Genomic DNA, 72,089 nt, shown 5'->3' with positions numbered 1-72,089 from the left:
CAGGAAGAAGTAGAGCCAATGGGCTATGAGGTGATGTATGATATGCTAGAAGGGTATGCCTCTACCCTTATTACCTCATCGCTTGATCCTAAGGCAAAGAGAACTAGCACCTACCTAGAGAGGATAGCACCGGTTGAGGAACCACCAGCAAAGAAAGGAAAAGAACCTACAATAAAGAAGGCAAAGGCAGTACCTGCAGCATCCGCACCGGTTACTACTGCGACTCCAAAAGTGACCAAGCAGTCACCAGCCAAAAAGAAACCGGAGGAAGCACCGGCTAAAGTCTTCGAGAGGAAAAGGAAGACAAAGAGTAACTCTCTAGACTCAGAGGAAACTGTGTCTGAGGAGCAGCCTAAGAAGGCAAGACAGACAAGAAAGAAAACAAAGAATGAACCAACATCGTCTGCACCAGTAAATATAGATATCTCTTCCTATAAACCTTTGACACATTGTCAAAGAACAATAAAGAATATTAGGAGAAAAGTGCTAAATGACTTACTTGAGTGTTTTGATGACTTCAATGAGGATGAAAAGGAAGCAGTTGAAAAGGAAATAATTCAGTATTTATGTATTAATGACCAGTCGCCCTCAGAGATCAAATCTCAGACACCGGATTCTCTATATATGTCATTATATAATAGATGGTGAATTGCCATAGAGAAAGAACAAGAAATTAGGGAGAATGTTTTTGCACAGTACTTTCCCGACCTATCAAATTCTGAGTTGTATGATGTTATTGACCAAAACAAAAGACTCTTCTTCACTAGAAAAAGAAGACTCTGGCTATTAGAAGATAGAGTTGTTGATGTCAAAAAAGACACCCATCTGTATATGAAAACAACTGTCTAGACTCACAAAGCACGTCTTGCCAACCGGCAAGCTGAGAAAAAATCGATTATATCCAAACCGGATGATGCATTTGATGATGAAGAAAATTTGGTTGTTGAACCAATCGACACCATTGATGTCGATGCTTTGGATGCTAAGGATGTTACCCAAGAGATACCATTTGAGGCAATAGGACAGGAGCATCAGGTTGAACAGGAGAAGAAAGTCGAGGACAGACAGGAAGCAGCGAAGGAAGAGGCTGAGCAGAGGAAGAAGGATGAAGAAGAGAAGAGGAAAAAGGAAGAAGAAGAGAAGTGGAAAAAGGATGAAGAGGAGAAGAAAAAGAAGGAAGAAGAAGAAAACAAGAAAAAGGATGAAGAGGAGAAAAAGAAGAAGGAAGAAGAAGAAAAGAAGAAAAAGGATGAAGAGGAGAAGAAGAAGAAGGAAGAAGAGAAGAAAAAGAAGGAAGAAGAAGATAAGGAACAGGAGAAGCAAAAGGAAGCAGAAAAGAAAAAGGCTGAGGAAGACAAGGAAGCAGAGAAGAGGAGAGAAGCAAAGAAGAAGAAAGCGAAAGAGGACAAGGCAGGAGAAGTGGCGAAGAGCACCCAGATGGAGACTCCGAAGGCAACCGAGAGTCAAGCTAAACTAGCTGATCTCACCAGTCCTATAGATTTCCAGTCTGCAAGTGAAATGAAGCTAATGTAGAGCATCAAGGTAGCTCAAGAGTGCCTTGAAATCATTTGATGGAAGAAGGAGCAGGATGTAATCCAAGCAGCTGTGGATACGCTTACCAGTTTGATACCTGGTACAAATCTCCCAAACACCGATTCATCACTAGCTAGACTTAAGCTCCTATGCACAATAGTAGATGATCAGGTGCAGAGCCTTGAAGAGGCACCAGAGGCTAATGTCAAGAAGGAGCATCAAAAAGCTCTTAATATGGCTCTGGTGAAGAAGTTGAATGAGCTTCGGACTAAACTGAAGAAAGAACAAAAGGATATAAGGGATGCTTTGGATGAGGGAAATTTGCTACTTAGCAAAATCTGTCAACCCCATCTGTTCTATGATGATGTGCTAGCTCAGAAGAAAAAGCTTCAAATAGACTTACAGTCCTACATGAGTACATTAAAGATGCCTTATGATTCCTTTGCAACTTATGGGCAAACCGTTCACCGGTTTCACATCTAGTCAGCCAAATGGAGCAAGAGATCATCACACAATCTAGAGATTTGCAGGAGATACAACTGGTTCTACTCCCACATCTACAAATTCTTCAGAAGTGTTATCTAAACCTGGATGCCTTGATAGTTACATAGGAGATGAGCACAGTTGATGCCATGGAAGAACAGGTCTCCCAGATACAAATAGATAAATAAGTAGCCACCTCCCTACTCGAGTCCTGGTCTCTATCGATGAAATAATTCTTGCAAGACTATAAATCTGTTTTGAAAAGTATTACTCCTTGTTGTCATAAACTTTTATTATTTAATATCAAATGGAAACAGGGTTGTTCAGCAGTACTTTGTCATTGTTGGCAAAGGGGGAGAAGTAATCTATCTATTTTGGAGAAGTATAGGGGAGAAGTATCTTATTTTAAAAAATTTCTATATGCTTTGATATATGCTCTGATATCTCAATGTTTATGCTCTATATGCAAAATTGTTATACATCGTATTGTTAAAGGGATAGTGTATATGCTTAGAGGGAGCAATTTTGCTAATGGCATTTTTTTGTTGTAAAACACTTAGATGTCAAAATTTTATTTTCCTAAGTGTTGCCATCAATGCCAAAGGGGGAGATTGTTGGCATTTTTGATGTTCATGTTGTGATTGTCATTGATGGACACACACTTGCATTAAGATCCTCTTCATATGTGTGAGTTAGAGCACAACCAGTATTTGTTCCAACCGGTATGTTGTATTATAGTCTTTAGATTATTGATGTTTTGTAGAATGTGTTTACCAGTCTGAAGCGGCATGTTGACCTCAAGCGGTTCGTGGATACCAAGCAATACGAGGGATTAAAGCGGCATAACACATTTTTACCAGTCTTCATTTTGACAAATTGACAACCGGTATTTTGTTTGAACTAGTAAAACTCTATGATGAGTTACCAATCGGCATTTTGTGATGAGTTACCATCCACCGATCATTTGACGGTGCCGACTCTCTGTCAGTTCTTTTTGTGTCATGTTACCAGATATGTCTAGATGCATTGAACCTAGGAAATTGTATTGTAATCCTATTGGACCTACATGAAATCAGATTCCTTTATAAGGACATCATGTCTAGGGTTCTAAGGTTGTTGTTGTTGAGGTTGATGTTGTTGCTAGGGCTCAAGGTAACTAAAGAGTTAGAGAGAGTATGAATGTGTAGAAGACTGAAGTAATGTTGTAATGCATTAAGATCGAGCTATCAAGGATCTAACCAAGCAATATGTGCTATTTGCTAGATCACTCACTTGTTGATTACTCACATCTTCGACAAGTATGCAGCCCTTAACCGGGTAGGCCCAAAAGCCTCTTGTAAGTCCTCTAACAAGGTGGTTCACATCTGTGGATCTAAAATCCTCTAGCAAGGTAGTCTTTAATCCGACTTATCTCCTAACACAGATTGAGATTCCTAATAGGATTTGTTCTGGTAAAGAAAGTTGTAAGACCTTAACCGGTCTGGTTTCTATTCTGCAAATAGTTACTTGTGAGTCCCATCTCACCGTGGTTTTTCCCATTTGGATTTCCACGTCAAAATCTCTTATGTTATGGTGTTTGTGCTTCTGTGGGTGAATGCATTATTAGCTATTTGGTTTGCATGTTTGTTAACCGGTTTGTTTGCTAAATTATTTTACTGGTTTACTATCAGTCTTGCAACGTGTTTAATTGCAAATATTTTTGGTATACTAATTCACCCCCCCCCTCTTAGTATTCATCACATGAATCAGTTAAACAAGCATTGATGGAGAACACAAGCAAGCTCAAACAAAAAGTTGATGAAAAGAGGAAGAACCTACAATTTCAAGTAGGAGATCTTGTCATAGTGCACTTAAACAAAGCAAGGCTACAACAAGGAGTGCCAAACAAGTTGCAAATGAGGAGGATAGGTCCATGTGCCATTCTAGCCAAGTATGGAGAAAATGCATACAAGGTGGATCTACCTAGTGACATAGGCTTGTCACCCGTTTTCAATATAGAAAACTTAGTTGCATACAAGGGATCAGTTCAAGGTTTAGATTGTGGTCACTCAAAGGTTTCAGATGATGTGAGAAACCTTTAGTTACTAGCCCAACCAAATCCAAAGGCCGAGAAGGTGTTGAGTTCAAGGATCGCCAAGAAGACAAGGCATCAAGCCTATTGGGAGCACCTAATCAAATGGCAGGGTATGGATGATGCTGAAGCTACAAGGGTGATGGAGATAGAGTTTAAGAAGCTTGGAATTGATTAGAATCTAATTCCTAAGAAGGTGACAAGATCTTCTTTTGTTTGGGAGAATGTTGCGGAGTACCTAGGACTTAGATTGTTTAGTTTTTTCAATTTTGGCTTGTACTGACCCTAGCCAAGTGAGTGGTGAATAAGGACTCTAGGAGGGTCCAAGAGTTAGTTTTTTGAGTCAATGTAAGCCTAGGTTGAGTTCATTCTTCTTAGGTTTGCATTTTTTGTGTAAATAGTGAGTTTGAGTAGGTAATTGACCTTTTGTTGGTCAAAAGTGTCAAAACTTGGTACAAGCATTAGGGAGGGTTAAATTAGTTTTAGGAAAGTTTTAAAAGTTATTTATGATGACTAGGAATAGGTCTTGTAGGTTGGAAAGACCAAAAGTGCAAAAGTTGCAAAGTTGCAAAAAGTTGCCATGACAACTTTTGAAAGTTGTCATGGCAACTTTTGTCCTGAAATGGTTAGCGATGGAGTTAGGAATTGCTCAATGCCCTAGGATAAATCCACGTGTTAAATATATAATAACCCTCCCTTGCATGGTTACCAGGGTTGGTGAATGTGTTTTGCAAGCTTAACAATCTGAAACTATTCATTTTCAAACTAGTTGGCAGCATTTTAGCTTGATTTTACTCATTTTGTAATTAAAGATGGATTGAATCCATTGATCCGGAAAATTATTGAGTTTCTCTTATGTTTTATTATGTTGTTGGTTCAATTTAGAGCTTTGTAGATGTTGTTCATTAGTGTTTTCTTGCCTTAGTTTGCAAGCAACCAGTTTTGGCTTGTATATAGTAGTTTTCCTGTAAATATGGTTGCCCCATGAGTTCCACATGTGCTGCCATCACGGCTTGTTGGAACATGATGGGAAACCCTCTGTATAGTGTACATATGTAGGTGAAAGTGCTGGAGAAGAGCTTTGATATGACTATCACCTTATTCTAGGCGAGTCCAAGAGCAACCTGACTAAAGGAAATAAAGTGAAAATGAAGTGCCAAGTGCAGGGGTGGATGTCAAATCACTTTCTAATTTTGTAAAGGGGTCCAAGGAGTTGGGAAAGATTTTCCAATTCAAGGAGGATCCTTGAAGAGTTCATTTAAAGCACAAACCCCAACTTGACCAGTCACTGCCACCTAGAAGGCCTAGAAACCCTCCAAAACCCTCATTTTGGGGTTAGCACATTGAATGGTGGAACAAGAAGCTAAAACCACAATACTATATTGATCTTAGATGAACCATTGAAGGAAATCCAAAATTTTTTGGGGGCCTTTTGGACCATTTTCACTCAAGCCCTAAAAAATCAGTTTTAGGAGGCCTAATTGGGCTAATTCTTTGTAGCCCTTTTCTAGGCAAGATTTTGGAATCGGTAAGAAACCTCAAATGGACCCTAAATGCATCCAAAACATGAATGAAGATACCTCCACTCCTTTGCATCATCTCACAATGGGAGGAGGTCATTTTGACAACTTGAAGCCAAGAAGCCATAATTGAGTATATGGGAAGCACTATGAATTGGTAGGGTTCCTAGCCAAAACACCTGAAGCAAAAACCTTAGTAAAAACAAGAATAAATCCCTAGAAGATATTGAGAAGGACTTGAAGGTCTAGAGAGCAACTAGGCCTGGTGAGTTGGTGCAATTGAGCAACACTAGCTAGGTGAAGTGTTGAGCAAATTAGGTAAACCCCATGAGTTTTAACCGAGGGTTGTGAAGGTTTACGATCAATGGACATAGACTTATTCTCTTCCTTTAAAGGAGCAGGAATGGGAGAAGGTCTCCTAGGTTTAAAAATAGGAGATGTCAGGCACTTCCCTTTGTAAGATGTAGGAGGCAGGATTGCAACATATATAAGAGGAATAGAAGGTGTAGGAAGAATACCAAGTCCATCATGAAGAGGAGGAATAGCTCTAGGATCTCCAGGCTTACTCAAAGATAATATCATCTCATTCTTTCACTTTTGATAAGATAGAAAAAGAGCATCACTTTGAGGCTTAAGAGGCTCAAATTGTTTAGGCCAAAAGTAATCAAGGGTGACATCTCCACATCTCACTCTAGTTTGGTACATGCCATGATTAATTGTTATGGTAGTGCCATTATGAGGTAATTTTGGATAGTTGTGTATAGTAGAAGGGATCAATTTCATGGAAGAGAGCCAAGGATGTCCCAATTTCACATGAAATCGATCTGATGTAGGAATGCTAGCAAAAATGACATCTAAGAACTTAGTAACAAGATTGGAAGGAGATAAGACATCTCTAAATTTGAGGGAACAAGTCCCCAGTCTTAGGATCTTAACTCACACAATCACATACATGGACACAAAATGAGACAAAAACAAACAAAAAACAAAGAGACAAATAAAGACAAAACACACACAAAAGGGGTTTTTACTAAAAACAAAGGCTCCAAGTCAAGTAGTTGAAGAGACCTCAATAGTCAAAATGTCCCAACCGCTAATATAATTCTTGGAATGTTATTGTAAGAGCGGAAGTGATCATATGGAAATATCAAGAGCATACATCGAATGACGAACCATGGTCCAATGAGTAGAAAGGTATGCTATTTTATAAGTTCATGGGGAAGGAGAAAGGAAACATGGATTCCATGAGATACAAAGTTGTGTTATGCTAGGTCATCCATGGGAGAGAGAAAGGAAGAGTCAAAATAGTCTAGAAAGATGTGTTATGCTAGTTCCTCTCATCTTGCAAAGGGAAAAGGAAGAGTCAAATAGTTTAGCAAGCTATGTTATGTTAATCAACTCATCCTAGACAAAGAGAAAAGGATGCATCAAATAGTATAGCAAGTTGTGTTATGGTTGTCAACTTGTCTTGCAAAGGAAAAAGGAAGAGTCAAATAGTCTAGCAAGTTGTGTTATGCTAGTCAACTCATCTTGCAAAAGGGTACTGAGAAAAGTTTTCTAATTGCAAGACAATTGATTTGTGAAAATTGTAATTATGAAATATTTTTCCAAGTGAATTTTTCTTATCACAAGGAAAGCAATTGTAAAGGTGTTACTAGGACACCACGAAAAGGATAACAAAACAAAGCATTGTATTGAAGGAAATTTGTAACAATTAAATAAGGATAACCAAGAAAAGCATTGTATGCAAGAAAATCCACAACATAAATTGAAAAAGGATAACCAAGCAAATAATTTTATGAAATAAAATCTGCAACATAAATTGAATAGGTTAACCAAGCAAAGTACTGTATACAAGGAAATACACAACATGAATTGAAAAAAAACAATAGGGAGGCTACATGTATGTCCCCCATTTACATGCCAACATAGCACTTTGTTGATATCTAAAGGTAGAAACGAGAGACAAGGAGATAAAAACCTTCAACACCAATGAGATATCCTTTACGAAACAATGTATATAACTCCAAGATAAAGAGACATAATTTTGAAGCAAGGAAGAGATAGTTGTAAGAGAAATATCTTGTGGCAAATGTAAAGGGATCCTTTTGAAGGTTGTATAGTGAAAGGAGGAAAATATTTTTTCCTAAATATTATTACATCTACAAAATAGAGGAGATATTTAATAAATATGACATATTTGAAAGTGAAAGGAAACTAAGAATGCACACCTTCCGCATTGCTAGGAAAAGTGGATTCTTAGTGAGGGACTACACACAATCACTAAGGAGAGTGTTGGTGTAAATAATTATTCATCATGGATATTATTACACCTTACTTAAGTTTACTTAGGAAATGCATTTCATAGTAGTTTGGGTATGAGACACTTGGGTGTTTGTGCCACATTGGGATAGTGTGTGTAGGAGAATTTCCACCTTTTATGGTGTGATCTTGTTGTTACACTCCACATTCAGTGGGTGATCCACCTCATGTGGACTATTATATTGTTTCTCCTACCTACCCACACCTATTTCCTACCTACCCTTGTTTCTTATTGAGCCACATGTCATGTTTGTGTGCTCACATATCCATATAGCCTTGCCTATATAAGTAGACTCATATTCATTGTATGTATCGATTGATGATCTAGTTGATCAGTATTTTCATCTTGATAGAATACAGTTTATTTCTATCATATAATTTGTCCCTCTTATTTGTTCTTTCCATTGCCTCTTGATCTTGGCAAAATATCACATGGTATCAAAGCTGGTCCATGTCTCACATGGTATTAGAGCCATTAGAGTGTCATTGGTTTGCTAATTGAGAGAAATTTGATGCTATTTGGGGTTGTGTATTTTGGAGTTTTCTATTGCAGGTTATTATTGAAGCTTGATGGGTCAAATTTGAGGTTACCATTGGATTGAACAGGACCAAGAAAGTCATTTTTACCTTTTGTTTCATCCAAATCGGACTTTAGAGGCCAAATCTAGAGGCATTTGAAGTTTGACGCTGTGGCGGAAATTTTCCAGAAATTATAATTTTGCAGGCATTTTTCAAAAAGCAATATCTCACTCATCTAAAATAGTTTTTTCAAGCAATTTTTTTTGTTTTGGGGTAGAATTTCATGATCTGTACAGTGGTGCAAATTTTTTTTGATTTTCGGATACAGGTTTTTCGGAAATCATGAAATCCCAATTTTTACAATTTTGGAGGCTTCGTTTGGGCTCATATGGACTCCTTTTCAAGTGCCAATTTTTTTTAAAGTGCATATTTTTTCATCTACTTTCATAATCTATCATCTGTTTGCAGTGATTTTAAGTAGAAATTGTACTTTTAGTATTTGGCCATTTTTGGCATATTTGGTACTTGCATTTTGCTTGGATCTCAGTTTAGATCACTAGCAGTATTTGTTGAAGTCTCTTAGATCTCATTTTGAGAAGTTGTAAATTGAAATCAGAAGTCCACTTTGCCTTGTTTCGCAAGTGGCCCATTGTATACGCACTAAGTATAAAGTGTCAAAATCACCATTTTGGGGGGATTTCTTGATTGAGTATTTTGGGGGGGTGTCTTGTGTGATTGTGCCTCTCTCTATCTTGTGTTTTTTCATTTTGGTGCTATGGGTTCTCCTAAATTTCCACTTTTAACTCCTCATAATTATGCATCATGGAAAATTAAGGCATGGAGTAAACTAATGGAAAAAGGACTCATTCATTATGTAAATGAAACTATTACAACACCACCTGATCCTAAGGTTGATCCTAATGCTCAAATTGAATGGCTTACTAAGAATTCTATGGCACTTGGAACTCTTAGAAAGTATGTATCAGATGACCTCTTTTTCACATTGATAAGTGTACAACAATTAAAGAGGCTTGGGATATTTTTAAGAAATTGTATGGTCAAGTTGATGAGATTAAGGGCTACAAGCTTGATAGTGAACTCACAACTTTGGATCCCAAATATTTTGATACAATCCAAGATTATGTCACAAAAGCAACTGAGCTAAGAGAAAAGCTAAAGGATTGTGTAATTGACAAAAAGGATGCTCAATTGGTTTATAACTTGTTGGACAAGCTTCCTTCAGAGTATGCATCCTTTGTATCTAGCTTTCACACCTACAGGTTAGCTCAAGGTTCCTCATACACTTCTCCCTCATTTTATTCATTCACGGAGATGTTGATACTTGAGCAATCTAAGTTGACCACAATGGGGATTCTCAAATCTTCAAAGTCACAAGATTTCGTGGCTAACAAAGGGAATCAAAGTAATCAAGGAAAATGTAAGAATCAAAAGCAACTTAAGTCAAAACCACAACAAGATGGAGCACAATCTTCCTCTCCACAACAAGGTGATTCACCATTCTCACCTAAGAGGAAATCTTATAAGGACAATCTTTTTTGTGGATATTGCAAGAAGTCAGGACATGATGAACATCATTGTTATAAGAAGGATATTGATGAGTTGAAGAATCTTCTTGAGAAGAATAGAATCAACCTACCTTCTAGAATGTCTACATCGGCTTCTTCTTCCAAGGATAAAGGAGAGGATCACTCTTTTGGGATAGATAAAGGAAAGGGACAAGCTCTTTGTGCTACTACAAGTCATAATTCAGGGAGATGGCTTCTAGATTCAGGGGCTTCTCATCATATTGCATCTTTGCAGTCTATGTTTTCTACATTTGAGCCTTGCCACATGCCGTAGATTTTGATGGGAAATCATACATACATGGATGTGATTGGGAAAGGATCTATTGTCATTGGGGATAACTCCTTCAATGATGTGTTGTGTGTACCCCACTTGACAAATAATCTTCTTTCCATCTATCAAATCACACATGGGGCAACTAGGAAAACTGTGGAGTTCACACCTGATTCAGTTATCATTAGAGCCTTGGAGAGTGGAGCTATCATTGTGATTAGGGTGGTTAATCATGCATCTCGGTTGTACTCTTTTTCAGTTTTTGGTCCTATTGATAAGGTTGGTTCTTCCTATGTTGATGATTCAAATTTTGAAGAGAACTTTGGGTATTTGAACTTGGGGATTCGCACATGTAATCCCGTTCTCGAGCCTTGCATTTCATCTCCTTCTATTGATATCACACCACCTATTGCACCTGATGATGTAGCTAGTGCGACAGTTTTGTCTTCTTATGATTCAGTGCAACATGATATTTCATGTCTTCCAGCTTCAGTTGATTGGGATGCCTACTTGACAGACATTGCAGGTTTGTTTGTGGACTCCTACATTGCAGATTTGGGAGACACCATTGATGACATTCATCTTCTCTTTGATGAAGATGATCCTTCTTTGATTGTTGTGAGGGATAACTCTGACCCTCTTGTACATTCTCTACATGATCAATCTTTACAGGTTGACATGATTGTGGATACTTTTGTACAACACTTGGAGGAGGTCTCTTTATTTTTTAAGGAGACATATGAGTCTTTGGATATTGTTATACATTCATCTCCACTAGATCTTGGAGTGCACCTTTTAGCAGTGTGGCACAATTTACCACCTTTGGAGGGGGTATCTTTCAACATCAACATGGGGACACTTGAGCAGTTTTCAAAGATTCCTTTCATCATGAGTATTTTTGCTTCATCTTCCCTTCGTGGTTGGGGAGACTTCATGGATACACCTTTGGTTTTGTTTCTTCCTAAGGGGAGGAATGTGGTTTGATGTTTGTGGAGCAGTTTCTTCATTCATCATCGAGCTTCTATCATTGGTGCATATTCCACATTGAGGGGGGGCTTCTTAGTCTCTCTTCTTGTTCTCTCATATGGGGGGATTTTTTCCTCACATGGGGTTTTGTCCTTCACATACTTCTATGAGAGTTCTTTGAATCTAGTTTTCATCTCTCTTTTGGGGGAGGGTTTTTTCCCATTGGGGTTTTCTCTCTTTCCCCAATTTGTGAGAGATTTCCTTGCATTGGTTTTCATGCATTTGCATTTGTACATGGGTACCTAACATGGCCTCATAGCCGAGACCCATCTTGCATTGCTTAGTTGCATTGTAGACTTAAGTGCATTCCCCTAAGTTGCACTTAAGGGGGGGTGTTGGCGTAAATAATTATTCATGATGTATATTATTACACCTTACTTAAGTTTACTTAGGAAATGCATTTCATAGTAGTTTGGGTATGAGACACTTGGGTGTTTGTGCCACACTAGGATAGTGTGTGTAGGAGAATTTCCACCCTTTATGGTGTGATCTTGTTGTTACACTCCACATTCAGTGGGTGATCCACCTCATGTGGACTATTATATTGTTTCTCCTACCTACCCACACCTATTTCCTACCTACCCTTGTTTCTTATTGAGCCACATGTCATGTTTGTGTGCTCACATATCCATATAGCCTTGCCTATATAAGTAGACTCATATTCATTGTATGTATTGATTGATGATTCAGTTGATCAATATTTTCATCTTGATAGAATACAGTTTATTTCTATCATATATTTTGTCTCTCTTATTTGTGCTTTCCATTGCCTCTTGATCTTGGCAAAATCTCACAGAAAGATTAGTCATAAAAGACATACCATCCAAAGCAAGGAATAGATCCTACCAAGGGACATACATGTACTTACATGGAGGATAATTCTATGCAAGAAAGGACACCAAGTTATGATAGATTCAAATCAACAAAGGAAAAGGAAATCCTTGAAAATGGAGAAGATTATTGAAACATTATTCTTTCCCCCCAAGGATGGAGACAAAAATAAGAAAGACTATTATGTTTCTATCTAAAGTCTTAGCCACATTGGTGAAAAGAGTCTTATATACCTAAAAAATAAGAGTCTTGTTGAAGGCCTTAATGATTGTAATATTGAGTTCTACTTTTGTTAACATTGTACATATGGAAAACAACATAGTGTTTCTTTCTACTTTAGTTCTCATAAGTTTTCTAGGGTTTTGGACTGCATTCATTTTTATGTGTTTGATCTTGTTGATGTTCATTATCTAGATCAATTTATTTTGTCTCTTTCATAGATGACTATAGTAGAAGGATATTTATGTATTTCCTCATAAATAAATTTGAAATTTTAAGTCGGTTTAAGGATTTGAAATCCCTAGTTGATAACCAAACCAGTAGAAAAATATAAGTGTTGTAGGATGGATAACAGTGTTGAGCTTTTCTTTGTAGAATTTGATAGGATTTATAAGGAACATGGGATTGAGAGACACAAGACAACTCTATATACCCCATAGAAAAATAGAGTTGTAGAGATGATGAACAAAACACTAATGGAGAGGGATAGGAGTATGGTAAATGGTATTGGCCTTGAACATACGTTTTGGGCTGAAGATATAGGTAGTACATCTTATTTGATCAGTAGATATTCTTTGCACTAGTTGAAAAGACACCTATGGAACTATGGTCTAGTAATAAGTGCTTGATGGTACATCTAAGAGTCTCTGATTGTGAGGCATATGCTTGTGTGCCTCGTGAGAAAAGATACAAGTTGGAGAAAAAGTTGGTTAGGTGTATCTTCACCATCTATGGTGTTGGTGTGAACGGTTACAAGCTTTGGGATCTAGTTGTAGAGAAAGTTATTTATAGTATAAGTGTGATATTTTGAGAGTTGAAGCCTATGACTATTGATTTGTAGCTAGAGAAATAAAAGAAACAAAAGGGAGTTGTTCAAGTCAGACCTAATCTGAAGAAAGATGAACTATGTACTCCTATTGGACTTGATGATTAGGAGAGATCTATTAGCTCTTAGAATTTTAAAGAAGAACAAGATCCTCTAGCTCAGCCTATGAGGAGGTCTATGCATGAGACAAAAACCATAAAGGTTTGGTTGTTCCTTTTTGGAATCCAGTTGCATATTTTCATTGATTGCTAACACTAATGAGCCTGATATGCATGTTGAAAATTCTTGGATGGAAGCCATGAATGAAGAAATGACTACATTGAAAAATAATTCAACATGATATCTAGTACCTTTGCTTGAGGGACAAAAACCAATTGATTGTAAATGGGTGTTCAAGAAGAAATTGGGTATATATGTATTGTTGAGAAGCAAAAGGCATGATTGATCACTAAGGGGTATTCCCAGGAAGAGGGAATTGATCATGGGTAGATATTCTCTTCTATAACAAGGCTCACATCAATTTGATTAGTATTATCACTTGAAGTAGCTTATGAATTGGAAGTTGAGTAGATGGATGTGAAAATAACATTCCTTCATGGTGATTTGGAGGAAGAAATATTTATTTCACAACCAAAGAGTTTTGTTGAGAAAGGTAAAGAGAATCTCGTATGCAGGTTGAAAAAATATCTTTATGGTTTGAAGCAATCTCCTATCATGTGGTACCAAAATTTTAATACCTACGTGTTGTCTTTGGATTTTCTAAGATACAAATCTAATCACTATGTATACTTTGAATTTGATAATGGTCGCATTCTCATTATTGTCCAATATTTGGATGATATGTTGTTTATTGGGAATGATAAGAGTATGATTTTAGATTTAAAGTATCAATTATTAGTATAGTTTGAGATGAAATATATAGGTGTAATGAGGTATATTATGGGATGGAGATCAAAAGAGATAGAGATAACCAAATCTTTGGATCAACTAAAGCAAGTATGTGAACTTTTTGTTGTAGAGATTTAGCATGACATCTTACTGAAAAATGGTTGTTCTAGTGGTATAGAGGATGAAACTTTCTATGGAGGATTATCTAAAATCTCCTCGTAAGATGGAGGACATCACCAGTGTTCCTTATGTAAGTATTATAGGTAGCTTGATGGATTCTATAATTTGTATGAGGCTAGACATTTCCTGAGTAGTAGGAGTCCTTAGCCATTTTATGGCTAATAGATGTAGTTGAGATATTTTTAGGTACTTGCGAGATACCTTCAAGTATTCCCAATGTTTTCATTCTTATCCTACTAGACCTCAAATTATGTTAGTATCCATAGATATGTGGAATCATATTGGGCAGGTGGCATTGCCAACCAAAGATCTAGTAGTGGATATGTTTTCAAAATGTTAGGTGGTGCTATTAGTTGGATGAGTAAGTGACAAGCTATAGTAGCTTTGTCCACTATAGAAGTAGAGTACATGAAAACATTTGGCTTAAGATAGTGTTTTAATATTGGTTTTGATGCAAGAAAAATTATTATCTATTTTGATAGCCAGAGTTCCATTTTATTAGAAAAGAATCCTACTTTCCATGCAAGAAAAAAACACATTCATGTGATTTTTCACTTTGTTTGTGATATAGTGGAAGATGGAAAGGTGATGTTGAAAAAGGTTGACACACTAGTGAATGTTTTTGAGGCATCAATTAAGCCAATGAGCATAGACAATTTTATATGGTGTGTTGGTTCTATGAGACTTGGGTCCTAAGGAGTGATGCAATGACTCCTATATGGTCTTTGAGAAGTGGGAGATTGTTGGAATTAAGGTGTCTCAACCTTATAGAAAACTAAGAATATTTAATTAATTTATTAGTGCCTTTGCTACATTATTTATTAACTAAATCCCAAGGGATGTGTTTCTAAGTTGCTATAACACTTTTTTTGAACCCAAATGTGAGTTGGCTTCCTACTTGTAAGGTGAAGAGCTTGAGAATGATCCACTCATCACTTAGGCACTAATTTGGAGAGGTGAGTTTTTTTGCATATATCCCAAGATTGGGAGGGGGGTGAATTAGTCTTGAAAAAAAATCAACTTTAAGAACAATTTGAATTTCAAAACCTTAATCTGATTAGAAACAAAGAAAGATAAAGCAATGAACACCAATGCAAAATGGAAGACCATATTTACAAGGAAACTCAAGAAGGGAAAAAATACGATGAGAGCTATCTCACAATATATGAACAATATTAAAAAAATTATTTTAAGGCTCACTACCTATGAAAGCACACTAGTCCCAAAAGGACTTGTTGCTGAAGATCACTTCCTTAGGGAAAGATACAAAAGGGACTTTCAAGCTAAGAATCACTACCTTAGGTAAAGAAACATGAAAACTTGAATTACAATAAATAGGCCTTCAACATTGCTGCATACAACAATCTCCCTCGGAATGTAGTTACTCTCTCAAGCAACCATTTGGAAATTTAGCTCAAAAAATTACACCACACACATCTACAACCTCAATTTCACATCTTTCAACATCGACACAAATCCACCATGATTTGATATTCTATATACCATCCACATCATCTTAAAACATTAATTAGATCTTCCAAAATAGGGGACAAACAACAAACCCCAACAAGTTTTCCAAAAAACACAATTGCAGTCGAAGTGGTCCAATATAAGAGATAGAGAGGACCTAAAAAATCTTAACACAATATTCAAAGTGGCCCCAACCAATAACCATGTTGGTGCACATCGTCCAAAGTTAGTAACATGTTAATGTGTAACACATAACCAATAAGATCAAAAGCACATCTTCTAAATTAATTCACTCAATGTGCATCACCACAAGGAATAGTGGGACCCAAATGAAAATCAACTCAAACTACAATGCATGCCTAGATCCTCAAAGGCACAACACAAGAAAAAGAATAAGACCTATCAACTATAATGTTGAACAATTGGAATATGCCGGGGGGGGGTGAATCATTATTCCCTAAATATCTTAAATAATCTTATTAACACTTTACAAGTTCACTTTTATTAGAAAGGAATGAGTGATTAAATGAACAACAAGAATAGAGATATCATCCACATCAACACACATAAGAGAACACAAGATTTTTGCATGGAAACCCATTGCAGAAAAACCATGGAGAGGGTTAACTCTCAATATAATATAACTAGTTATATAACATTACAAGTGCTCACTACAAGGCTCATTTCCAAAAAGAAAAGGCTCATTCCCAAGAGGTCTTAATGCCTAGAAGAGAACAAACAAAATGAACTTCTAAGATTGCATCTTACATATGCATGAATTACAATTCCAATTAAGCTTAGTAGACAGACTTCTCACATTTCATTCGTTCTTCAGCTATCCACTTCAACCACATATGATCACTATGTCGCACTTATATCTCTATATCTTGATCTCCTTCTATATCTTTCTTCCATACATACTTATTCATTGTATATAATACTAATTCATATATCAAGTCGGCCATATATGCCTTACACACTATTACAATATACTTCATATATTTCACTTGCATAGGTTGGCCAAAGATATAACAAAAAATAATACCAACTAGGATACAAACATTTTCCATAAAGTTTAACCATGTCCCAAAACTACAAGGTCAGAGACAATCAATCAAAGGAACATGAAGATGTCAAAACACACTGTTATGTTCCGAGGAAATTGAGAAACAAACTGAATCGTTAGACCAAGAATCTCACCTTCCAGAGACCCAAAACACATGCAATCTAGAATACAAGTACATCTGATATATATGTGTACTACCCAAACTACAAAACCACATCTGCAATTGCGGAGAAACGCAGAAAAAAACATGATGGATAGAATCACCAAAATGCCAAAGCAACAATAAAACATGTCAACAGAAGTATGTTGACATCAATGATAACTGGTAGCCAACACAACATTCTCCTTCATCAATGACAACTGGTAGTCAACACAACATTCTCCTTCATCAATGTTAAAACTCCAACATAGACAACCACAAATTACCCAAAAAACCAACTCCACACACAATGCAACACCAAACAGATCAACCAACATCATACAGACCACATAGAAAAATTATTTGAACATCCATCAACTGTAGTGCCCCTCCCTGATTATCTTCTCTTTTATGCATTGATAGAATTTATGGACTTAGCTTAGAATCTTCTATGATGCCTTGATGTATGATTATGGATCTATTTATATTTCAGATGCTTATAGTTGATGGTGACATTTCATATTGACAGTGGATACATTATGGTTTATATGGATGATGATACATTCAGGACTTTTACATTGATGGACATATGCTTGGTTATCAATATGGTTGTGTAGACACATAAACCTGTCCACTTAATTAAATGAATACTTAATATTTATTTGATTATTTAACCATCAATCAATAATTAATTAAATTAATATTTAATTAATTCACCCTAGCCCTATTCTTCTATTAATTAAATAAATTACTCAATTTATTTGATTTAATTCACTTAACCAAATTCAGACAATTAATTAAATAAATAAAACACATTTATTTAATTAACCCCTCCTTGCACTTTTAAATAAATAAACATTTATTTAAATCCCCTTTATCCTTCACCCACATTTTCCTAAAAAGGCAAGTTGCACACACATTTAAATAAATAAATATTTATTTAAATCCCCATCCACTTGCATTCTCCTACAAATGCAAGTTGCACCACTCTTTTAAATAAATGAATTATTTATTTAAAATCCTATTTATCCTCACCCACTTGAAATCTTTAATGGCTTCCTTTAAAGTCTTCAAGCCTTTATTGGTTTCCTTCTAGAGTCTTATTAAGCCTTTAATGGTTTCCCTGAAAGTCTTCAACCCTTAATGGCTTCCTTATAGAGTCCTATTAAGCCTATTTAATTAAATCTCCCTTTCACATTTAATTAAATCCCTCTCACATTTAAATAAATGAATATTTATTTAAATATCTATCCAAATGCAAGTTGCACACATTTAAAAAAAATTATATTTATTTAAAAATCCTAAAAATCCCTCTTACTTGCATTCTCCTACAAAATCCAAGATTAATCCTCAACCCATCAGCTCACACATTTAAGACTCTTACAGAGTCATACATGTTTCCCTTCTCCAACAGTCCAACCCACATGGGTCTTGACCCTTTGGTAAAGGGTTAACCATGGGTAAAATTTGCACAATAATTTACCCATTGGATAATAAACTCACCCTTGGATAAAAGCTTTATCCAATAACCCCAACTACATGAGGTTACCCTCATGTCCCCTCGGGCATTTAAAGCTCCACTCCTCTCCTCTCAAGCCATTACATGTTGACACTTGTCATCATGGGATTGGATTGAAAACCATCACATGGATCACAAACCCATCAATCCTAGCCCTTCACAAGCTCACTCAATCTTAGCCATTCAATCAATATTTTTCCCTATAAAAGGATCCCTCACCCTCAAGAAAAGAAGGAAATCATTAGAGTATTGTTACTATACTAATATTAGGATAGACATTTATAGCTTTCTCATAGCATCATCATTTTCATTTGCATAGCATCTTGTTTAAGCATTTTCAAACAATCTTGAATCTCCATATAGCATCCATGGCTTGTGCTAAAAGTTGAGAGCTTCATTACTTTGGGACTTGGAGAGGAGAGGAACAAGGGAGGAATAACCATTAAAGCATCATGGAGGCATCTTAGGAAGAATTGATCTTTCTTTCTTTCTTTCTTTCTTTGTGCTTTCTTCATTTTTTGCTTTTAAATCTCCTTTGAATATGTTTTGAAATGGTTTTTAGTTCTTTGTTCTTGGTTTCATGTTTCAACTAACATACTAATATATTAACATTGAGCTTTCTTTTTTACTCTTATAGCCATTTCTGATAGCATCATGTTGTATTATTATTGTATTCATGAAAGAGATGATATTATACCACTCATTTATGAGCTAGGCATGATGTTGTAACTCTCTTTCACTTGTCTGATTATTTTATGATATATGCAATGTATATGTTGTTGTATAGATATTGTTGTTGTGCAGGGTTGCAGGTACTAGATATTGAATCCACCTAGTTTCACAGTCTGAGTGTGTCTCTAATCCCAATGGAAAGTTGATCGGAGGTGGCATGAGACCCTATCGCATACTCTAGGCTTAGTTGGTACCTTGTTAGTCCCATTTTTGGTTAGAGTTGCCTTGTCGGCGTATGTGGTATTTTATATGATCCCTATGTTGGGATGCCTTGAGGAGTTGTGGTTATTAAATTATTAATTAATTAATTTATATAATTTATTAAATTAAATCAATGGTTGGTCTTAATGTTTAAATATAAATGTGTATTTAATTATTGAGGCCTATTATAATATTTATTAATATTATTTTGTGGGTTTATATTTATTTGAGTATTTGTATTTTATCATGCATTTGACTTATTTAATTTATTGGTAGTTAGGTTATTTCTACTATTTATCCCTTTTACCCATTTTTATATTATTTATCTTACCTACCCTCTTTTGCTATTGGCTTTGGGAGTGTGAGTTGGAGGTTAATATTATTATATTATATTTTGCCTTGATTTTTGGTATGGTTGGTAAGATTAATTATATTTTTCATTATTTTCGATTGCTTGTGATGAGGTTTCGAGAGATTGAAGATTGAAGTTTTGGATCTTGGTTTGCATTGTGGCTATGGATTGTGTTGGCAATTGGTTTTTTTGGATTGTTGGCTTCTTCAAGCTTGCCATGCATTTTCTCTTCTACAAATTTCATAGACCACTCTTCTTTTGTCCATGATGGAATATTTAAACCTTCCCTATGCATTTTATTTTGAAAAGATTGTCTTTTTTGTAGCTATGGAAAGGATTTGTGTTTGTTGTGTGTTAAATACATGATTTTGTGCTTGAAGTATTATTGTAATTTTTGTTTGTAATTGTGCTATCGGAAATGGATCTTGGGTCTATATTTTGTGTTTTGCATTGAGTTATGGCCTATGCCCATACTTCTATATCTACAGTATGGAGGTTGGCATTGTTGGCACCCCTTTAAAATCTAGTGTTGTATGTGTTTATTACCTTGTTATGATTTCTAATTGTTGGGTTGTTGGGAGTGTGTTCTATGCAATGTCAAAGAGATATTTTTCCCTTGATTCAGATTAATGGTCTTTTACCTTGTATTGTTTCATGTTTTCAGCTGAGTAGCACCCTTGCAAGCTCTTATTTGATGTTCGTGAGTTGCATTGAAGTTGCTTTGAGACTTAATTATTTTATTTTTATTTTGTGTTTGAGTCGTTTAGATTCTGTGTTGTGGAAGCACTAAATTGGTGTACTAATTCACTTAAATATATGTCAAATGCACTATCCATTCTATCATATGTGCTACTCTATTGAGTATATGTGCTAATCTGTGAGTTATATGCGTCATTGTCTTGACTAAAAGCATTGTTTTGTGTATCATTTGTGCTATATTGGCTACTCTATGCATTGTTGTTTGTTGTGTATGCGGTAATGATTGTTTAAATGAACTGTTTAATTGTGTATAAGCTTTGTTCTAGTTAATGAAGGTGCTAGAGAATGTTTTGTATGTGTTGGCACAATCTGTATATGCATGATTATGTTGTAATTGGTTTTCTGAGTTGATTTTGTTATCTTAGACTTATTTTCATCAAACCAGAGGATTGCTTGGTTTTGTCTAAGTTTTTTGTGATCTCTTGTCATTCCAGATTTTGTTCTATTTGATCTGTGATTGGATTTATGATGAATTTGGCTATTAGATAAGACTACTATGGTTGCAATGATTTATTGGAATTCCTTTTTGGCATTGTACCATGCTTGAGGGTATTGGCTCTTGGTTGTGATGATATGATGTAAGAATAAGTATCCGGTCAACTACTGAGAGGGGGGTGAATCAGTAGATAGAAAAACTGATATTAAACTTCACCAACCAATCTCTCAAATTAAACTTAGAATAATAACTCTGTCAAGATAAAAACTCATAAGATAAACCAGTTGTCTCTTACAACAAATTAACAGTAAACAACTTCTTCATATCTCAATACTTCCGGTTATCATGACTTATAAAAAATAGTTAAGTAGTTAAGTAAATCAACCATGAAAATATAACCACAAAAACATTCACCACTTGACACAAATATTTTTGACATGGAATCCCAAATAGGTAAAAACCATGGTGAGATGAGACTCACAAGATAATATCTGAACTCTTCGAAAGTTCGCCCTATTAGGAGCCTAGCCTGTTAAAGCTTTACAAAAATTCCTATTAAGAACTGATCCTGTTAGTAATCACCCAGTTAAGGGATTGACTACAAATGCCTTGTTAGAAGCAATACCCTGTAAGGAGTAACCTTGGTAGAGGATTTGAAAATCCAATCTAATGGACCACCTTGTTAGAGGATTTGAATAGCACCAAGCTTGTTAGAGCTTACCTGGTTAGGGGATTTCCATTTTGTTGTAATTGTTAGAAAACAACAGGAGTTTGTTGATCTGTCTGAATAACACTACACTTGCTTGATCAGATACATTTCATGCCCCTATCTACCTTTACTCAAACTACAGATACATCATTCAGTTTGACAACCACACACTCAACTGAACTGTGTCTATCTCTTTGCCAACTCTCTTAAAACTAAACAACTTCATTGACCTTAAATACAAATCAATCAGGTCGATAACACAACAAAAACCTAACTCTCATCGAGATTACAAACAAATTCGGTTCAAGTATGACCATTGGATTACATAGCAATCTCTGCACATCAATCAAGAAAACCTTGATCATTGCTTCATTAAACTTAGTAACTCATCACGCACTTTGCATTAGATGCAATACATTTTCTCATTCCCGAGATAAAAACCATTACTTGATAACTCGCCAAAATATCTTGGAATTGTCTTCATACAATAATCATGCATGTCATCATCATTACCGCTCATCATCAAATCATAAACCAATATAACCAATTCACCAAACTTAATTGGTTAGGGTTTATAAAAAACAACAGGTAGGGTTTACCGGTTACAACAATAGATAAGGTTTACACCGTTACACCAATTATCGGTTCTCCTCACAAATTCTTCCTACCAGTTACAGTAACAATATTACAATAATATCAACAATATCATTACTGGTTTAATTGACATCAATGACAACATAACATATAATCAATGCAATCTTCATGCAAATGCCAACAATCTCCCCCTTTGGCATTGAGGGCAATACAAATATCAACACCATTGATTGTTGCGTGATTGTGAATAGGAACCCTAGTTTACATTACCAAGTATTCGCCATGCTCACTATGTCTTCAGCTTGTCGCTGGTTCTCCTTCCCATAATCACATAATTCTTCTCCCCCTTTGACAACAATGCCAAATTGAAAGTAAAACATGTAATGTCAAATTTCACTGTGCATCATCAACAATCTGCAACTTGATGCTCCCCCTATGGAATACATCCACTTTTACACCAATCCTCTTGTAAAATTCAACAAGTAGCTCCAAGACTGATTTAATCTACATCATACTTAACTGACTTCATGAAGAGGGACAACCCCTAACTGACATCTAAGATACTCAAAAGTAGTCTTAGGTAGAGGTTTAGTAAAAATATCTGCAAGATTCTCCTTGGTAGAAACATGCTCCAAGATAACATCTTTACACTGAAATTTTTCCATCAAGAAATGATACTTCAATTCAATATGCTTGGTTCGTGCGTGCAAAATAGGGTTGTTGGAAATATTTATGGCACTTGTATCATCACATAAAATCTTTATAGGTTCTAAAACCTTCATCTTAAAACCTTCCAAAATGTGCCTCATCCATATAGCCTGTGGGAAATTCATGTAAGCTGCAACATACTTAGCTTCAGCAGTAGATTGTGAAGTACAACTATGCTTCTTACTACTCCATGAAACAAGCCTTCCTCCAAGAAAAAATGCTCAATTGGTTGTGCTTTTCCGGTCATCAACATTTCCTACCCAATCTACATTTGTGTACACCTTCAAGTCAAAATTCCCTCCATATGGATACCATAACCCATAATCAACAGTACGTTTCAAGTATCTAAAAATTCTTTTGGTTGCTATTAGATGTGTTTCCTTAGGATTCTTCTGAAATCTAGCAACTATGCCAACTGCATGAGCTATGTCCAGTTTGCTGTGAACAACATAGTGTAATTTTTTGATCATTGACCTGTATTCCTTCTCATCAACGAATTTGGACTCATCTTCCTTAGACAAATTACAACCTATAACCATAGGTGTCCCAACTGGTTTACAGTCACTCATGCCAAATGTCTTCAAGACCTCTTTCACATACTTAGATTGTGTGATGAAAATACCATTCTTTATTTGTTGTATTTGCAAGCCTATGAATTTTTTTATTTTCCCCACTAAAGACATTTCAAACTCATTTTTCATTTCATCTGCAAAACTGTTGCTCATGTCATCATTACCTCCAAATATGATATCATCAACAAATATTTTGTTGACTAGTATTTTATCTCCTTCAGATTTGAGATATATGTTACTATCATCACTAGTTCTTAGAAAGCCTATCTTCATCAAATGTGCATGAAGCCTTTCATACCATGCTCTAGGTGCCTTCTTTAGTCCATGTAAAGCTTTATGCAATCTACATACCATGTCTTTCTTATCAGTCAGAGCATAACCATCTAGCTGCTCAATGCATACTTCTTCTTCAAGTATCCCATTCAAAAACACTGACTTAACATCCATCTAGTATACCTTGAATTTCTTGTTTGCTACAAATGCAAGTAAAGTTTTGACACCTTCTAGTCTTTCCACAGGTGCAAAATTATCGCCATAGTCTTCTCCTTCCTCTTGTGCATAACCTTTGCAAACCAACCTAGTTTTATTGCAAACCACAACACCATCTTCATTCAACTTGTTCTTGAAAACCCACTTAGTTCCTATCACATTTTTATTTACTGGTCGGGGGTACCAGGGTCCATGTGTTGTTCTTCTCAATTTGATCTAATTCCTCCTCCATATCTTTAACCCAATGATCATCACCATATGCTTCCTTAGCAGTTCTTGGTTCAATAGTGGAGATCATACAAGAATTTTTCTGATTCTTCTCTTGGTTAGTACTCCAACATCCTTATCCCCAATAATCTATTCAGGATTGTGATTGAGTCTCACATATCTTAGAATAACATGATCATTATCTTCAGGTTCAACTTCTTCATTATCATCATCTTCTTCTAAATTTATCTATTCTGATTGGACTGGTACATCAATATTTGCTTTGTCGGTTTCAAATTTAATAGTTTCTGGTTCCAAAATCAAAATGCAAGGATCTTCATCTTTTTTCTTTGAATTGGTTTCCTTTGAGACTTCAAGAAATTCATCCACTCGAATATCAACACTCTCAACAATTCACCGTGTCTGGTTGTTAAAACACTTGTAAGCCTTACTCTTGGTGGAATAGCCAAGAAATATACCTTCATCACTTTTAGCTTCAAATTTGATAATATAATCACCTCTCTTAATAAAACATTTGCTTCCAAATATTCTAAAAAAACTAACATCAGGTGATCTACCATACCAATATTCATAAGGATTCCTATCCTTACCTCTCTTTACCAGAATCCAGTTCATAGTGTAGACAGCTATGCTGATAGCTTCTCTCTAGAAATTTTTTGCTACACCTCGTATGGACATCATCCTAGCAGCTTCAACAACTGACCGGTTGTTTCTTTCTATGATACCATTCTATTGTGGTTTCCTTGGTGCAGAAAGCTACCGCTCTGATACCAATTGACGGTATGATGAAAGAATAAGTATTTGGTCAACTACTGAGATGGGGGTGAATCAGTAGATATAAAAATTGATATTAAACTTCACCAATCAATCTCTCAAAGTAAAATTAGAATAATAACTTTGTCAAGATAAAAAATCATAAGATAAACTGGTTGTCTGTTACAACAAATTAACAACAAGCGACTTCTTCATATCTCAATACTTTTGGTTATCATGACTTATCAAAAATAGTTAAGTAGTTAAGTAAATCAACCATGAAAACTGTAGCGTCGTAAATTGTATGCACTCGCTAGGGTGGTACAATTTCACACCTAGTTTAGCACCCGCCTTAGTGCATTTTACATTCTGCATTGCATTTCTCCTTAAGCACTTAATTAATCAAATTAATTAGGTCTAAGGCCCTATTTCATCATTTTCTACATCATAAAGTTGGGCCCTTTCACTAAAGCGTGCCCTTCGCATTTGATTCCTCCAATACATCACTTAATCAAAAACCCTAATTAAGTCCTATTCCAAACTTGGGGGCTTGGTTTCGGGGTCAAAACATCTCGAAATCACCTGTAACTTCGGGATTCTCTCTAAAATCATCATATCCGACGGCCCTGAAAATTTGGTGAAAAGTTGTCGGGACCATGGCGCCCGTGCAACATGGTCCCGGACATTTTTCCAGAAATTTTGGGAGCACGATCCAATCATAAAATAAAGCTTAACCCCAAGAAATTGGCAGGATATTCAATCTCTAGGTCGGCCAAAATATGAATTTACGACCTAGGGTTTCATACATAAGAGCTCTCTTTCCTCATTTGAAGGGATGGGATTTTTTATTTTCAGGAACTTCATATGCAGCGAAAGAGCAGATCTTTGAGGACTTCAACAACACTCAACATCATTTTATCAAGCATCTATCAAATTCATTCATCCACTTAGGGCTTGGAAGACATTGAAGAACAATAAGAGATTACCGACTGAAGATTGGCTCGTACTCCTCCCTCGAGGGTTGGGTATGATTTCGTATTGTTTTCATGTCTTCGCATAAGCTTTGATACATCATTTATTCATGCTTTAGATCACATTGCATCTTGATTTAGAGCATTTATATTATCATTTACAAGCAATTAGGGTTTACTTTCTAGGTTGCTCTAGTTTGCTTTCTTGCATTTTTGACCTTGCACACACACTAGGTCTGCACACACAATACATTTTACAAAACAACTTGGCTATTCGTGGAGGTGGAAATCACCGAAGTGGGGGTTTGACTAAGGCAAAACCCTATATAGCCGCCCCTCCCCCTTTTCAGATATTATTACAGGTTTCAGGATTCGGACGACGCCACGGGACACAGATCTGGAGAGAGAAGGCTGAGGCAGAACCCTGTGTGAAATTGCAGCTCAGAAGACCAGGACAGGGGCGCTGGGCGCCCTGGTCCTGCCAGGACAGGGGCGCTGGGCGCCCTAGTCCCTAGGACAGAGGCGCTGGGCGCCCTGGTCCTCCGGACAGACAGCTTTTCGACGACTTTCCGACAGTGTTTCAGGGTGCAGAACAGTGGTTTCCGGTGCAGTTTTCAGGACAGTGGCGCCCGCGCCCCCGTCCCGAACATTTTCAGTCCAATTTTGACTCCGGGTACATATCTGCATTCTTATTTTATCCTTACACTTACAGCTGTTCATTGTTTAATCTCAATTCTGCAATCTTGTTATTAGTTCATACTTGCATTTTGAGATTAGGGTTTGAACTTGCATTACTTGATCTTACAATTTCAACAAGGGAATAGAAATCCTAATAGATATCCCGTGGCTCTCTCTTTCACCAAAAGAAGTAGCCAATTGTGCGATATCTCTAGGCTCTTTCGTATTCCGTAATGTGTGTCGAAAGGTAGGATTAGGGCATGATTAACCTAGTCTCGCTTTTTTCCCCTACACAAAAACATAACCACAAAAACATTCACCACTTGACGCAAATAGGTAAAAACCATGATGAGATGAGACTCACGAGATAATATATGAACTCTTCTGAAGTTCTTCCTCTTAGGAGCCCAACCTGTTAAAGCTTTACAAAAAATCTTTTTAAGAACTGATCTTGTTAGGACTCACCCGGTTAAGGGATTGACTACAAATGCCTTGTTAGAAGCAATATCCTGTAAGGAGTAACCTTGGTAGAGGATTTGAAAATCCAATCTAATGGACCACCTTGTTAGAGGATTTGAATAGCACCAAGCTTATTAGAGCTTACCCGGTTAGGGGATTTCAATTCTGCTATAATTGTTAGAGAACAACAAGAGTTTGTTGATCTGTCTGAATAACACTACACTTGCTTGATCAAATATATTTCATGCTCCTATCTGCCTTTACTCAAATTTCAAATACATCATCTGTTTTGGCAACCACACACTCAACTGAACCGTGTCTATCTCTTTGCCAACTCTCTTAAAACTAAACAACTTCATCGACCTTAAATACAAATCAATCAGGTCGGTAACACAACAAAAACCTAACTCTCATTGAGATTACAAACAAATTCGGTTCAAGTATGACCATTGGATTACATAGCAACCTCTGCACATCAATCAAGTAAACGTTGATCGCTCCTTGATCACCACTTCATTGAACTTAGTAACTCATCACGCACTTTGCATTAGATGCAATACATTTTCTTATTCCCTAGACAAAAACCATTACAATAATTCGCCAAAATATCTTGGAATTGTCTTCATACAATAATCATGTGTGTCATCATCATTACCGCTCATCATCGTATCATAAACCAATATAACCAATTCACCAAACTTAATCGGTTAGCGTTTATCAAAAACAATAGGTAGGGTTTACCGGTTACAACAATATATAAGGTTTACACCGTTACACTGGTTACCGGTTCTCCTCACAAATTCTTCCTACCGGTTATAGTAACAATATTACAACAATATCAACAATATCATTACCGGTTTAATTGACATCAATGAAAACATAACATATCATTAATGCAATCTTCATGCAAATGTCAATAGGTTGTACATATATTATTTGAGATATCTGTATTATGGAATTTATGAATTGGCTATGTCACAATGTTGTTTGGATATGGATCCTATGGTGGATATTTTGTGATATTATTTTGGAAGAGCCTTATTTGCAAGAATATGTTATGTTAGACCCTAAGTTTATGAGCATGATAGGGAGAGTGGCTTTCAAGTGAGTGACGGGGTCATGAGAGATAGACCACCAAGAGATTCCTTGAGATGGATACCAAGGTCTAGACTATTAGGAAATCTCATTAAAAGTTTCCTATGTGTAAACTAGTGATAACTACGAATAATAAATTAATATAGAAGGGAAGGGTAATAGGATTTCACATTAATAAGATAAAGAAATGATTTATGGTGCCCCACTCATAGCCTAGAGTTCTAGTATAGGGCCAAGATGAGATTTGAGAAGGCCCTGGAGAGGCAACCAAACACCCTCGATTCTCTTAAAGGTTTAGATGGTTCCGCATGGGTTTCACAGGTGCCAAGGCAAGAGACCACCAGGATAATCTCTTTTTGAGGTTATAACATGCAATGACACTCTTCCCTATATGTGTCATATTTCCTTAAGCTTGTTTTGTTTGGCAGCCTTTGGCATCTTGTGTCTTGTTATCTTGTTGTCTTGTGCTTTGTGGATACACCTTGTGTTGTTGTTCTGGTTATGTCCTTTGGTTGTTAGGTGTCAACCTAGGTTTAGAGTGTGTGTGTGGGACCTCATGTCATTCTTCGAAGCATGGGGGTGGACCTCATTGGTTCCACATGGTCGGGTGGTTTTATGCCTTCTTCCATTGGGATTTTCTCTTTGTTTGATGTTCATGTGCATGGAGTGGATTATTATGTAATCTCGTGGCTAGATACATTATTATAATCATGTACCCTGGATAATTATAATTGTAATCTTGAATTATGACTCATTGTTGTAATAATAGATATGGTAGAGTAGTGACGATCCTCATGTATAAATATGATATGTATTAGGATATTGATATTGTATCTTGAGAGTATGATTTATCATCATATTATATGTTTTAGATAGGTGAAGGTATTCTTGTAAGACATGATTTGTATCCTAGATGATTGTTGTTCTTGTAATCAAAGATTGAGGTTCTTGTTGATTTAATTGATGCATATGTGATAAATTTAATGGGAGTTGTGTATTGTGTAAAAGATCTATGTGGTTTCTCTATTAGGGAATGGTTAATGATATTGATTTAGAGATGTTATAAATTATCCTATGGTAGGATTATTGAGTAGGAATATTTGGATTTGGAGATTTAAAATGAGCCTTTCATATTAGATGTGTTCTATGCTTTAATTCTATGGGTAATTGAGATTGTGGGCAGTGATTATTGTAGATTTAAATATGCCATATGCATGTATGATGGTTTAGTATATGGTTATTTGTGTATGATCTTAGTTGTAAAGAATATTAGAAATAATGTAGAAAACAAGTTGTAAGGTTCTATGATGTCATTTATGCTTTATTGTTATGTTAAGTAATGGCATTGAGATACCATAGGGAATGCTAATTTATGTGATGTGAGTTTAATTCCACTTGCATAATTATGTTCTCATGATCATGTTTATTTGGATGTATATGTTTATCTAAGTTTACATGTGTAGTAATTGATCATTTAAAAAAAAATATCTATTTTCTTTGTTAGTTGGTTAGTTTCTCTAGGGTATTTTGGCAAGTATTACATCAACACTTCATGATATATCTTTCATATTGTCAAGGTAAAATAAGTTGATGCAACCCAACTAATATAGAGCTCTTCATACCTAGAAGGTTAGCAAATAGAGGCATGATATAAAATATCAACAATCATACATGCAGTACACATCATAAGCTAAAATATGAACCGAGACATTGCACAAACATTATAAGCATAACTACCAAGCCATAATAGTAAATACATCAATGTAGAGAATTTTCAAACACTACATCGACCAAAAACATCAACTTCAACACCAGGGACTTAAGAATATAGGAGTGTAATGTCAACAAAAAATACACAATGTATCCAAAACCACAAGGCCATAACACAAAATGTGGAGGAATTTGGAGCATTCTTCTAGACTATCTTCAACATACTTTCCCACATTCACACATTTCATCAACCTCTAAAGACCAGAACCCCTTGTGGCAACATTTGCTCACTCAAGAGTAACAAGAAAGGTAGAACAATAGCTACAAGACTATCAACACCATCTCAGTTCATCACCACGCTTCTAATCCTCATCTCACCACTTCTAATAGTCATATAAATATGATATCATCATGATAACATCTTTTCCAACAAACAAGGGCATCGACACCATCATTGTTCTTCAACATACCACAAGATCAATATCATACGTGATATCACAACACACTAGGTATAAGCATCAACACCAAGAGGGTAGACATATAACCAAGAGCATATTTGTAACACTTTCATGTAAAGGAAAACAATGACATCACACGTATGATAGAACAACCAACAACCATTTGGTCATCTCCTTAATATTCATCTATACTTCACATTAATGATAACACTTGACACTATCACATCATATTAAGTGTAGACATCAACAACAAGAAGGTGGGGTCATCCACAACAAGGAATACCTTCAACCATCAATCATCTACAAATTAATCTAAATCCACAAAACCTTATCAGCATCTGAGACATCAATCTACACCATCCAACAATCATAGCATATTAGAAGCATATACATCCATCATCAACAATATACACCATCCAACAATCATACCATATCAACAACATATACTTCAATAATCAACAATAATCTCCAACAATCACAACTCATCAACAACATATACCATAAAGCTCATCATGAGCATATCATCAGTAACAACAACTAGTCATCAATGAAAATAATTCTAATAATCCCCATCATATCTTTGCACACAATTGAACCATGTGACATAAATGACAACACTATACTAAGGGTTGACATCAATGACAACACCTAGACAACAATCTCCAATAAGTTTGTGAAAACCTCTCAAAGGTGCACCATAGTGACATGTGGCATTTCTTTCAGAGTTATCATTTGACGTGATTTAGGAATGTTGCTAAAATGGGACTATGACAACCACTTGGAGTGACTAGGAGTCAAAGGGCGTTCAATGTTGGTAGTTTGCATTATTTTCTCTAGTGAGATGTCATGCATGTCAAGATGACTAATTATTTGCATAAAATATGGAGTTGCACACCTTGCATATTGTTGCATGATTGGTAGGTTGATTTACAAGCTAGTTTGGCCTTTTGCATGTTGCCAGATTTAGTTTGCATGCATGTAGTGACTACAAAGATGAAGCATGAGAATATTGGGCACCTATCTTATAAATTGAATTTAATACGTGTTATTGTAAAGCTTTTTGTATGATATTTTGAATTACTCTAGATTTGTATTACATTGTGAAGATGTCTTAAAGAGAATAGACTCTATTATTGTATTGTAACTAATATTGTTGCTGATAATACAATTGATCTATGCTTTGGTATGTGGATTTTTTTTCCAAAAGGGCTTTTCCACTTAAATCTATGTGTTGTGGTCATTATTTTATTTGTTTTAAATGAATGTGCATCTAAATTGTAATAGTTTAAAGATTTGTAAGAAAGTATTAGCAACCCTCTCTTGATTAGGTTAGTGTCAGAGGTTGTTTCCATTATCTACTTCCTTTCAAAGATCAATGAAACATGAAAAATAGTGATAATGGAATCTCAAGATTCAATCTATGTGGAACATTATTTTATATGTGGATATTATTTATAATATTATACAAATTTTAAATAATTAGACTAGACCTAGGACTTGCAAGGTGTACAACATCACTTATCTAGTCTTGATATTATTATGGGTTTTCTACTATACATATGATAGATAACTATGGAAAATGGGTCCAAGTAGATTTACATTTTAGTTGCTTTATGGTAGAACTTAGAGCTTAAGTGCTGGATTATATTGTAGAGTTTTTACATGAATTTCTTTAAGAATTGAAAGTAGTTTCTTTACGATGAGCTTCACATACTAATGGTCTTTTGTAATCCTTTCATTTCTACTAATAAATATATTATTTCATTGCTCATCTCATTATTATTCCTTATTTTAATTTTGATACATGCTTTATAAACTCATTAACAATATACTCAATTAACCCACATTCATTTGCTATAAAGAAATTTACCTATTTAAATTTATGCTAAACTAATCTAATAAAACTTAAATATGCTCATAAAATCATTTATTAAAAGGCCATCAAGATACTCTTATCAATATAAGGTGTAACTACTATCACAAACATTGCTAAGGAAAAAAAAAAAGAGCCAAAAGTAGTAACATTAAATTAATTTAATACAAGTCAAAGGTGGTTGTTTTTGCTAGCTAATATAAATATTTTAAAATCAAAATATATTGTGTATAAAATAAGACATGAAGCTATCATTTGAACTATAATCAAGGCAAGTTGCACTCATACCAAATCTTTATGATTACTTTTCATCATATTATTAGAAAGAATATTCGTTGAAATTTGTGATTAGTATATCATTTTATATTCTCTTAATAAGCTAACAAATTAGATATTACTTCCCAATACGGTTTGGAATTTAACTATAAATATATCTTGGTTGATCACCAATATCTTTTAATTATATTTATTTAATTATATTTGTTAGATCATTCAAATAAATTTGGAGTGTTTATTAAGATGATGTGACTAGTCACACATATGTAGTGGTTATAGTGTTGTTTCAACTCACTATTCCATTAATATAATTATTGAAACTATTCTTGGGAGTCAACAAACAAACTAGTTTTACTAATAAAAACCAAAGAAAATTGTTTTTTTTCATAAATAAAAAAATTGAATTTGTAAGCTTTGATGTATAAGATTGTATATATATATATATCCGAAAAAAATATAAAGGGACACGAGATTAACCTTCAAAGTCACACGAACAGTTTTATAAGCTGGACACTTTCTATAATCATTGAAATAAAAATATAATTAATAGTGAGTACTTTTTTTTAGGAAAGGTGGCAAGCCACATATATATTAATATAGTAATAGGATACAAAAATCTGGTTCGAAAAGCATATCGGTAGGAAAGAACCAGAAAAAAGAAAACCTCTGGTTATAGATTCAATTACAATCGAAATCCCCTAAATAAAACTAATGCTAACCTAATGAAGCTAAACTAATGATATGATATAAATAACATTTTTACAAAACCAAGTTTACCAATTTTTGCAATTGGGCGCAAGACTACATATGTCTTAATCTCGCTACAATCCAAAAGAGTTTAACTAGATTAATAGTTAATTATGTACATATACTTAGAAGTTGACAACCTAGCCATCCTCTACAATTTTCGAAATGTAGAATCACTAATCATCCATATTTATAGTCATCAAAACAGGTCACAAAAAATATTACCCTCTACCTTACTCATCCATCGGTTGAACATTTTCATCCCGTTGTTCTTGCACCGAGCCCCTATCGATAGTAGCTAGAACTTGACCAGTCATTAGAACCCTGCGATAACACAAGCCCTAGGGCAACATTTAAATTAGGCGCTAATGGCTGTGGGTGTGGATTCACCTCAGGGAGTTCCGCATTCATTAGATTTAACAAGGCATTACTCTTTTTATTTATCAAGGTAATCATTTCTTGCCCAATTTCCCTACGATGCCTATCCAAAGCACTTTGGATATATGAAATTTTTTGCATCTCCAACGTGTGTTTGATGTTGTCATAGATTGACATGAAGACATACTTGGATAGAAGAAAATGTCATGGGAAAATACCCCTAATATGTGCATTACCCTCCCATAAATCATATCTTTGGACTGCTAGCAGAAGTTTATTACCAGGTAGAAATTCATTCTTGACAACTTTGGCAGCAATTAACTCAATCATTGAGAGATATTGAAGCAAATCAAACGCATTAGACAAGAAAATATAAATGAGTTGTGATGGGAATATGACCCGTCTTTCTTGAGGAAACAAGATTTCTTCACCAATCACCCGCTTGATACTCCTCCTGATATAGTACGATTGAATGTGGAAGACCTATCCCAAAAATACATCTATGATGTGCTCTGAGAAGGGTCTCTCCTACACTTCCACCACTAACTGGACTCTGTAATTGGGCGGCATATACTTCGTGTGCTCACTTTGACATGTTGCGCAAGTAGTATCCATCTGCATTATTCCTTCAGTTGAAACCAACGAGCCCTATTTTATTTTTTATTTTTTTAAACTTCAAAACCTATGTTGTGCTCAAAACCAGCTTAGCTTGCGAGAGAAGAGTGCCTTTGAAATAGAAGAAGTGATGCTTAAAATCCAGCCCATCCACCTATGTCTTAATTTTGAAATCTTTATCTACTTGCAAATAATGTTCACTTGTGAAAACTTTGCTTTGCCAAGTATGAGAAGTCCTCAGTTTATATTTCACATGCACCAAGGATATAAATCATGTATACAAAGATGGCGAATGACGTATTAAGACATATCACACATGCAGTTGTGCTAAGTGATTAATTCAATTTGATCTGAATTCATTCTTGCAAGTATTAATTAGCATGACAACTTAAAAATGATTAAATATGATGGTTACCCTATCTCATCACATAATATGTTTTTTAATAATGAAAATTCTTTTAAATCATGTTCATCCTTAATCGATTCAATTTCAAGCCCATCATATCCCATGTTCGCTAGTATGTCTGCAATCTTGTTACCTTCCATGTATGTGTGTGAGATATGAAATGCTTCAAATGAATCTAGTAGAGTCCAAATTTGTTTGAGAATATTATTGATCTTCCAATTTAATGTTTTCCTCTATATGCATGCATTAATAACAACAAAGGAGTCCCCTTAGACATGAAATTTGGAATAGCCCAATTTCTTGGTGAGGATCAATCCTTCCAATAACGCTTGCACCTCTGCCATGTTGTTAGTTCCTGGAGGCAATACAAATGATTTGAATGCTTTTAAATTACCCAGATGATCCCTAATACAAACTCTAGCCCTCGAGTCACCTGGATTCCCTCTTGATGACCCATCAAAGTTAAGTTTGACAAAATCTCGATGTGGGGGTTGCCATGAAACATTAGATCTATCAACCTTGTTTAATTTATTAGAAGATGGCATACTGGAATTAGATGGTGATAAAATATGCTTCCAATTTTTTATAATGGAAGAATCCTATGACAAAAATAATGAAGTAATGTTATAACAGGATTGTACATGAGCTTTCACTAGTTTAGAAGTTGATTTCTCTATAACTTCCAAAATTTTATCAACAGTCAGATTCACTTTCCTAAAGACTCTTTTATTTCTTTCCCACCAGATGGATCAAATGACTGTTGCTGGAATAATGTGCCAAATACAAAAAAATGTGGAGGAGGTAAATAGAGTAGGCCATGACTGAAACAAATCCCATACTATATTTGGAAAAGGTAATAAAATTTACAATCTGTTCAAAATGAAGAACCAACACTATTGAGCAAATAGACATTGAACAAACAAGTGATCAATTGTTTCACTATCCTTATTACACAAAACACAAGGAAATGGTTGCGAAATTTGCAGCTTGACTAGTTTGTCACTGGTTATGATCTTTTTTTGAATTGCCAACCAAGAGAAACAACTTGCTTTAGGCAAGACATTGTTATTCCAACAAAATTTAAATGCTCTTAGGTTCTGTTGTTGATCCATCATGTGTTGTAAAGCTGCATATCCATTTTTAATTGAGAATACACCTTGTTTGTATGGAGCCCAAAAAACTATCCAATTTATCTAAAATAAATACAATCCTCTGAGCCAAAAGGTTTTGTAACATCTTCTTTTGATTATCATTAGTAATAATATGCGAAAAATCTTTCCAAATGGTCTTTCCTGAATGTAATTCAATTCCACTGATATAATCAATGAGTTTTTGACCCCATGCATGAGTTAGAATAGGAATTATCTCTTGCAAGTGTTGACATTGTGCTAATGGAGGATGTCCATTCCATGAGTCATTCCAGAAATGAATTGATTCCCCATTATTAACTTGCCAAGAAATATACGTGGTTACCAGTTCTCTAGAGGACATCATGAAGTTCCACATTGCAGATCCATTTGGTAGATTATCAATGGTGAGGATTCTCAAAGGGTTTTAAGAATCTAGATACTTCACTTGCATGATTTGACACCATTTTGCATTAGGTTTGGATTACATTTTCCAAACCAACTTACCTCCAAATGCTTTATTCTATTTGGTGAGATCATGTAATCCTACACCTCCAACAACCTTTCCATGTATCATATTGGTAAGTGATATTAATGGGATTTTCTTTTCTTGAGATAGATTACCCTTCCATAAAAAGCTTCTGCTAATTTTATGAATTTGCATAACAACTGATTTTGGAGCCTTAAGGACAGAGATATAGTAGTTAGGTATGGAGGCCAAAACAGTTTTGATAAGAAGGATGCGACCTGAAAGAGACAACCTTCTAACTCACCAAGATGAAATTATAGATTTAATCCTTTCAAGAATATTTTCCCAATAAGATGATTTGTTGACCCCCATAAAGAAAGGAATACCTAAGTACAAACAAGGTAAATCTTCTAGCTTAAATCGCAAAATTTTAATGATCTTTCTGCTAACAACAGATCTTGTGTTGAAAATAAATACCTTTGACTTCTGAGCATTAATTTTATGTCCTGATATTGATGTGTAGAATTCTAAAACTTTCTTAATTTGATTATCCTCTTCTATAGTGGATTTACCATATAGAAGAGTGTCATCCACAAATAATGTATGTGTGATTGAAATGGAGGTATTGGGAATGTGGATACCCTACCAAGTGCCATTTTCATTATTAAATTTGATTAATCTACTAAGTGCTTCTACCATGACGATGAACAAGAAAGGGGAGAGGGGGTCCCCCTACCTAATACCTTGAGTAGTAGCAAAGAAACCTAAGGGCATCCCATTGATGATAATTGAGAAGAATGCTCCTGAAATACATACTCTAATCCATTTGCACCAGTTTTCAGAGAATCCAAATTTGTGGAGAAATTTTAAAAGAAAAGTCCAATTTACCCTATCATAGGCCTTCATCATATAAATTTTAGCAATAAAAGATGGAATTTGGGATGTTTGAACATAATGGAGAACTTCATGCGCAACTAATGCCCCTTCCACGGTTTCCCTCCCAGGTACAAAACCCCCTTGTTCAAGTGAAATAAGTTTTGGAATGAGATTTTTCAATCTTCGATAAATGGCCTTAGTAAGGATTTTATAAATTGTGTTACACAAGGAGATAGGCCTGAATTCTGCAAATGTTTTTGGTTCTCTTAACTTGGGAAAAATTACTACATTAGTAACATTAAACATCTTCAGCACTGAAGAACTTTTTCTCGACTCTTCAAGTGCCACCAATAAATCAAAGCCTATAACTTCCCAATAATTTTGAAAGAAAAGGGTCGTATATCCATCAGGACCTTGAGCTTTATCTGGAGCAAGTGAAAATACCACTCCACGAACTTCTTCTAGAGTGAATGGTTTCATGAGATCCTCATTGTCAAGTTGGGTGATGATATTTGGGATAACATCTAAGACTTCTTGTTCTTTAGATGCCAAATGCCTATTACTAACATGGGGTGGAGCAAGCAATTTAAAAAAAAAATTCACTCCTTCATCTTGAATTTCCTGAGGCTTTGTCAGCTTAACACCTAAAATAGCATCATTAATCTCAAATATTGAAGAGGCCACTCTTTTTTCTTTTGTTGACGCATGAAATAATTTTGTGCTCCTATCTCCTCTTTCAACTAGAGTTCGCTAGAATTTTGCCTCCAATAGACTTCCTCTCTCTTACATAACTCTTCCCATGTTGTCTGTAGCTAATTTTGCTTGTCATACATGGCATTATCCATGCCTTGCATAATAATGTGATCCTGAATTTCTACTAACTCTTTTTTCACCACATCTTTTTCATGAAAAATATTCTTAAAAACTGTCACATTCCATACTTTGATTTGAGATTTAACATACTGTATTTCTTGTAAAATTGAAGCAATTTGTTACCATTATGATATGGTGCACTCACCCACCATTGACAAAGTAGAGGGAGAAAATGAGGATTTCTGAATGACATCCTTTCAAATTTAAATGAAGTCCGATGCACACAAGGTGAAGTCTTAGGGGAAATACTAAGTGAAATGGAAAAGTGGTATGAGCAGATGAGAGGGAGAATCTCTTACTTAAATTGATAATTTTGTAACAACCATTGTTGAGAAATGATAAATCTATCCAATCTCTCCTCTATTTGTGAAAATTTCTTTCTCCTATTTGTCCATGTAAAAAAACCCTTCTTTGGCACTATATCTGTTAATGTATTATCAGAGATAAAACCCACAAAATATTCAATAGTCCTTAGTGGAGGACAAATACCCCCCCTTTTTTCTTGAAGGGAGACAATAGCATTGAAGTATCCTCCTAGAATAATGTTGTGATCTACAAATTGATTAATAACTATTGCTATTGTATTCTAGAGCCTCTTTTTGTCAAGTGTACTAGTGGGTCCATAAACATTAAATAGCTTGAAAGACATATCAAAGTTTTGAATATTCAATAGCTGCCAATTATTACCTGTGGTTACTATTTTTGCATTTATAGTTGTAAGATTTCATAGAGCTATAAGCCCTCCTGAAGCTCCCTGAGCCAAAACATGCAATGATTTCCATTTTGTCCACTTATGAATAGTTTTCTAAAAAGTATCCTGTGATGTTTTGGTTTCTTGCAACATAACAATATCAGCTGTTGTCGAATCAAGCTGGTGCTTAATTCGATTTCTTTTGTCAGAGGCATTAATGCCTCTGACATTCCATGAAATTATTTTCATTGAGGTCAAGGAGAGCAACATGCCCTCCTCGACCTTTTAATGATAGTAAATTTACCATCTAAAGTAGATTGAATGCTAGCTGCTATTTCCTCTTTCAATTTAGCTGATTTTGGCTTCCTCCCTCTTGGTTTTGGTGAATTATATAGCAGAGAAAGACTAGTAGGTGATTGGGAAACTGATAGAGATTGTGAGAAATCATATGGAGGATCTTGCTGGTTTTCACAATCTGTTTGGTTATTGCTGACCTCTACTTCCATATTACTAGACATAATGTCCACATGAGAATCCTGAAACACAGTTGGCATAACTTTTAAGTGATCTAGGAACAATTGATCATCCTCATTTAAAATATCTTCAACAATTTCATCAAATAGTTGGGAACCAACCGAATGTAACACTTCATTAGAAATTTGTTCTAAGCTATATAGTGATCTTTGCACCTTGGGTTCCTCATACTACTGTACTGCACGAACTGGGCATAGCCAATCATTAGCTACTTGGCCTAGATTATCTAGTGATCTCTGCCCCTCTAGCTCCTCATACCATTTTAGTGGCCTCTTGTAACATGGGAAATGATTGCTACTATCCTCCTTAAAGGCAAACATTAAATCAAAAAGATGACTAGATGTAGACAATCTAGAGACCGACATATTCATTTTACTAAAGACTTATGAAAATAGACTATTTGCCTCCCTTGGAGTGTATAGTGAAGTAAAACTCATGCCCTTAAAATTTTGAGAGGGGGATATCATTCTGGCCACAACATTTTTACCATTTTCATATGGTGTATGCAAGCATAAGGAGTTGGTGGAAATCAAACCTTGATCCTTCTGATGGAAAGGTTGAAATGCAAATATTAACCAGTTCCAAATTAAATAGTTATTGAACGTATTTAACCTTTCAGAATACAATATCTGCATTTCCTGATTTGGAGAATGGTTCTTATGCTCAGGAAAATTTGTCATAGAATGATTAATATGGTTATTATCAACTTGTATCTGGTGAATGGAAATAGGACTTTCATGCAAGTCTACACCTAGTCTAGAGGAAAACAAACAGAGGGAAGGATCTGTGGAATGATCATCACATACTTTTATTGTTTGTTGCAGATCTTGTTGACATTGAGCATTGAAATGTCCCAAAACGTCTGAATGAGAATCCACTATTTCAGGTTCTTCAAGAATGATAGTTTGCTTCCAAGTACCAAATTTTGAAACAACTGAGAAACTATCTGGTACCAACTTTGACATGTCTAGAAGCAAGAACACTCAATTGGAAGATGAATAAATTCAAAAGGAATAAGATTATGTTTAATGAAAATTCGAATCTGGTTTGCAAATAACTCAATCAGCTCTAAATCTCTGTATTCCAAAGGCAAGGATGGAAAAGAGATCCAGAAGGGAGGAAATTTACATATTGCAGAGTCTGTCTTGAAATTTGGTACCCATGGGACGGTGAAAAGACCAAAACCCTTACAAAACCAACCCTTAAACTTATGGACCATATCCCTAGAATCTTTTGATCCAAATATTTTAATAAAAAACCCTAATCCATTATCAATGTAAAAAATCTCCTTAACCCCTTTCCAACATTTTTTAGCCCATGACAATAAATCAGCAGATGAGCGAGAAGATTTTCAAAACTTACCAACAAGTTCTCTCTCTTGAAGATGCGAAATTTGAGGCATAATAACTTGGTCCGAGAGAGTAACCTTGTACTGCTTATCAAGGCGGCTTGGTGCAGGAGTGATCGTGGTATCTTTCTTTTTGATCGATTGTTCAATCTGTTCTTCGTTCTACTTTTTTTTCTCCATATTTTTAAGGGTTCATCAAATGGTCGAGGGGGGACCTCCTCAACTGTTTTGTATTTGCTAGGCTACCTATCAAACTTTGGGTTGAAGGGCCCTCTAAGAGTGGAATCTAAAAAGTCTCGACTCCCTGCAATCGGAATATTGTTCGAATAGGAGAGGAATTTGGGATTGCGTACCAGTATATTATTGGATTATATTTAAAATTTAATAATTTTTAAATTTATGTATTAAGTTTAAAATTTTATTATTTTCATATTTAAACCTGTTTAATATTATTTTATATAAAGTTAAAAGATTAGGATAGATTTCTAAATTTATGTTTATTATAAAATTAAAATTTTAGTATAATTATCAATGTCTATTATCATAAAATAAATTCAATACAATAAGATGAATTTATTATCTTTGAATTTTTTTTTTTAAATTTTTTTTTTTCATCAATTGAAAGAGATTGCAATAAAATACAAGATTAATCCTACTTTTATTTTAAGAAGAAGCACGTTTTTATTGAAAATTAAGTGTTTTTATCAACAAAGAAATAACAAGTTCATAAATGATATTGGAGATCTAGAGGATATTTGAAATTAATGGCAATCATCTTGTTTAGTGTCTCTATACAATCATTGCTAAGGTTTAGGTCTAGATTTGTACCATATCCTCCCTTCAGTTATTTGTTTAGAGAAAAGTGGGTTTATTAAATCCATATGTATTGTTAAAAGTATGATTATTATGTGGGAATGAGTAAACAGAGCTAGAAATGACCAGTAACAATCCATCTTTGTTAAAATTGATTTCACTAAAGTCTATGACTATATAGAGCGGCCTTTCCTACTTGTAGTGCTTCAGGCTTTAGGTTTTAACCATAATTCTTGAGACTTGTTGAAATTTTTTTTAACTAATTCCTTTTCTTATATCACTATTGTTGGTCATTAATCCTCCTCTCTTAGATTTTTTAGTTTCAATTTTTATTTCAGATTTCATTCCTATAAAATACAATCTAATAGAGTTTTTCTTCTAAAATCCACTTAGGTTAATTATTTTTATTTTTGATTAAAATAAATTGACCATGTAGAAGATTTTAGATTCATAAGAATTTATTTATCCTTAGAAGTTTCTCTCTTTTCCTAATGTCAAGTTATCATTAGCTAGGGGAAAAGTTACCTTATTTAATTACTAAGCCCCTCAATAAATATTTCAAGTTTTTACTAAAGCTCTAGCTATTACTGATATTTATTGTTTTTCTTGTTCAATGTCTTCCTAAGCTTCTTATCCAAATTTAGAATATATACTTGAATATTTCTTATGGGATTCTTTATATTTTCACTTGATTGCTTCAAAATTTTGTTTTGCTTCTCATAATCTTGGTGGGATAGGTCTTATTGACATCCAAGAACAAGGTACAACCATATGCACTAAGTAGATTCTTAAGGCTCTAGAAGGTAATGAAGCTTGGAATATTTTTCTTAGTTATTGAATTTATATTAAAATTACTAATGGGAATACCTAAAGATAAATTGGTCTTCATTCTATCCTCATCAAGGAGGAGACTATTCAAATATAGGGTACTTTTGCCAAAAAAATAATATAGAAAGATTTGAAGGCTGTGAGCCTCGACTTCTATAAAATGAAAATATTTTTTGTACTAATTTATTTATTAAGTAAATACTAGGTTCACTCATTCTCTTTCTGGTTATTGGTTTGATTACAATTAATTTGGTGATAAGGCTATGAATTGTAGAAAGCTTTTGACAAGAAGATATAAATTTATTAGTAGAGATATTTTTGCACCATTGTTTGATTTCAATATTTTTTTTTATAAGTGCAATAATTTTGGGCATATTGCAATAAAATGTAGAAGCAATTTTGTGAGTCCTATTATGCCATATGTAAAAAGAAATAACTCGATAAGTTAGAGTAGTGAAACCAAAAAGGGTTGGAGAAATAAACTAGAAGGACAAAGAACAAAGAAATCAATGGTGGCTTAGACTGCACTACATACTAAGAAGGAAAAGAATTTATGGATCATTGACAATGGATATTCAAGTTACATGACTCAAGGTAAGAGAAAGCTCATTCACTTCAATAAGTTTGACAAAGGAGATGTGAGTCTTGGCAACAAGTCTATTGCTAAGATTACTAATAGGGGTACTTTGAGTTTTGATGATGGAAAGACAAAAACCTATGATGTTCTATATGTAGAAGGTTTAAACAGAATCTTCTAAGTGTTGGTCAAATGTGTGATAAAGGTTTCAATATTTTATTTACTGTAAATGTTTGTAAAATCAAAAAAATTAATACTAGTGAGTTAGTTGTGAAAGGAAGTAAGATTGATAGTGATGTGTATCACCTAAATGAATTAAATTGGATAGAATTGTTTTAATATACAAAGGGAAGAGAATTGATATTGGTACAAAAGTTTGGGACACATTAATTTTGATGATCTTGTGAGAAATAGTTCAAAAGGTGCAGTAAGAGATATTTCTAAGATCAAGAAGCCTCCCTCTACCAATTGAAAACCATGTCATGAGGGAATAACAAAAAAGATTAATTTTCCTACCAAGGAGTATTCTACTACAAATCCATTAGGTTTGATTCATACAAATCTATATATACTAATCATAATAAAGATTCTACAAAGTGATAGGTATTTTATGATTCTTATTGATGATTATTCTAGAATTATTTGGATTAATTTTCTAAAAGAAAAGTTAGATGCATTTTAGAAGTTTAAAAATTTTAAGGCAATGGTAGAAAATGAGACCAATAGAAAAATCATGTTTAAGATTAGACAACGACAAAGAGTTTACTTCTAATGGGTACAAATAATTCTATGAGATGCATGGGATTCAGAGACAATATTCTACTCCTAAGATGCCTCATTAAAATGGAGAAGGTTGACGAAAGAATTAGAATGTACAAGAGATGGAGAGAACTATGTTAAGTCAAGAAAAGTTACTTGACATGTATTAGAGAGAATAGGTTTAGATAGTAGTATATATTTTGAATGAAACTAAAATCAAAAGCCAAGGACTACCAAGAAACCATTTTGGCTATGAAAAGGAAGACCAACTTTAGTCAAGCATCTCAAAACATTTGGAAGAAAGTGCTATATCAATAAGCATAAACAACATGTGGGTATGTTTAATTATAGATATGATGAAGGTGTTTTTATTGGTTATTATATGATACAAAAGGCATATGTATGTTATAACAAAAGGTTGAGAAGGAATATTGAAAGTCTGGATGAGACAATATAGTCAAATGTTGTTCAAGATGAAGATGATAATGATGATTTAGTCCACAATAGAGATGAAGGTACAAGAAGTGAGTTAGAAAATATAGTTTCAAAGACTCTAGCTAACTATGATTAAAAGAATCATTTTGAAGATCAAATCATAGGAGATAAAGATAGTGGAGTTTAGATATGGAGAAGAATTGAGAAATAAAATGAAAAGGTACACTTTTCCTTATTGTAAAAAATTAAACCAAGCACTTATATAGAGGTAAGCAAATAAAATTTTTGGTTAGAGGCCACAAAGAAACATTTAACTTAGATTGAGAAAAAATTAACTTGGGAGTTGGTTTTGAGAGCTAAATATGAGAATGTCATTTGCAATATTAGCAAGATGTTACCCCCATCTTTAAACTTTGAATTCCACCCTCTCTCGACTGATTCCCAATTGTAGTCTAAAGTATCATTTGTAGCCTTCCTTAAATTTTCCATCAACTATAGATCTTAATCAATGAAATGCATAACTTAAGAACTTACACCCATAGTTCCCAAAGCTACCAATTACCTAGTTATTCTTTGACAACCCCGACTCTGAATGATTCTGGTAGCCTTTATAGTTGGCCAATCAGAGGTTTTTAAAACTCAGGAACTTGTCGGCAAGTATGATTCGAGGTTTTAGAAATCACCCGATACCCTGGTTAGAGGATCTATCCACCTCTTGAGGTGCAGTATTTTCAAGATATCTACACAAAAAGTACATTAATAGATGATTAGATGATGGAGGCATATAGGTTATTAAAATGTTTTCTAAGATGAGATGGAAGTATTTCACCATCAAAAATTAAATAAAATTAATGTTTCCTCATAAAGAATATCAATTAAATCATGTGGATAGTACCCACCTGATTTTTGAAAAAGAATGGTACTTGCATTGATGTGGAAAATCAATGTCATTCATCAATAAGCTTAAGGAGGCAACATTCCTAGTTTCTTCCCTTTTTAGAAATTAAGATAGAAAACAATTACTTGACAAGTTGGTAGCCCTATATAGGTGATTCTCATCTTTTGGAAATGGATAAGTGGAGATTCACAATCCTTCCCTGCAAGAGGAAACTTATTGTACCTAGAAATTTCGTCGCTAAAAAAGATTTACTCATAACATATCAAGATTCATCCTGCACTGAGTCTTCAACATAATGGTACTTCCAAGGGAGGGTCTTGTCCTAGTTATGCAACCAGACAAGAATATAATGGAGATTCCATAGGAAGATATTATTTTTAGGCTTACCATTCTGGCCTAGGAGTACCACAACAGTGACAAAGAAGTTGCAATGGTGACTATAGTGTTAACCAAAGAAGAAGAAGGGAAAGTTGAAATGATTGATGCCCATATTCAGCAGATGATTGAGAAATCTAGAAAATCTTCACTCCAAGGTAATTGAGATATGACACCTTATTGGTTACTACAGGTTATACTTTTATAAGGTCTAAAATAAAGTAACTTGTCATTTTTCTTTTGAAAAATGGTCATTTTCAAAGAGCATTATTTCCAAGAATAGTTACAAACTTATTTTGTATATATAGTAATAGACAGAGGAGAAAAAGGAGGATTGATTCCCCTTCCACTTTGATGCATGCATGAGAATCAATCAATTGACCATTTTGTCTTGTTTTCAAGGTAAGCTTTGGAAATTGACAATACGTTTCCCTTTCAGAAACATGATTTTATATGTAGAAAATGAAGATGTTATGCTTTGAATGTGATTTCAAGAATGAGAGCTGTTTAAAGCTTTGTATACATGCATGTTCTTCTGGTTAGCATTTACTTTGAGATTTGCAATCAATTCTTTTATTTCATCTGCATATTATGTTATGGATGCATATGTTTACAAAAAATTGAGTCTTGATGCATTTACATCATTTGAGAAGAATATCTGTTAGTTTTCCATGACCATTTATCATGTGTAAGGAATGGGTGGACTTTGAGTCACTTGTTGGTGTTATTGTCAGCCTCATTCTTTCCTTTTGTTCTACTATCACATTTGCCTTTTCTACTCTGGTTAAAAGCTTACCTCATAAAAACCCCAATTATAACATAAGAGGGAGTTGTACCTCTAAATTTTAGAGGAAAGTTGCTAATTTAATTAGCAATTTCTCTAACTGATTGTTACCCATTTGTCTCTTTCAATAGGGCATAGAGGGTTTAGGGCATAGAGGGTTTTGTTTTATCTTCTAAAATGAACAAATCTATATGCAAACTAATTTTTGGTGACTCTACTAGGGACATCAAATGACAAGAAGAATAGTGCTTTCCCTTTAGATTTGTATCGGTGTCTCCTTTTAAAAGGAAGCTAGTGACTCTATTCATTTAAAAGACCTTGGAAAAATGGCGCAATATCAAGCAAATACAAAACATCAGCCTAGGATACAACCTGCACCCACGATTAAGAAAATTATAGCTGAAGATGATGGAATACTTGATTCCTTTTAAATTCCCTCAAAAAAAGTGTTTTTGAAGCAGAAAAGAAGAAGTTGCACCCATCAAAAGATTATAAATCTGCTATGCTGGTGAGAGGGTTGCATTTCTAATATCATTTACTTAAAGATCTTAAGCAAGAAATCCAATGGTTTTAGAATTTAGTAAAAAGATTGAAATCACTTAAAGAAGAGCAAGAGAATGAAATTCAAATCTCTTATAAATTCTCTTAGTTTAGCGAACAAGACCTTCAGTCCAATGATTTGTCAGAACCATGGGATAATGATCAGCGACAACCAAGTTCACCCTAGATCAAGTTCAAAAACCAGGTACCTCCATGACATGCATACAAAAAGGATAAGTTAAACCTCTTGAAGAAGGAACATTGCTAGAGGAACAAAATATTGTCTTTATCCCAAATTGGTTCTTGAATGAGATAGATGATGATTTCCTATGTGGAATCATAGATGAAGATGGTCATGCTCTTGAAGCCGAAGTCATTCATAATCCAGGGGACATTGAAAAAGGAATGGATAATGATACATATATATTTTCTCCTTCCCCTAAATATGGGCCCTTTACCTTTGATATTTGTGAAGAAGACCTAAAAGTGGAATTTACCTTTGAAAATGCTAAAGGAGATTTTGTAGGCCATAATCCATATATGGAAAGTTTTTATTTTTGATGAAAATGATGAGATAAATCCAAAAGGAGTGGAAAGGTTGAATCCATGCACTTTGTCTTCACAAGAGGAAACAATATGTCCTTCCATTACTAAAAATCCATGTTCTAGGGAAGATGTTGCATAATCCCATATGGTTTCATTTCATTTTCCTATTACTTGTGATTTTGACATTGAACAATTTGATGGTTGGGCCTAACCAAAATAGAGATAAATATTTCCTTCATTTTTTCCTTTTCCCTAGTGATGAATTCCTTGAGTTTAGAACCAAATGAATTCCTCTCGTTAGATTTGATCCTATGCGAGAAGAGTGTGATATCCAAGGTTTTGAAATAACTGTAACATTGCCTAAAATTATTTCAGTTTCTAAAATATGGAAAGAATGCCTTTCAAAGACTTCCTCTTCCGTCCTTAATGATACAAACAAACCTGGATGTTCTGCAGACATATAGCAAGAGATCATTTGAGTCTCTAAGATGGTAGACAAGATGATACTTGAAAGTAATATGATTCATTATTATAGCCTCTATAAAGCATGTCCCGTCAAGGATCTGATACATTCTGCTAACAAATTTGTACGTGATGATGCAATTATTAATGCAGATGCTAGTTAGGCAACACTTGATACAATGGTGATGCATCATTGTAGTTTTAGAGAGTTCACAAAGAAGAATGTTTTTTGTTACAAGTGCCCCTTTAGGAGAATTTTACAATCTATTAGTTAGAAAATTGACTTTGCAATAATCATAAGGTGGCGGTCATCCTCAGCCACTCTGCACAATCCTAATTTGTCAGCAACCACCCTATGCAACCATACCTTTTTCTATTAGGGATCATACTTCTCCTAGCCTATTTGTGGTTTTAATTGAGCCCTTTGCATTTTTTGGGGTAGGATCTCCCTACCATGTATAGTAAGGAAAATTTTGGTGTGCCTTAAGTGTAAGTTTTTCTTTTGGCTTATTTGTTTTTGGTGTGTTCATGCATGTTTATTGGACCTATCCCCTCTGCTCTCTTGCCATATTTTTTACTCTATAACCTAATGGATAATACACTAGTCCCAAACAGAGATTCTGGAGTCATATGCGTCCCTTTGGTCCTTATCCCCAATTAGAGCCTGTTGTTACCCCATCTTTAAACTACTTTCTCTCGGATGATTCCTAATTGTAGTCTGAAGTATCATTTGTGGACTTCCCTAAATTTTCTATTGGTTGTATCTCTTAATCGATGAACCACAAAATTTAGGAACTTACACCCACAATTCCTCAGTTCCCAAAGCTACCAATTACCTGATTGTTCTCTAGCATCCCCGACTTTGAATGATTCTTGTCGCCTTTATAGTCAGCTGAAACCCATTGGCAAGTATGATTTGAGGCTTTAGAAATCACCCAATACCTCGGTTAGAGGATCTATCAAACTCTTGAGGTGAAATATCTTCAAGATATCTATGTGCAAAGTGCCTTAATGGATGATTAGATGATGGAGGCATATGGTTTATTGGCACGTTTTTTGTGATGAGATGGAAGTATTTTCACTGCCAAAATTAATTGAGATTAATGTTGCCTCAAAAATTTAATAAGAGTTAAAGTGTATGGATAGTATCGACACGTTTTTTGAAAAAGAATGGTATTATTGGATTTATGGGGAAAACCAATATCATTCTTCAATAAGCAAAAGGTGGCAACATTCCCAGTTTCTTCCCTTAGAAATTAAGCTAGAAAATGGTTACTTAACAAGTTGGCGGTCATGTATAGCTGTTTCTCATCTTTTGGAAATGAATAAGTGGAATTTAAAATCCTTCCTTGCAAGAGGGAAATTGATGTACTCATAAATTCCATCACCAAAACAAATTTACTCATAGCATAGCAAGGTTCATCTTGCAGTGAGTCTTCAACATACTAGTACTTCCAAGGGAGGGTCTTGTCCCAGTTATGCAGTCGAGCTAGAATGTGATGGAGGGTCCACTAGAAGATATTATTTTTAGTCTTACCTTTCTAGCCTAGGAATGCCACAATAGTGATAGAGAATTCGTAATGGTGACTATAGTGTTAGCTAAAGAAGAAGAGAAAGATAAAATGATCAACACCCATATTTAGCAAATGATCGAGGAATCCAAAAAATACACACTCTAGGATAACTGAGATATGACACCACCTTGGTTATTGTAGTTTATGCTTTTATAAGTGTAGGCATCTAAAAATGGTTAACACTTGCGTTGTCATACTTTAACATGTCCGCGTGACCTTATTTTAGGGTATTCGCATCTTATTAACATTTCTTCTATGTCGCACATTCAATCTTTATGATTTGTCAACATCTTGTCATTCTTCTACATTTCTTCCTTGCTCGATTACAATTCTCTCACATTTCAATTAGCTCTTGTCAGTATTATTTCAAATACAATATGTGGTTGTGATCAATTTATCATGTCAATTGGACATTGTCGATCCTAATTGGTGCCAATTTAGGGTTTTGTCCTAGATCTTTATCATTTTCAATCAACTTTCAATCATCCTTGATCAATTATCAATCAATTTGGATCATTTTTTATCCCTTTTCAATCATTAATTATCATTTTTCTCATCAATTTTGACTGGTTTATCATTGGTCCTTGCCATTCTTTATCAAAGTCAACCTTCATCAAATCAACATTTTATCAATCTTTGATCAATTCATCATCTATCTCAATCAATCATCAATCTTCGTAAATTTCTGATCAATTAGTCATTGATCCTCGTCAATTATCTTTATCAAATCAATCTTTTTATCATTAATCTTTGTCAATCAATATTAATATCATATCATTATCATTTTATTTATCATTTTTCCTTTCGATTGCGAATCTTGTCATTTATTGGCTTTAATCATGCCAACACCTATTTCATTTCTAGTTCGTCTCCTAGGGTTTAATGATTAATTCATTAATCCTTTACTAATACTTCCCTTTAGGTTAAATGAATTTATTCATTTATCCTAAGTGCCTTATGTCACAATCAAATTAATTACTTAATTGACTAATTTCATTCCTTTTTGCGAGTTAATTAATAAATAAAAATTTATTAATGAGTCCCACCTAATTTCCTAATTTTCAAATTATCTTTTTGCCACCTCATTTTTCTCCTAACATTTTCCACCAATTTGGGCTCCACTTTTCATACTTACTTTTGTCATAATTTGAAAGCTAATTTCATGGCTAACTTGTCATAAATGGTCTTATAAATGTGTCATGATTTTGCATAGAAATATGTCATATTTCTTGCATATAAGTTTATCATAAATCGACATAGCATTTGCCATGCTTTGTCCCCTCAGTCATGCCAATTTCAAAAGAAATTGCTTCTTCCAATTTCTCATGCTAATTTGGGGTCTCTCATCAATTTGTCTATAAATTGAGCTTATTCTTCAATCTTTAACAACCACAATTTGAGTATTTTTAAGTTGTCTCTTTCAAATTTCTCTTTGCAATCCAACTCTCTTTCAATGACTTTATTTTGTAGGTGGCACCCACATAATTTGGAGGAGAAAGAATGTCTAATGCCTGCCAAAATACCCTATAGAAATGCACTAACATGCAAAATAGGGATAACAATTTTTGTTTAAATATAATATAAACTAAAGCTACATATACATTTAACTACTCATATGCATTTAACATTCATTAACTTAATACACAACTACTCATCACGAATATAATCAGCAACCATGATACGCAAGCAAAAATGAAATACATCAATAATCGTCTATCTTCCCTAAGGTATCTCAATGCCATTACTTAATCTACACACTTAACAAATCCTAATTATGATGACATTTGAAGAAGTCCCTAGCTAGGAGGGACCTCAAAGAGATCAGTCCAGACTGGTTAGCAAGAGTAAACACAACAGAAACACAAGGACATGATGGAGGCAATCTTGAAGCAGTCATTGGCTAGGAGGGACCTCAAATAGATTAGTCCATACCGGTCAGCAAGATTAAACACAATGGAAACATGGGGAATTGATGGAGGCAATGCAGAATAGATTGAATTATATCATGAAAACTAATTACAACCAACCAGTAACAACCGGGTTATAGAAATCAGCTCACAGGTCTACTAAAACATGCTCAAAATACCAAACAGGTCACAACCGGGACCTTAAATCTTAAGATCTATCTTCTAAGCTTAGTCTAAATTCTTGATTACATTCTAATGCTCTATTACAATGATTTATATGGTCCAAGGGGGTCCGGTCGATCCAAAAAGGGATCAAAACCTGAAGAACAAGACCTAATGTGTAAAACCAACAAGGTCGACCTTTGCCAAAGAAATTCCTCTAGAAAATCCAAAGAATGAAGTGTCAACCACATGCTAAGGACCATTAGAATCTACACTTAGGGATCCACAAGCTATGGAAGGGATCTGGTAGATCACCAATGCAAATAGGTCTAGGTAGCCAGTAACAAAAAACTATCTCAGAAACCAGTAGCGATAACTTGCCAAAAAATGATCTAAATGCTCCACGGTTTGGGAATAAGGAAGATGATCAAGTCTTCAAGCAAAATCCAACTCCATAGCTTCTTATGAGCCAAATATGGGAAACACAAAAAGAAATATTGAACTACAAACAGAAAGAAAAACAAAAAGGAAATAATTTGGTTGATGCAAGATTGCTATGAACCGGGGATGCTCCTGCATCAGACATTCGGGGTTGTTGAAAAAAGAGTCTCTCACTTTGCTGGGGTCAGAGGAAAACCAAGATTTTCTACCTCTACCTGATAAATCTAAGATGAATCTTCAATTGGTTTGTCTTTCCACTTCACAAAATACTCCTTATATTGACTGCTCCAGGTACTATGCCCAATCCTATTATCCAAAATGTCTTCAATTTGATCTGGTTCCTTCTCCAAGTCTGCAATACTATCCTTACCCAGTTCTTGTTCATGATAGTGATGAAGATCTGAAATGTTAAACATAGGTGAAATACTCAGACTATCGTGTAACTCCACTTCATATGCATTCCCAAAACTGAACTTTCTCAAAATCCTACAAGGTCCAAACATTCTCATTTGTAACTTGTTATTGTGTGTGTGAAAAGTGGACTTGTATCTGTATCTAAAATACATAACACTTCAATTAAGTCATTAGATGCATGGTTAGTAAATCAATAATCAATGAATAATAAACCATTACAAAACAACCCATTGTCTTCTAGTAGATGCAAGTTTAGATTGCTCTCAGATTGCTAAGTGATCCAGTGACTAGACAACACCTAAACTAAGTATTTTTAAATCTATATGAGCATGAATATGAGCTAAATGGATCCAAGATGTGAGCTAGATATGCAAGATTTAATCTAACATGATTTAAGCAATATATGAATATTTAAGCTAAATGATTTAAGCAATATGAAATAACTAATATGCAATATCTCAATGCAAATTCTCAATGAACCTAGAGCAAAAACAACATAATAACAATATATTCTCCAGGATTTTTGAATGAGAGATGAGAGCCTAAATTTATAGAAAATTCAGAAAGAAACCAAAGGCTGAGATCAAATGATGATGAGCGGTCAAGATTTTCCAAGAGGAAGCACAATCCAGGTGAATTGATGTGATTGGACACTTTTCTCAGTTTTAAAGGAAATTGAACTAAAATTAAGATAAAATCAGGAAAAAAACTGATTTATTCTCTATTTCATTCAATTTTAATATTTAATTATTTTAATTGCTTTCTTTGAGATTATTTATCAATTTTTAATTTGTTTTTCAAGATTATCTCCATTTGATTTTTTTTCTCAAATTTTTAATTCTTTTTTGTCAACTAATTCCTCTTTTTTGATGATTTGATGGCAAATTGGTTTATTTCATTAAATATGCTAGGATATTCAATAAAATACATAGGATAATTGTTTAAAAATGATTTACTTGGAATGATCAATTAATTAAATAAATATTTAATTAATATTGAGTTATTGATTTGCCATGTGACATTTGATGATTTTAGAAATTAATTGTGTGCTCAAGATTTGATTTAATTGCCTTTGGTTAGGACCTTGGTGACGTTATCCAGATTAGGAGCTCATGGTTTAGATGACCATTTTAAGGGTATTACATTTTCCCCTCTTTGAATTAATGTGCAAGAAATGCGTTGGTTCAAATAAAATTTGATGTCTAGGAGATACCAGTTCTGAACTTGATTGATCATGAACCAGGTGAAGAGCGAGGTGTTTAGCTTGATTTGAAGCGATGAAGCTGAATAGAGTTGATTAAAGTGATACCAATCCCGAACTTGATTGAACTAGGAATGATAGAGAGAAAAGATACCGAACTTGAACTTGATTGATCAAGAAGTGGATCTTACTAATCTAGAACTTGATTGAACTAGACACAGTGAGCGAAGAGAAAACCGATCTTGAACTTGATTGATCAAGATACAATAGCGAAGATAAACTATCCAGCTTGATTCGATGCGATGAAACTGAACACCTTCTTAGATTGAGTGTGTGATCGAAGATACTCTTTAAACCCTTGATTGAGTTTAAATGAATAATCAGCTTGATGAAAAGGTATGAAACTGATTAACGTTAAGAGACTGATTCAAACAAAGACAATGCCAACTTGATATGAAGTAATAAAACTGATATGCCCCTAGTGATTGCTTTGATGAAGTTTAGCTGCTTGAAGATTTGAAAAAGTTACTCGACATTTGAAGATGTGAGGTCATAAGGTAATGAGTATGCCCCCTCAGGAGCGAAATCGAAAGATAGCGAGGGTACACGATTATAGGCAATTGTTTAGCGATTAAAAGTTATTTGAGCATAAATGATTTAGAGGAATATTTGAGACTTTAGCGAGAAATTGCAATGTTGATTTGTAGAATAAAATTGAGATTCAGTGTTGATTTATTGAGAAATTGAGCACAAATTAAAGAAGAGAATGAGCAGTTGATGAAAAGCGCTAAGTGGTCCAAATTTTGGAAATTGACTAGTAGAATAATCTTGAATTTCAATTTCGATCCCAAAAATGGAATCAAGATGGGAAAATTAGCTAAAGGTATAATTTTCGTGTCCATCAGAGCAAGTTGAAAAATTAGAGTTTTGGCTATATATGGGGTAAAAGTGTCATTTTCAATTCATTTTAACCCTCCAAGTTTGAAAATTCAAAAAGTCTTCTGTGAATAAAAATGGTGGTTCCCACTCATGTGCATCGATTCGAGTGCCAGAGATGACATAATCGACCTTGAAACTATGAGCCAGAGGTAAGTGATCTATCTTAAGCCTGTTATTCATGTCAATTTTAAATTTTTTTGTTGAATTTTTCAATTTTTTGCATGTTTAAGTCAGGTGTTTTCATTTTATCATGCAAGACAAGATCTTGTCTCGTACAACAAACTGATAAATTTTGTTTTGTTGTTTAAATCTACTAGTTTTGTCATATGAGACCTACCCCTCTGTCATACGACAACATTCAAAAGAGCCCATTTTGTCATTTAGGGGCTAGTCTTGTGTCGTATCAGCCTATTTTGTTGTATAAGGCCAATTCCTGACTCGTACGAGTTTTTGTCTCTGTGATGTTTTGTCGTTTGGAAAACAGTGAGCATTTTTGGAGGTGTAAACTTGAAATTTTGATTTTGCAATTAATGTATTTGGAATTGCAAGTTGTTTTGCTTCCGTTATCGGCTACTTTGGAATGTTTCTTGATGATCTTTTGTTTGATTTTTGTAGGTTCAATTGCCCCATGTATTATTCAGATGTGTATATCCACCTACGATGGTATTAGTTTGACGGTTATCAAATATAGACCAGCCACATATTTATGCGTGCAAATTGACTCATCTTCTTGGGTTGCCTGATATCCGTGTAAATCATGGTATGCTGACTGCATTAGTGGAGAGGTTCCATTCAGAGCATAATACATTTCATTTTCTAGTTGGGGAGATGACCATCACTCTCGAGGATGTATACAAGATTCTCTATATCCCTTTTATTGGGGATAAGGTAGATTATGATTCAACATAGCATCCTAGCCCTCTAGCCCTGAGGCAGGTATTTCGTGATGCAGACATTCTGACACGGGTGATCAGTTGGGAGGACATGATGACCAGATATAATGAGGACTTTCCACTGGCTTGCATCTTGGCAGGTTTTATCGGTTGTTTTCTTATGCCAAATAGGGGACAACAGGGGTTTTTATGTAGATGGGGCAAGATGTTAGAGAGACTTGTGGAGAACCCCCAGAGGTTAGGATGGGGTTCTTGCATATTGGCCCACATGTATCATGAGATGCATGAGATCGTCTATAGGGAGGAGAAGAGCATGGTTGTCGAAGTGTTGATTTTGCAGGTATGGGCCTGGGAGCATCTCCCAGTATGCAGGCCGATTGTTGATGAGGCCAGAGATCCACAACAACCCATTATTTATAGATATGCTAGATATGTGATGCAGCCCCATCTGGGCAAGACCGATTGTTGGAGACGTTAGCTGGACAATCTGATAGCTATCACATGGAGACTGTATAGGGGTCTGGAGCCTTGGGATGATTGGAGAGCTATTCATAAAGACCTCTTCATGACACGACCTTTCATAAGCAGATCACAGATAGTGGTCGAGCAGTTCATTGTTACTCGAGTGATGAGGCAATACGGTAGAGCTTAGGGGATCTCATAGGAGTTTATTACATATGCACATTATGCAGATGAGGAGAGGTAGGGATGGGGACCTAGGCTATCATATGCCTTGAGCGTGTAGGAGCTACCTAGGTTACAGTGGCTTAGATGGGATTACTTAGAGGATATTGCAGATGCAGAGGTATTGCCCCAATATAGGGATTGGTTCCAGCAGAATCTATTCTCAAGATTTATAGATCTGGCTGAGTAAGCACCTCACATAGAGGAGGTAGAGATGATGCCCCCATATAGGGATAGGGACATGGATAGAGGCAGGGGCAGAGAACTGAGGCTCTGAGGTGGGCAGGTGGTGATCCTGGTGCTAGCAACAATAGGGTGCCAACTGGTGGGAGGTAGTAGAGAGGAGAGGGTGGATCCCTAGGGATGGTTGGAGTGAGGCTGAGCTGAGTGAGGGTACCAGAGGGTGGATGAGAGGAGGAGAGAGTACCTCCAAGATAGGTTAGGTAGAGGAGAGGGGAGCATGGGGGAGCCAGAGGTGGATATGGAGGAGGCAATGGAGGTGGAGATGGAGACAGAGAGTCTATGAGGGATCAGGAGGCTGACACAGTGCGGTTGATGAGAGCACGCCTAACAGGTTTGTAGTCACAGTTGACAGTGGCACAGACTCAGCTGGCAGAGCAAGACCGATAGCTAGCAGAGATGTGGGTAGAGCGAGATGGTTTGCAGTAGGAGGTTCTTCATCAGACAAGTCGGGCAACGTATTATGTTGCAACTTACAATGTAGCAATTCCAGTAGCGCACCAGGTTGTACCGTATTCACAGTATATGGCTCAATCAGAGGGAGCTCGGGAACCTAGGCAGGATCTGGGTCAGCAGGCTCCACCTCCTCCACCACTTGCCGATGAGGGAGAGGCAAAGAGCTAGATCTTTTTGTAGCTCTGAGATTTTTTTTTGTAGACACACCCATTTTTTGTAGCCCTTACGATTCTTGCTCCGATGGGAGTTTGTATATGTCAGTTGACATCATTTTGTACCCTGAGACTTGATCATTTTATATATACGAGATGTTGATTTGACTTCATTGTATTTGTGTCAATCGATTTATGAGATGCTTTTCTATATGCTTTATTCTATATGTATGCATTTCTATTTAGTACGAATGTATGTAAATGAATATGGATGTTTATTTTTTATTTCTTTTCATATGCAAATAAAATGGATGAAAATGAGTAATGAGGAGAATGAGTAACTAGTAATGCAACTTTATTTATAAATGTAAATGAATGTATGAATCTGTGTAATGCTTATGTATGCAGCTAAACATCTCAATACACAAGTACTCGATCGGAAAAATGATGAAGAAGAGACCATTTAGCTAAGAAATGATGATGCTTCCAACTCTCATTCAGCAGATAAAGAGATCATTGTGACCATACCGAAATCACTCTAAATTCACAAAATGCAGCATGAAATGCAAAATGAGATGCAACCTAAACCTAGTCACTAGATTTGAAATTCTTAAGTTTCATAACTGAGCGTTTTACAACCACAGCAAGCATATTAGAGTTCCTTGTTTTTCATGTGCAATATTAATTATCTCGTCCACAATGACCCTTTTTTCGTTCATATCCTTGGACAGATTTTGCAAGGACTTGGATTGCATGATAAAGAAATTCCCTCAAAATAGACAAAGAAATGATGTGAACCTCCCTATAGCATTCAAATAAGCAGAGTCGAGGTATGTGTGGCGATTTCACCTTGATGTGAAGGCTCTTATCATAGACACGTAGCTAATTTAGATGTTTCCAGATCATCAGAATCATTCCTACAAATAGAAAACAAAGAAGATATTATGCCCCCAATCCTTACTCCTCTTAGTCAAGATAGACTTCCTCGAGTTACTCGGAGGGATAATAATCAAAAACCAATATAAAAGAGAACACACAAAGAAAATTTCATGCATAGCTCAAACTGTTTAGTGATTGTTTTCAGTAATGTTGTTTTGCTTGTGTACTCAGTGATAAAACTCTTCAATAGTCAGGAGATAGGTGACTGACTCAGAGTGGATGACCAGGTTTCACTGACATAGAGATGACTTGGTTGATACTGCTTAAGACATGTAAATTACTTTGTCGATTATCCTAAGACTAGAACATTGATCAGTTTTAGACCATGAGGGTTCCAACGAACCAGGATGTCACAAAAGTGACTGAAATATGTACAAGTGAAAGCAAAGGTGCATGAAAGCGGGAATGCCAACATTGCGTTGATAGATGGAGCACTTGGGTACAAGAGGCGCTTGTTTGCCAGGTTTTCACCTGCTTGGCAAAGATTCATTTTTACTTTTTTACCAAGGTGCCCATTTACCAGGTTTTCACCAAAGCATTTTCTCTCTTTTTCCCTTTTTTTTTTCTTTTCTTTTTTTTTTGATTTCTTCAGGATTGTTTCTGATTTTTTTGGATTTCTTCAAGACTTTTTCTGATTTTTTTGGATTTCTTTAGGACTTTTTTTATTTTTAGAATTTCTTTAGGACTTTTTAGCCACATAGGCTACTGAAGTAGAGAATATTTAGGTGAATAATTTCTTCTGGTGGATGGTGTTAATCGGTTCACAGAGTTGTTCTCCTTCCGATGATGAGAGTTGATAGGCACCAGAGCCAAAGGTTGCAATAATGATGTAGGGATCCAACCAGTTGGGTTCAAACTTCCCTTTGTTGTCTTGAAACTATTGATTCTTAGGATTTTCTCTCAGAACAAGGTCACCAACCTGAAATTCTTGTTGTTGAACCTTTTGTTATAACCTCTAGACATTCTCTTTTGATATTCTCTTAGATGATCAAACGCCACTTGTCGACGCTCATCTAGCAATTTGAGTTCTTGCAATCTAGCTATTTTGTAGTCTTCATCAGTAACAAGACCTTGCAAAGAAACTCTTAGAGATGGTATTTCCACTTCAATAGGTAATACTGCTTCGGACCCATACACCAAAGAAAATGGTGTAGCCCCAGTAGGTGTTCTGATACTTGTTCTATAAGCCCACATGGCAGGATTGAGCTACAAATGCCAATCCTTTCCCGATTTATTTACTATTCTATGTAAAATAGTCAACATATTCTTGTTAGATGCTTCGACTTGTCCATTACCTTGAGGGTAGTACACAGATGACCAGTGTTGTTTGATTTTGAACTTTTCACAGAGTTCATTTAGATCTTTGTTCTTGAACTGTCCTCCATTGTCAGTTATAATGGATGAAGGTATACCATACCTATAGATGATATAATTAAGGATGATCAGAGCTACTTGTTTACTAGTTGCTTTGAAGAGCAAAACCGCTTCTACCCACTTAGTAAAGTACTTAGTGGAAGTTATAATAAACTTGTGTCTGTTAGATGATGCAGGATATATTTGGCCAATTAGATCAAATGTCCACTGTTGAAAGGGTCAGTGTGTAACAAAGGGTATGAGATCCCTTGTTGGAGCATGTATAAGGTTCCCATGTAGCTGACATTTTTCACAGGTTTTAGCAAATTTTATAGCTTCTTTCTCCATGTCTGGCTAGTAGTAGCCAACCCTTAGTAGTTTTCATGCGAAAGTTAGACCGTTCGAATGGGATCCATAAACACCTTCATGAACCTCAGATAATGCATGTTGAGACTCCTCAGTTTCTAGGCACCTAAGCAAAGTACTATCTAAACCTTGCCTAAATAGGTCATTAGCAATGATGACATACCATGACGCATTTCAAATTAGGTTCCTTTTTTCATTTTTGGGAAAGATTAGCCGAGACAACTTGGTCACGCAGGTAAGAGTAAATGTGACTATAGCAAGATGAGTCATGTCCAATAATAGAACAAACCATCTGGGACTCAAGAGAATCATAGGCAGGATAATGTAGCTCTTCCACCAGGAATTCAAAGAGAAAATTGAATTCTTGTAGCTGTGGTATAGACGCCAAGGTGGCCATTGCATCCACTGCTCTATTTGTTGTTGATCTGTAGATCTACTGAAATGATACAAAGGTAAAGTATTTATTGAGATCATCCACCATTCTCTTATAAGGCATCAGTTTCTCATCTCTTGTCTGATATAAATCATTGATTTGGTTGATAATGAATTGCGAATCTCCATAGATGTGTAATTTAATAATCTTCCACTTGATGACCAGCTTGATCCCATTTAGGAATGCTTCATATTCTGCAATGTTGTTTGTACAAGGGAAGAGAATCTTGTAAGCTTTCAGAATTGAATATTTTTGAGGAGTAATAAAAGGTATTCCAGCACCAGAACCATGTTGAGTGAAAGACCCATCAAAGAACATCTTCCATGATTATTGAGTAAGGTGCATGATTGATTCATCCAAAAATTCTGTATACAGAGGTTGACTATCTTCAAGTGGAGCATCAACAAATTGGTCTGCAATAACCTGTCCTTTGATGGCTTTACGTTCCACATATTCAATATCAAATTTTGTAAGAACCATGACCAATTTAGCCAGTCTTCCTATGAGTGTTGCTTTACTGAGAAGATATTCGAGTGGAGCAATCTTAGCTACCAGCTTAATAGAGTGTGCTAACATATAGTGTGTTAATTTCTGTGATGTAAAGACTAATGCCAAGCATACTTTTTCTATTATAGTGTAGTTTGTTTTATAAAACACCAATGTTCTGTTGATGTAATATATAGCTCTCTCTTTTTTATTTTCATCTTGTTCTGCCAGAAGTGCCCCCAGTGAATTATCTGTAGCTGATATGTATAGAATCAATGGCTTACCTTGAATTAGTGGCATCAATATGGGTGGATTAGAAAGATAATCTTTGATTTGTTTTATATGTTGTTCACAATCTTTGTCCCAGTTGTATTGAACTCCTTTCCTTAATACCTTTGTGAAGGGTTGAGATTTGTTTGCTAGCTGAGATATAAAGTGCCTTATTGATTGAAGACGGCCCTGTAAATTTCTTATTTGATTGATATTCTTGTGCAGAGACATTTCCATTATAGCTTGGACCTTTTCAGGGTCAACTTCAATTCCTTTCTTTGAAATTATGTAACCAAGTAATTTTCCTGATGTTACTCCAAATGCACACTTTTTAAGGATTTAACCAAAGCTTGAATCTTTCCATTTTGTCCAGTATGAGGCCTAGTTATTGAATATGCGTAGATCTCTTCATGGTTTTTACTAGGGTGTCATCAACATAATCTTCCATGTTTTTATGCATCATATCATGGAAGATAGTGGTTACTACTCTTTGGTAAGTTTCTCCTGCATTCTTTAATCCAAATGGCATAATATTCCAGTAAAAGGTGCCCCATGCACATGTGAAGGTTGTCTTTTCTTGATCCTCAGGAGCTATCTTTATTTGATTGTAACTAGAGAATCCATCCATTAATGAATACATCTCATATACAACAGTCATATCTACTATCATATCAATATTGGCCAATGGAAAATTATATTTTGGACATGCTTTGTTGAGACCCCTAAAGTCTGTGCAAACTATAATAGATTTGTCTTCCTTTGATATAGGTAATATGTTTGATATCCATTCTGCATAGTCTATAGCTCTAATAAATCCAACTTTTAGCAATTTTTCTAGCTCATCCTTGACTAGCAGTGCCACATGAGGATGCATCTTACGAATTTTTTTCTTGTGTGGTTTAACTCTTGGTGTATTAGAGAGATGATGCATGATGAGATCAGGATCTAGTCCTGGTATATTGGAGTATGTCCATGCAAAGTTGATCTTCTTTTCTAAAAAGAGGTTGCTGAAATCTTTTAAATCTTCTGCTGATAGTGATTGAGCTAGATGAATTATGTGTTGTTTCTAGACTTCCAATATTAACTAGCTGAGTTGGTTCAATCAATATCGAAAACCTTTCTTGGAAGTGACTTGGCAGCATATCAAGTATCTCACCTTCAGGTGCCTTAGAGAGGTTTTCACCCTTAGGTATGTCCTTTATTTTTACTATTTTTTATTCTGACACCACCACAATATGGTTTTTGCCATCAGATCTCTTATTTTTCATTTTTTAATTTTTACGACTGAGATACTTGATGTTTGTTTCAGTCATTTTCTCGCTTTTCTCACTGGTGGAAGAGTTCATTGGTTCCACTGCATTAAGATAGCAGGATAGTGTCGAAGGTGGGTATATTCAAAGGTTGGTTATAAAGGGTACATTCAATTAGTTTAGGATGTATCAAAGATAAAGTTTGAACTGATTCAAGGGAGTTCATGGTACTATCATCATGACTTCGAACCGACTAGTCAAGTTCCAAAAGATTACCTTGCGTAGGTGTCTCAAGACTAGGAAGATTTACAACATGATTATCCAAATTCATGTTAGTATTTATTGGACCTAATCCAACCGACCTACTCCTAGCATCATCCCCTACTTCAAACTAGACTACATACCATGGTGTGATAGTAACAGGGTTAGCAGACAACATCTCAATATTCATGATAGAGTAGTTATAATGTGTTGTTGAATAGTTGTTATAAATAGAGCTTTTGTCTGAGTTATCAGAGTCATAAGATAAGTTTATGACTCACCTTCAAGTGGTTTAGTAAAAGTATATATAGTATCAATACCTACATCTTTGATGTTGCAAGTTCCTTTATGATTTGGTTCATTGATCACTTGTATTTGATACACTTGTGGAAATAACCTTGATGGTTCATTTAATCCCTGTCGTCTATTCCTTTCAGCTTCCTCGGGACTGATGACTGGTCTTGCTTCTGTAGCTTCTAATTCTTCTTTTGTAGTTCCATACTTGATTTGTCCTATCTCATTAGTGGGAGAGTTAGTAAGTGAAGAAATTTCTCATGTCCTTTCTTCCTCTAGCTGTTGTTCATAGTCTTCTTGTCTTTTTAGTATGATTTATTCTATTTCCTTTTGCATTTTTAAGCATATCAGCTCTTATGCATCATCTACAATATCACTGGATTCTTCGGGGGTTCATGTAGTAGATGTATCTGAGAGATGGTCTAGACCCTATTCATACTCATTTGAATCAGTTTCTAAATCCTCTACTTGTTGTCTGCTAGTATATGTGATCAAAATGTTCAGTGGTGCAAACAATTCTTTGATTCTGTATACTTCTTCTCTTATATCCTCTGGGATTTCTACTTCCTATAGTGTTATAGCTGATACGATCGGAACTTGATTACCATCTGCTTCCTCTCTCTAGGTTGGCAATTCTTCTTGTTCATTGTCACACCCATCCTGAGTTTGTTGAGTATTAATTTCTTGTGGTGTTGAAGGTAGTACCTTTTTCCTCCACTTAGGTTGATAGTGAGGAGTACGTTTCTGATCTAATGACTTTCTTGGATCGTATCCTAGTCCATCTTTATCATTTGCAGACTTAATTTGTAACTGAATAGGTTCAACAATACCTTCCCGACGCTTTTCTAGAGGACCAGTACCTAAATATCCCATGCGTTGAAGCATCTTATAGCCTGGACCATATTGTGTCAGGGAAACCTCACAATGTCGTATTTCTTGTTCACACTACTTTCTTTGAAAAGTCATCTGAGAGCAACATCCTCTTCTATTTCATCTGCAAGGGAATTAGAGGACTATATAAAGAGACCATCATAAATGACTTTTGGAGTTGAAATTTATGGCTTCATAACCTCTAATGGTTTTCCCAACTATCTTGGTGATAGAGGAAGAGACATTAGTGAGAGTACAGGCTCTATCTGGTAGCCATCCATGCCGGTGTTTGTGATTTTCAATTTCTTCTCTAAATCTTTCAGCAAAGATTCTAAACTTTCAGTAGTAGAGGCTACTCTATTATGAGAAACACAAGCATGACCACTCTGCATTAATGCATTGCAACTATAGCTTGTATCAGCAGGAATACTAACTTCAACTCCATTATAAGGAAATTTCAAGCACTGATGATACGTAGATGGTACTGCTTTCATTTCATGAATCCATGGCCTGCCCAGTAAGATGTTGTATGAAAGAGGAAGGTCAAGGACTTGAAAAATGACATCTCTTTCTATAGGTCCTACCCTGATTGGTAATAATACCAGACCTTTAGAGGTTCTTTCTTCTTCATCATAAGCTTTGATTGTTATTTTATTTGTTGGATCAATAATGTTTTCAAAAAATCCTAGTTGTGTCAGTAGATTGTAAGTACAGATATTCAACCCAATGCCTCCATCTATCAAAATATGTTTAACTCGGTGTTTATGGATCATAGCTTCTATGTATAATGGCTGGTTATGCGGGTGACTCAGTGAGTTATCATCTTCTTCAGAGAAAGTGAGGTAATGAGGTGAAGTTAGGTGACCCACCATAGATTGAAACTGATCTACATCTAAATATTTAGGGACACTAGAGTGAGCAAAGCCTTGTCCAAGATCTCTCTATGAGCAGAATAGATCTTAAGCAATTCCAAAATGGAGATTTGAGCATTATTTCTTTTTAATTGTTCAACAATACTATAACCAGGAGAGGATGATGAAGCCAGCTGTTTTGATTTGGCTGTGATTGTGTTTGTTTGTTTGTTTGGAGGAGTTGGTAGGTTTGATGTTGTTTGATCGAAAGTTGAGGAACTAGCTCCTTGGAGAGTAACCTTCTTTTGAGCATGGGTCACAACATTAGTAGTTTGTTCTTGATTTTGTTTATCTTTGATTATGATCACATTGCAATATTTAGGTTGCGAAGATTCAATTATGTTGATCACGTTGTTGTTGTTAGTGTAGGTATAATTGACTCTAGCACCTCCCTTGGATTTTGATAAATCTCCTTGTTCATAAGTTGGTAAGGGATCTTTAAAGGCCTTATGATCAGCATTAGTCATGTGATTTCCAAAAATGATCTTGCCAGCGTCAATGAGATCTTTAATTTCATGTCAGAGTTTCATGCAATTTTTTGTGTTATGTCCCTTTTTCTAATGGTAGTCATAGTATTCGTTTTCTCTCCACCATTTGGGTTTAATCTCTAGATCATATGGTCTAGAATTGTCTGGAAATGTTATTGGATCATTTGCCAATAAAGTTTTAAAAGATGATTCATGTGATTCATCTAGAGGAGTAAAATCACACTTAGGCTTTTAAAGCCAAGGTTTCTCTTTAAACCATTCTCTTGCTTTCTTCGGAGGATTTTTTGTTGCAGTTTCCACTGCCTTGAGTGCTTGTGTGCCACTAGCCAAGTTAAATATTGTGGATTTTGTTTTTTCTTTAACAGTGTCTACCACTCCATCATTAACAACGTTTCTATTGTTATCTTTGCCGTATTTCCAGTATTTGTTCTTTTATTTAGAACTAGAACCTTGCGATGTTTCTTTCCAAAGTGATATATCTCCATTTTTTATAAGCACATCTTCTATTCTGAGGGCATTATCTACCATTTTTTTTAATGAAGGATGTACTTGCATCTTGACACTATATTTCAATTCATGGATTAAGTTGTTAACAAAGATATCCATTTTCTCAAAATCTGGAATTGTTCGTGAATTTCTAGAAAACATCTTTCTCCATCATTGGAGAAAAGTGAGGAAGGGTTCTCCTGGTTTTTGTTTGGTATTGCAAAGCTCTATCACATTGTCTGGATGATGAATGTTATAGGAGTATTGTTGTAGGAATAGTTGGATTATTTCTTCAAAAGTGTTTATTCCCACATGTAGACTTGAGAACCATTCAATAGCTTGCCCCCCTAAACTCCCCAGGAAAAGGCGCATGAGATATGTTTGGTCATGCATGAACTCCATACATAAAACACAAATTATCTAATGTGATCTTGAGGATCTGTATTTCCATCATATTTGTCAAACTTAGGCATTTCTACATTTGAGGGGAATGGAGGCATGTAAAGGTTTTTGTCAAATAGGAATGGGCATATTGTGTCCAGAGAATATTGTTTTGGGGATTTGTCTTTGTTTTTTAGTTTTGTGATCTCAGTTCGCAACACTTGTAATTGTTTGTTTAGCATTCCCAATGGTGTCTCTTCCTCTTTAGTGATGAGGGTTTCCACATCATAACCAGTAGGAAGCTTAGCGCCTTGCTTTGCTAGTTCTAGGAAATAGTCTTCTTTTTCTCTAGTCATGATAACCTTGATCATTTTTCGGAAATCTTTATCCTTTTGACATTTATGAATATCTTTTTTTGGAGGTTCAGAGGCTTCAGATTCACTTGATGAGGAATCACTATTGGTATCATGGATACTGATGTCATCATAATTTTGTGTTTAGCGGCTTTTCTTTCCTGCCTTTCTCCAGACATGGTGGGAGATAGGGACTGACCAAAGATTGGTAGATCGTGAACTGGTATTTGCGATGATGACGGTGTACTTGAAATGAGGTTTTCTACAAAAAATGGATTGTCATTTGATGAAAAGGGAGTCTCTTTTCCTTTGTCTATTTTACTGTGAGAACTTCTAGTTTGAAGAGGCATTACAACTGACGGGACCGAGAGCTAGATGTGTTGCAGAAGTCAAGATCAAATTGTAGATAGTTGTTTGTTTAACATAGTGTTTGAGTGAAGTAACTAAGATCTGGTTTGGTTTAAGGAATGATCTATCATGTGTAAGACATTATCTAAGTTAACTTAGGTTTGATAAGATGTTATTGAACTAGCTGAGAGATGATCAACAAAATCATGAAACGCAACGACAGGGGTACACTACAAGGTTGTTTATGCTCAAGAGGATGATAACCAGTTCTAAGCTTGTTGTAGACTGTTTTAGGCAAGTTTGACTATTCTGGACTGACAAAATCAGAGATTCATAAGACAGGTTTTCCAAGACCAGACGACAGTGTAATAGCTTCAGGAAAATGACAGTACTATTTCGTACGAGTTGCTGCCTAATACCGTACGACAGATGGGTATGTCTGAAATGACAAACTATTCAATGCAATGAATTATCGTACGACAAAGGATTCAGGCTAAAATGATAGTTCCCTAAACAGGACGATAGATAATCAGGTGTCGTACAACACAGAAAGCAGGCTCAAATGACAGACTGTTAAAATTGATGGAATATTGTACGACACAGAATATGAAGCAGAACGATAAAATAGAAGGCTCATACAACTGTGACTAGACAGAGATTAAATGCTGAGTTTTTTATTATTGAGTATGACCAGATTTGAGGCAGACTGAGTTTTCACTGACTGACAAAGACTAGTTTTCGACACTGACAGAGTTTATCACCGAGTTATTTGGTATTATTTTCTCCATTTTTGGTATTCCATTTTTAGCTTCAGGGATGAAAACACTGAAAACATGCAATACGAATAATTACTTCAATCTCAGCATGCAAACCCTATGAAAGTTGGCTTAGAGAAGAAAATCTTTGCTTGCTGACTTAGGTACACACCCAATAGCTAATCAAAATAAGGTCGCTAAGTCTCATGCAATGGATTCTCAATGCCGTATTAGACGACTCCAAATGCTAATGGGGGCACGATATGGTGAGTGTCTAGGGAGAGTTACTATCTCTCTTGCATAAAGATTATCAACCTTTCAGAGGTGAACTGGGTAGCTTCTAATTTGAATTGAAACTAGTAAGGGGTCTATTTGGCGCGTCAAGATATAAACTCAATTAAGAGCTCCCGCAGCCTTGAAAACCAAAGCTTAATATACCCGAAGGTACAAAGGAGAGCTATTCCCAAGCACTGTCGTTGACTTGATTTTCATCAAATCATGTTTGTTTTATAGTGGGTTGGAGTACTTGGCATTTAGTCATTCCCACTTGGGTCGTTCCTGTCTCATCGACCGTAATGGCTATAGAGTTATTAGCTCCTCGGGAGGGCAAGCCTGCTAAATATATGCAAATCTCAAACTTAAAGAAAATACCTCAAGGGTTAGGATTTTTGATTGTCTATACAAAAAAGAGAATACTCTCCTACCTCTCAGAATTTTCTTAAAACACAAAATACAGATTTGTTCTTTAACCAGATAGCAAGTTAGGTGCCTAAAAATGAATTTAAGGAATACACAATGTTTGGTTGATTCTCTTTAGGCAACGTACAAAAACAATGCATCAGTAGTCATGTTGTTTTTTTCTTTGACAGGCGTATGTTTGATTGGTAAATTCTTTGACAAGCATTCTACAAGAAACTGGTTAGGCTATGAAAATATCAGGCAGACATAAGACAATTCAGGGTTAGCGTCAGTGTAATCAAAATTGGATAGAAAACTTGAAGAATGAAACTTGTTTTAACCCAACAGAATACAACATCGTACGATAATATTTATAAAATAAAATGACAAAAGCCTTTTATTGTATGAGTTAGAATAGAGCATGAAACGATAGAAGACAAAATCAGATATATTCAAAACAAAATTTCATACGAGTCCATGTACTGGTTAGTACGATAAAACATAGACTTTGATAGAATGTCGTACGATACAGTAATACCACTCATACGATATTTCACAGAGATTGTATAGACAAAACCTGCAGGATAAAAAAAAATGATTTTGAGGCCAAAGTATTGAATTTTCGGCCCCACAGTGGGCGCCAAAAATGTGTGTGTGAAAAGTGGACCTGTATCTGTATCTGAAATACACAACACTTCAATTAAGTCATTAGATGCATGGTTAGTAAATCAATAATCAATGAGTAATAAACCATTACAAAGTGACCCATTGCCTTCTAGTAGATGAGAGTTTAGATTGCTCTCAGATTGCTAAGCTATCCAGTGACTAAACAACACCTAAATGAAGAATTTTTAAATGATGAGCATGAATATGAGCTAAATGGATGCAAGATGTAAGCTAGATATGCAAGATTTAATCTAATATGATTTAAGCAATATATGAATATTTAAGCTAAATAATTTAAGCAATACAAAATAACTAATATGCAATATCTCAATGCAAATTCCCAATGAACCTAGAGCAAAACAAAATAATAACAATATATTCTCCATGATTTTTGAATGAGAGATGAGCACCTGAATTTATAGAAAATTTAGAAAGAAACCAAAGGCTAAGATCAAATGATGATGAGCGGTCAATATTTTCCAAGAGGAAGCACAATCCAAGTGAATTGATGTGATTGGATGCTTTCTCAGTTTTAAAGGAAATTGAACTAAAATTAAGATAAAATCAGGAAAAAACTGATTTATTCTCTATTTCATTCAATTTTAATATTATATTGTTTTAATTTCTTTCTTTGAGATTATTGATCAATTTTTAATTTATTTTTCAAGATTATCTCCAATTGATTTCTTTTCTCAACTTTTTAATTCTTTTTTGTCAATTAATTCCTCTTTTTTGATGATTTGATGGCAAATTGATTTATTTCATTAAATAAGCTAGGATATTCAATAAAATAAATAGGATAATTGTTTTAAAATGATTTACTTGGAATGATCAATTAATTAAATAAATATTTAATTAATATTGGTTGATTAATTTTGCCATGGGACATTGATGATTTTAGAAACTAATTGTGTGCTCAAGATTTATTTAATTGCCTTTGGTTAAGACCTTGGTGACGTTGTCGAGATTATTAGGGGCTCATGGTTTAGATGATGATTTTTAGGGTATTATAGTTATAAGTTCCAACCTGGAATCTTTCTTTTCTTAGATGCACCATTACTTCATTGCCAACTTTAAATTCCTTGTGTCTCCTCTTCTCATCTGCTTTCTCCTTATACTTGATGTTCATTTCCTCCAGATGTTGTTTAACTTGAATACGTAAGGCCTTCATGTGATCTGAAAATTCTTCTACTTCTGAACTTCTTTAGTCTTCACTCCTAATATCTCTTAATCCTAATATACCTCTAGGGTGTGCTTCAGTAACAATCTCAAAAGGTGTTCTTTCGATACTCCTGTTTACTAAATTATTGTAGGCAAACTCTGCTTGTGCAAGAATCAAATCCCAACTTTCGGTTTTATCTCCAACTAAACATCTCAACAAATTTCCCAAGCTCCTGTTAACTACTTCGATTTGTCCATCAGTCTATGGATGAAAAGTAGAACTCAACTTCAAATTTGTCTGCATCTTCTTTTAAAATGTTCTCCAAAAATGGCCAACAAACTTAACGTCTTTGTCTGAAACTATGCTCTTAGGTAATCCATGCAATCTAACCACTTCCTTGAAAAATAGGTCTGCTACATGTAATGCATCTGATATCTTCTTACAAGGTATAAAATGAGCCATCTTCGAGAATCTATCCACTACCACAAATATAGAATCATTCCCTCTCTACGTTTTAGGCAATCCAGGTATGAAATTCATGCTTATATCCTCCACAATCTTACCGGTACTGTCAAAGGTTTATACAATCCCACATTCTGACTACTACCCTTTGCAACTTGACAAAATCTATAGCTTTGCACATATTTCCTAACATCTTTATGAATCTGGGGCCAAAAGTAATGCTCACTCACTAATCCTATTGTTTTGTCAATACCAAAATGTTTGGCTAATCCTCCACTATGTTTCTCCTTTATCGGATTCTCCCTCATAGAACTCTTAGGTATGCACAACTATATTCCTCTAAATAACATCCCATCTTGAATGAAGTAATACGACCAATTGCTTCTATCTACCATAACCGGTTCTCTACATGCTCTCCAAGTTTCTGCAAATCTGGGTCATTATCATACAACATCTTCAATTCCTCAAATCCCAATACTATCACTCTCATCTCTATCAGTAGATTCCTTCTCCTACTCAATGCATCAACAACTTTGTTAGGTTTCCTACTTCTATGCTGCAACACAAAGGTGCAACTCTGCAAAAATTCTACCCATCTCATATGTGTTTGGTTCAACTTACTTTGACTGTTCAAATATTGCAAAGCTTGATGATTTGTATACAAAAAAAACTCTTTAAGCAACAGGTAATGTCTCCACTTCTTCAAGGCTTGAACTATGACATAAAATTATTGATCATACACTAAATATCTCCTCTCGACATCATTCAATTTCTCATTGAAATAAGCTACTACTCTCCCTTCCTAACTCAAGACTGCTCCTATTGTTGTTCCACTTGCATCACAATCTACATGAAATACTTTATTGAATCCAGTAAAGATAATAGAGGAAGCTCAGTCACTTTCTATTTCAACAACTCAAAAATTTTATTTGCTTCGGTGGTCCACTTGAATGCCTTTTGATCTCCCTTGATGGTCTCAGTCATAGGGTTACAAACCAAACTGAAATTTCTAATAAAATTCTAGTAGAAACATACAATCCATGAAATGATCTTACCTCTCCAATGCTTTTCAGTGTAGGCCACTCAACAATTGATTTTACTTTCTTAGGGTCCATCTTCAAACCATCCTCAAATATCAGAAATCCTAAATAGACTAATTCTTCCTTCATGAAATTACACTTGCTAAGATTTATCAACCACTTTTCTTCCTCCGACCTCTGCAAAAATTATCTCAAATGCAACAAATGCTCCTCTTTTGTCTTACTAAAAATCAGAATGTCATCCAAATATACAATAACAAACTTACCCAAGAATTTCTTCAATACCTCATTCATCAGCCTCATGAAAGTACTTAGTGCATTAGTTAACACAAAGGGCATCACCAACCATTCATATAGTCCTTCATTTGTCTTGAATGCTATCTTCCACTCATCTCCTTCTCTAATCCCTATTTGATGATATCCACTCTTCAAGTCTATCTTTGTAAAGTATTTGGCTCTGCTCAAATAGTCCATTATGTCATCCATCCTAGGTAAGGGATGTAGGCTTGATGATGATTGTAATACATTCATCATGTGTTGTCATTGATGAAACACATACACACACATATATTTTTATTGTCTACCAGTATGACTTCAAGTTGTGTATACTACAACCAGTATATGCATGGAGATAACCACTTGGTTGTACATGTCTCAACATCAACATGAAGATCCAACATAGACTATCTGTTAGGTCCCGGAGACAACTAAGAGGGGGGGGGGGGGGGAGTCAGTTGTCAAATGAATTTAAACCAAAAACAACTTAATCAACTTTCTGCTTAATACCAGTGAAATAGTCTGTTATACCAGTGGACAGTTTTATCAAATAATTGCAATACTGGTAAAGATTAATGCATGAAACAAAAAGACAAAGTCATTCACAACACATAAAACCAATATTTGTATGTGGAAACCCTGTAAGGGGAAAAACCATGGTGGGAAACCTTACCCACAATCAGATGATACTACTATAGATAGTAAGTGTATACAAATGGGGTTTGCACATGCAGAAAGGCCAAGCGCCTAGAGCTCACTGCTCAAACACAAAATGGGAGTCACACTGACTACAATTGGATGGTTAAATCCAATAAGAATGTACTGCTCAAAATAGTATCTTCATATGCTGGATTCAGTACCAGTGTAGTTCTGATATGCTTTCACAAAAACTTAG

The sequence above is a fragment of the Cryptomeria japonica genome, chromosome 6, assembly GCF_030272615.1.
Source record: "Cryptomeria japonica chromosome 6, Sugi_1.0, whole genome shotgun sequence".
Lineage (NCBI taxonomy): Eukaryota > Viridiplantae > Streptophyta > Pinopsida > Cupressales > Cupressaceae > Cryptomeria > Cryptomeria japonica.
Note: the sequence above shows the minus strand (reverse complement) of the source record.